The sequence below is a fragment of the Thamnophis sirtalis genome, unplaced genomic scaffold (assembly GCF_051295495.1).
Source record: "Thamnophis sirtalis isolate CommonGarterSnake01/CBP01778 unplaced genomic scaffold, rThaSir2_p1.2 scaffold_3, whole genome shotgun sequence".
NCBI classification, from domain to species: Eukaryota; Metazoa; Chordata; class Lepidosauria; order Squamata; family Natricidae; genus Thamnophis; species Thamnophis sirtalis.
The window spans coordinates 20041124-20111516 of NW_028261383.1; the positions used below are offsets into that span (position 1 = coordinate 20041124).

At 43.9% G+C, this 70393-nt stretch overlaps 5 protein-coding genes across 5 annotated transcripts in view; 3 read left to right on the forward strand and 2 right to left on the reverse strand.

Annotated features, from left to right (window-relative positions):
- Positions 1-7511: 7511 nt before the first annotated feature.
- LOC148047425 (uncharacterized) lies at positions 7512-14210 on the reverse strand. The gene is made up of 6 exons (XM_087711393.1): positions 14033-14210; positions 11600-12161; positions 11236-11353; positions 11037-11119; positions 10416-10542; positions 7512-9787 (listed from the first exon to the last, which is right to left on the reverse strand). The coding sequence occupies exons 2-6, from the start codon at positions 12011-12013 to the stop codon at positions 7848-7850; spliced, it is 2682 nt and encodes an 893-aa protein (XP_087567519.1). The 5' UTR covers positions 12014-12161; positions 14033-14210; the 3' UTR covers positions 7512-7847.
- An 11460-nt stretch (positions 14211-25670) lies between these two features.
- LOC148047426 (uncharacterized) lies at positions 25671-35140 on the reverse strand. The gene is made up of 6 exons (XM_087711437.1): positions 35078-35140; positions 30434-30995; positions 30064-30181; positions 29857-29939; positions 28230-28356; positions 25671-27478 (listed from the first exon to the last, which is right to left on the reverse strand). The coding sequence occupies exons 2-6, from the start codon at positions 30845-30847 to the stop codon at positions 25935-25937; spliced, it is 2286 nt and encodes a 761-aa protein (XP_087567563.1). The 5' UTR covers positions 30848-30995; positions 35078-35140; the 3' UTR covers positions 25671-25934.
- A 2968-nt stretch (positions 35141-38108) lies between these two features.
- On the forward strand, positions 38109-41632 carry LOC148047427 (uncharacterized). The gene is made up of 7 exons (XM_087708054.1): positions 38109-38658; positions 38931-39045; positions 39171-39253; positions 39485-39611; positions 40372-41020; positions 41111-41188; positions 41470-41632. Exons 1-7 carry the CDS (start codon positions 38149-38151, stop codon positions 41630-41632), a joined length of 1725 nt encoding a protein of 574 aa, XP_087564180.1. The 5' UTR covers positions 38109-38148.
- Positions 41633-43662: 2030 nt separating this feature from the next.
- LOC148047428 (uncharacterized) lies at positions 43663-49131 on the forward strand. The gene is given in 7 exon segments (XM_087711468.1): positions 43663-43799; positions 44758-45335; positions 45585-45699; positions 45851-45933; positions 46165-46291; positions 47020-48128; positions 48130-49131. Coding segments are annotated over 6 exon segments (2055 nt in total). The 5' UTR covers positions 43663-43799; positions 44758-44825; the 3' UTR covers positions 48241-49131.
- Positions 49132-58747: 9616 nt separating this feature from the next.
- LOC148047429 (uncharacterized) overlaps positions 58748-70393 on the forward strand; it is a 13220-nt gene continuing 1574 nt past the window's right edge. The window contains 6 exon segments of the mRNA XM_087711370.1: positions 58748-58870; positions 59839-60416; positions 60684-60798; positions 60910-60992; positions 61223-61349; positions 62098-63285. Coding sequence (XP_087567496.1) covers positions 59907-60416; positions 60684-60798; positions 60910-60992; positions 61223-61349; positions 62098-63285 — 2023 coding nt within the window. The 5' untranslated portion in view covers positions 58748-58870; positions 59839-59906.

A 70393-nucleotide genomic window follows, 5' to 3' on the forward strand; every position in this document is an offset into this window, starting at 1 on the left:
TCTCATGATCCCTCTCTTTCTACTCGGGTTCTTGCTGACCCCCTTGTACCAACCTTGGAACACTCCACTGCCTGGTGACCCGGCTTCCCACACCGGAAAAACGTGCCTCGGTGGCACAGTTGACACTGTCCCAGGTACCCCCACAGGTGTGGCTTTCACGGCTGTAGCCTGGGCTCCCCGGGTGGAACCTGTCACCTGGGAGAGAGGCTTTTGGCCCCGAACTCACCTCATCACCTCACTCTCTCCTCATCAATCCTCTCGAAACTCAACATCCAGTTCTGTGGCAGACTGGAAGCATGGCTGTTATCGGTAAGGTAATCCTTGGCACATACAGGCCTGCCATAGCGGCCGGTCAAGGCCTCCCTTAAAATAGTGCAGAACCCAATGTTCTTGCCAACCACACACTTTTCCCGCCAAGCGATGAAAGTCTTGGATATAGTCCTTCACAGGCCAGGCCCTTTGCCTTACTGGTTTGTTACTGCCTTAAGAAACTGTCAGGTTCCGCAAAGACTCTGAACAGTAATGCAGATCAGAACTCTGATTAATCCATGCCGGCACGAACTGATCACCAAGTTGCAAATGCAAACAAAGGAAAATTGTTAGCGCTACTGCTCTGTGCTCCCAACCACCTTTATAAAGCTTTATTCAAATTACACCCCATGACTCCAATAAGGATTTATTCAAATTACACTCCCGTGGCTCCAATTTCCCCAGCCATGTCACACCAAATCCAGAAGCTCATCCCCCTCAACCATCCGACGATGCAGCACCTACCCCGTGATTATGCCTTGAGTGGTAAGGAGTCAATCCTCCATAGTTCCTAGTGCTGCATTCGCTAACACCCACCGGAGCACCTCCCAGCTGTCCTCATTCCGTTTATAAAAGTGGTGGTTGGTGTCTGGGCCACCTCCCAGCTGTCTGGCGCCCGCCATGCCTTTCGCTTCACATCACCAGGGTTGAGGGCTATCCAGAATGGCTACCCACATCAGAGGAGATTCACAGGAAGTGCATAGCATTCCTGGTGCATTCTCCCTTGTGATGGCATCCCCGAGCCGCCGGAGCGTCATGGAACTGACAGTTTTAGCATTCCACAAGAGCCAAGGTGGCGCAGTGGTTAAATGCAGCACTGCAGGCTACTGCTAGATCAGCAGGTCAGCGGTTCAAATCTCACCGGCTCAGGGTTGACTCAGCCTTCCATCCTTCCGAGGTGGGTAAAATGAGGAGCCAGATTGTTGGGGGCAATATGCTGACTCTCTGTAAACCGCTTAGAGAGGCCTGAAAGGCCTATGAAGCGGTATATAAGTCTACTGCTATTGCTATTGCTAAACATTGTTAGCCGTGAAGGATATGTGTGGGTGCCCCTTCCTCAGATGACCAAATTATGAAGTTGATGACTACTAATTGATAGAGATCATAGGTCATAGAAAAAGACCTCATACATAGTTCACTTCTACCATAGGAATGATCGTCAAGAGGCCAATGGTCCTGGTTGGAAAGGAACATGTCTTTTTGCAGGTAGAGGGACAAGAATAAACCATGGCTGTCAGGATTGCATGGATGGCTATATTCCAGCATTTTCGTCTCTTCAAAAGATGGGTTGTGTTTCCAGTTCCTATAGGTTCAAATCAAAGCTCATAATAATAGCTATGTATCCTGAAGCTCCTGGTCACGGTAATGAAGGCAGATAGAGAAATTGGAATGTTTCTTAGCTTCTCTGCAAAGTTCAGCTGCTAGACAAGGTCCCAAGACAGCCTCGCATTCAGGCTTCCTACTAAGTCATCATGGAAGAGTCCCTATCTTGGCTCCTATGTCTGAGTCCTGGCTTTTATATATTTTCCTATCTGTTTTACAAAGTGAACATGGCCGAATCAAATGTTTTCCCACGTAAGCTGCCCCAGTGAGAAGAAGACGACTTGTAAGAATGAGGATGTAAGCATGAACACACCTACACAAGCATAAAATACTTGTGCCCATGATAAGTTTAAAAGAGGGCTCAAGACAGTGAGCTACACAGGTAGTCCTTGGTTAAGGAATGGAATTTGGATGAGAATTTCCATCACTAAGTGATGTGGTCATAAAGCGTGACATCGTATTAGCCAATCCCAGTGTTGGGAAGGTGCCAGGGATTGACCTTCTGTCCATTAATAAAGAAGAAAAACAACAGGGGAAATCCCACAGAGGATTTAAAGACAGACCAGAGTTTGTAAGAATAAAAAAAATATAATATAGCTGTTAGTTCTGATAAAGCATCACTTATTTATTTATATCCTGCCTTTATTTTTTGTAAATAATAAATACAGCAGAGAAACCCAATATTCCTTCCTCCTGCTCTTTTCCCTACAACAACAACCCTGTGACATGAGTTGAGCTGAGAGAGACTAGCCCAAAGTCACCCAGCCAGCCTTCAGGCCTAAGGCTGAACTAGTATTCACAGTCACCCAGTGTCGAGCCTGGTGCCTTAACTGTTTCACCAAACTGAATTTATAGAAGAAGGAAATTTATTGAAAAAAAATTGGAAAACTACATAGCATTCCTTTTTACATAAAGCAATTGGTTTCTATAATGCTTTCAATTGGTTTCTATAATGCATTCTTATGCAAGAGTTTTAGTAGTAAATATGCTCTGATTCAACATAAAAGCATCCATACAGAGGAGAAGGCATATCAATGCATGGAGTGCAGCAAAACCTTCTGTTATTATGCATCTCTTAGAGGACATCAAAGGAGTCATAAAGGAGAGAAGCCATATCAATGCATGGAGTGTGGAAAGACCTTTACTCGTAACACCTTAATACCCACAAGAGGATCCACACTGGAGAGAAACCTTATGAATGCATGGAGTGCAACAAAACCTTCTGTTTTTCCACACATGACATTGTTCTACATTCTGTCTTGATGAGATTGCCAAATCCTCACATCTTGTAAAGGGCTTCTGCGAGATCCTTGAGCTGTCTATATCCTCTGTAGAAATATTTTGCTCTAAAAAGAACAAGATTCCCACTGTTGCAGCATCATTCAGCTTACCTAAGTTGTAACTTGTATAAAAGCTGAGGGTGGCATTGACCTGACCTTGCATTGTCAACAGGAACTAAACTGAGAAGTAACTTTTGGATTTCCCCTCTTAGGCTTGGGGTCTTTTCCTGCTTTTTAGTTTTGGGAGTTAAAGCTAATGAAGCAGATGACTAAATATTTAACTCTGGCAGAAAAACATATTAGGAAAGTGTCAACTACAGTCCCAAGATGAAGAACCCAATGGATTAACATCCATCATCTTCATCTATTGTTACACTAATCAAGCGGGTATCCCTGAGTAGGCTTGAAACATCATCTTTCTGGTTAACAACCATACACGTTAATCCCTTGCGCCAGTCTCGACACGTTTGACATCAATTTTCCTTGGCTTGAGAATTCAAAGTACTTTAAGCCATAAAATATAGTTTGTTCTCCCCCCCCCCCATTATTAGATATACAAAATGAAACCTTGGGCTATAAAGGAGACTAGATTGGACTTGGCTCAGTTGACCTTTAGCTGGTAGCTGTGAACTGTCAACCTAATGGAGATCAGGTCACAAAAAGGGTTAACATTTAATATTGTTAGCCCTCGGGAATATCTGTGGATGCCCTTTCCTCAGTTAAGTGGCCAAATTATGAAGTTGATGGACTGCCAATTGATAGAGGTCATAAGTCATAGAAAAAGACCTCATACACAGTTCATTTCTACCGTAGGAGTGATGGTCAAGAGGCCAACTGTCCTGGCTGGAAAGGAGCATGCCATTTTGCAGGTAGGGGAACAAGAATAAACCATGGCTATCAGGATTGTATGGATGGCTATATTCCAGCCTTTCTACCCTTCAAAAGATGGGTTGTGTTTCCAGTTCCTATAGGTTCAAAATAAAAGCAAATAATAGCTATGTATCCTGAAGTTCCTAGTCATGGTAAAGAAGGCAGATAGAGAAATTGGAATGTTTCTCAGCTCCTAAAGTTCAGCTGCTAGTCAAGGTCCCAAGACAGCCTCAGATGCAGGCTGTCTTCTAAAGCTGTCTTCTCTGGCCCTCTGCCTATGGACAAAATACATCCTTCAGCCAGTTCTGCAAAGCCATTTCAGTGGTCTAGAGTCATCATGGAAGAGTCCCATCTTGGCTCCTGCGTCTGAGTCCTGGTTTTTATAGATTTTCCTATTTGTTTTACAAAGTGAACATGGCTGAACCAAATGTTTTCCATACAGGCAGCCCCAGTGAGAAAAAGACTTTACTGTACAAATAAGGATGAAAACATGTGCACACCATCACAAGCATAAAAATCCCCATTTGTTGTGTTTTCACTCAACTACCTCAGTGCCCATGATGGGTTTAAAAGAGGGATCAAATAGTGAGCTACACAGGTAGTCCTTGGTTAAGGAATGGAATTTGGATGAGAATTTCCATCACTCAGTGATACAGTTGTAAAGCGTAACATCATGTTAGCCAATCCCAGTGTTGGGGAGGTGCCAGCGCTTTACCTGCTGTCCATTAATAAAGAAGAAAAACAACAGAGGAAATCCCAGAGAGGATTTAAAGACAGATCAGGCTTTATAAGAGTAAAAATATTGTTGTATACTAGTAGAAACATAGTAGCAATAGTTAACAATATACTGTCCAAGATAGACAATGATATATCATATTATATAGTATACATCAGTGATGGCTAACCTTTTTGTCCTTGTGTGCTGAAGATTCGTGCGCAAACGCGCAACAGCAAGTGCACGCGTGCCCACACCCATAATACAATGCACATGCACACACCCCGTACCCCTCCTGCGAATGCACACATGACACCCCCGAGATCTCCCGGAACCAAAAATGGGGTGCGGGGTGGGCACATACACCGTGATCCCCCTGTGCATGCCTACACTGTTACAGGAGTTATGTTGGCCTTGTATGCAGCTTTATTCCTCTCTGAGTCTTCTCTGTGGGAGCGCCTTCCCTCTGGAATGAGCTGCCCCCGGAGCTTCGTATAATCCCCGACCTCTGGTCCTTCTGATACCCCTAAAAAGTTGGCTTTTCCAGCAAGCCATCCTGGCCTGAACAAAACAAAATAAATTATTGATCATTGTTAATTTTAATCAATTTTTTAAAAAAATGTTATTGTTAATCCGAATTGGGTTTGTTTGGGATATTCTATTTAATTCTTTTTAACTTTTGTAATATGTGTTTTTTTTAATGTTGTACGCCACCCTGAGTCCTTGGGAGAAGGGCGGCATATAAATCTAATAAACCAAACCAATCTGGCATTCATCTCCATTGTTCAGTGATGCATTTTCTACCTCTTTAGGATTTACCTTTATCTGCTCCTATGAGGCACTTCCTGTTCTTGTTGGATATATATCGATGGCTTGTATAGTGTTTTGCAGACCTGAAAATCAGCTGGCTATTGACACATGCTTAGTAGAGCTCAGCTGGGGCTCACATGCCGGCAGAGGCCTCCGTGTGCCACCTGTGGCATGCAGCCAAGGTGGCGCAGTGGTTAAATGCAGCACTTAAATGCTGCAGTGGTTAAATGCAGCACTGCAGGCTACTGCTAGATCAGCAGTTCAGCGGTTCAAATCTCACCGGCTCAGGGTTGACTCAGCCTTCCATCCTTCCGAGGTGGGTAAAATGAGGACTCAGATTGTTGGGGGCAATATGCTGACTCTCTGTAAACCGCTTAGAGAGGCCTGAAAGGCCTATGAAGCGGTATATAAGTCTACTGCTATGCCATAAGTTCGCCATCACGGGTATATATTATATGGACAATAATATATAGTATAATAGAGAGAACATTGTATGGTACAAATATACTAAAATCTATTATAAGAAAACAAATACAAGAACTTAAACATTGCTTGTTTATTTACTACACTATAGATGTGCAAGACAAAAAATAAAGAAAAAAATTGCACATTATGTTTCACTTTTGTATCTTGGATATTTTTTCAAAATAAAACAACTCCACAATCCTTGTTGGGCAATTCAGAATTTAAATTGTCTAGAATCCACTACTTTTGATAAATGTTTTCAATTCAAGTCAATCAAAGTGGGTATGGTTTAAAAAGAACCTTTGACAAAATGAGTCATTAAGCACTGTGTATGAAAACAAATCTTAGCTGCTAAAGGAAGGCAATTTGGCCCTCACAGATTGCAAGACTTTGCAAGCAACAGCCAACATTCTGGGTGCAGCAATCAGACTTCTCACTGAAGCCTTCCTCAGACAAGCAGGGATGAAAAAATAGAACAGTCAGAAAAAGGACTCAGTCAAGACACTTGGCCCAATATCAGAACAGAAATATTGAGGCAAGAGATATCAGATAACTTCTAATAATCTTGTGGGATTTTTTTAACCCAAAAGATAGTTGAAAAATAATGTGATACTTGTGTTTGATATTTTGGAATATTTGAAACAATATAATGAAAAACAAAAAGAAATATTTCTACATGCAAAGGCAGCCTTTGAACTATTTGAATTTGGAAAAACAACAAGCAGGATTAGGGATCCACATTGTTCTGGTTTGCACCAGAAAGGCAATTTATAGATGCAAATCTAAGGAGGACTCCAATTTGGAATAGAATAGAATTCTTTATTTGCCAAGTGTGATTGGACACACAAGAAATTTGTCTTGGTGTATATGCTCTCAGTGTTCATAAATAGAATAAAATACTTTCATCAAGAATAAAAAGATATATTGGTTGCAGAGCCAAACCAGACAGTTATGGAGGTGCAGATGACAGACTCAATAATTCCTCTGTAGAACTGAATCAGTAGCTCTTTGGGCTGTTTGAGCTTTCTGAGTTGGCGCAGAAAGAACATTCTTTGTTGATGACATTTTTGACATTAGGTGTCCATTTTAAATCTTGGGATATGATAGAATCTAGAAACTTGAAGTTCTCTACTGTTGATACCGTGTTCTCTAGTATTGTTAAGAGGTGGTGGTGATTGTTCAAAGTTACACACCACTGAAAAAAAGTGACTTATCATCATTTTTTAAACTTATCGCTGTTGCAGAATCCCCATGGTCACTTGATGGTTGACAACTGACCATATTTATGACAGTTGCAGTGTCCCAGGGTTGTGTGATCACTTTCTATGACCTTCTGACCAGCAAACCAATGGGGAAACCAGAATCACTTAACAGTTTCCCTAAGTTACCTACAGGGTTCACTTAACAAATTTGTCAAGAAAAGTAGTAAAATGGGGTACAATTCACTAAACAACTATCTTGCCTAGAAACAGAAATTTTGGGATCAATTACAGTTATAAACTGAGGCCTACCTGTATTTCTATTGAAGCTCTTCTCACACTTCCTTTATTGATATGGTTTCTCTCGTGTTGATCCTTCTATGGCAAGTAACAGCATTACTCCTTGCAAAGCTCTCCCCACACTCTATTCATTCATTCATATGGTTCCCGCTTTCCCCTCCATATGGATCCTCTTATGGGAAGTGAGATCACAACTCCTTCTAAAGCCCTCTCCACAGTGCATACATATAATTGGCCTCTTATCTGTGTGGATCCTTTTGTGGGAATTAAGACTACTGCTTCTAGTAAGGGTCTTTCCACACTCTATACATTGATATGGTCTTTCTCCTGTGTGGATCCTTTTGTGGGAAGTAAGATTACTGCTGCAAGTAAAAGTCTTTCACACTCCATGCATTCATACGATCTTTCGCCTGTGTGGATCCTTTTCTGGGAGGTAAGATTAATACTACAAGTAAAGGTCTTTCCACACTCCATGCATTGATATGGCTTCTCCTCTGTATGGATGCTTTTATGGTAAATCAGAGCATATTTACTACTCAAGCTATTTCCACATTCCATGCATTGAAATGGCTTCACTCATGTGTGGATCCTCTTGTGAGAATTAAGACTATTGCTACAAGTAAAGGTCTTTCCACACTCCATGCATTTATATGGCTTCTCTCCTGTATGGATCCTCTTGTGGGAATTAAGATTATTGCTACGAGTAAAGGTCTTTCCACACTCCATGCATTTATATGGCTTCTCTCCTGTGTGGATCCCCTTGTGGGAATTAAGACTACTGCTAAAAGTAAAGGTCTTTCCACACTCCATGCATTTATATGGCTTCTCTCCTGTGTGGATCCTCTTGTGGCAATTAAGACGACTGATACGAGTAAAAGTCTTTCCACACTCCATGCATTTATATGGCTTCTCTCCTGTGTGGATCCCCTTGTGGGAATTAAGACTACTGATAAAAGTAAAGGTCTCTCCACATTCCATGCATTTATATGGCTTCTCTCCTGTATGGATCCTCTTGTGGGAATTAAGATTACTGCTACGAGTAAAGGTCTTTCCACACTCCAAGCATTTATATGGCTTCTCTCCTGTGTGGATCCCCTTATGGGAATTAAGACTACTGCTAAAAGTAAAGGTCTTTCCACACTCCATGCATTTATATGGCTTCTCTCCTGTGTGGATCCTCTTGTGGCAATTAAGACGACTGATACGAGTAAAAGTCTTTCCACACTCCATGCATTTATATGGCTTCTCTCCTGTGTGGATCCTCTTGTGGAAATTAAGAAGACTGCTACGAGTAAAGGTCTTTCCACATTCCATGCATTTATATGGCTTCTCTCCTGTGTGGATCCTCTTGTGGGAATTAAGACTACTGCTACAAATAAAGGTCTTTCCACATTCGATGCATTTATATGGCTTCTCTCCTGTGTGGATCCTCTTGTGGCAATTAAGACGACTGATACGAGTAAAAGTCTTTCCACACTCAATGCATTTATATGGCTTCTCTCCTGTGTGGACCCTCTTGTGGGAATTAAGATGACTGCTAAAAGTAAAGGTCTTTCCACACTCCATGCATTTATATGGCTTCTCTCCTGTATGGATCCTCTTGTGGGAATTAAGATTACTGCTACGAGTAAAGGTCTTTCCACACTCCAAGCATTTATATGGCTTCTCTCCTGTGTGGATCCCCTTGTGGTAATTAAGACTACTGCTAAAAGTAAAGGTCTTTCCACACTCCATGCATTTATATGGCTTCTCTCCTGTGTGGATCCTCTTGTGGGAATTAAGAAGACTGCTACGAGTAAAGGTCTTTCCACATTCCATACATTGATATGGCTTCTCTCCTGTGTGGATCATTTTGTGGGAGGTAAGAGCAGAATTCCACTTAAAGCCCTTTCCACATTCCACCCATTGAAATGGCTTCTCTTCCATGTGATTCCTCTTATGGGAATTTAGATCACTGGTACAAAAAAAGGTCTTTCCACAGTCCATGCATTGATATGGTTTCTCTCCTGTGTGGATCCTCTTGTGAGAATTAAGATTAATGCTACAAGTAAAGGTCTCTCCACAATCCATGCATTTATAAGGTCTTTCTCCTTTGTGATTTCTTTGATGTCTTATATTAATAAAGTTCTTCCCACAGTCCATGCATTTGTAAAGTTGTTCTCCTTTGTGATTCCTTTCGTGAGTTCTAAGAGAGTCATTATTACAGAAGGTCTTTCCACACACCCTGCAGGTATATGATTTCCTGTCTGAATGTGTCTTTTCTTGAGAAATAAGATGATCGGATTTATTAAAGCTCTTTCCAGACTCCATGCATTGATATGGTCTTTCTCCCATATCGATGTTTCTACGGTTAGGAAGCCAACTGACCCGAGGAAAGCCTTTTTTAATTCCACTTTGTGATTGCTTTGTTTCATCACGCTTTGAATGCATCTGATCTGCAAATTTCCTCTTTTCCTTTTTCAGATAGAAGGCTTGGCATTCCTCATTGCAATTCTTCTTCTCTTGCCCATTAAAGCCTTCAAAAAGAAAATTGAAAATGAAATGTAGCTAGAAAAGAGAACAATCAAACCTCTTCTTCTGAAATTCAGCCACAGAATCATTAATATATTTTGGTTGCTTCGTTGTCAAACATGAACTAAGGTTTTAGGAAGAATCCATTTCCAAGTATATCCCTATTGATCCTTATATAACAGGATTGAGTGACATCACAATGAATCTAAGACACAATCCTGATGTAATCTGTGACATGGAACTATTCCATGGTGCCACAAACTCGTGAGGACAACTGGACACAGTATGCAGTTTTCCAATTTTTGTTTCAATAAATTTCCTCCCTCTATAAATTCAGTTTGGTGAAACAGTTAACGCACCAAGCTAGTTACTGGGTGACTGTGAGTACTCATGTAGCATTAGGCTGGCTGGGTGATTTTGGGCCAGTCTCTCTCAGCTCATCCATTTCATAAGGTGGTGGTTGTAGGGAAAAAACAGCTGGAGGAAGGACTATTGGGTTTCTCTGCTATATTTATTATTTACAAAAAATAAAGGCAGGATATAAATAAATAAGTGATGTTTTTATCAGAACTAACATCCAAGCCCCCCACCCCATAATTTCTCGACGTTGCTCAGCACAGACAGGGCTCTTACCCAAAGAAGACAGATTCCTGGAATTCTCCAGCATGACTTCCCCATGGAGAGCTTTTTGGGAAGGATCCAACTGAGACCACTCCTCCTTGGAGAAATACACAGCCACGTCCTCAAAAGACACAACACCCTGAACAAGGAAACAATTTTCCCTATTATTAACAGATAATTCCAAGCATAATTTGAGAGTTTTCTTCCACTAATTCAAGGAGAGATTCGGGAACAAAATGGGCATCTTGTACAAAATTCAGAATGAGATCACTTATAATAGTATATGTCTACAGAGATTCTCAGTCATCAGGTCACGGTTGTCCCAAAGATTATTTTGAAAAGGCAGAAAAGAGTAATATTTTTTTTTGGGGGGGGGGGAGAGACAGAAGAAAGAGCCCCGATGCTGACAACAATCCGGCCAATGAAATCTGAAGGTGAAGCAGGAGAGATGGAGAAAGCATCTCACAAAGGATCCCCTCAGAAGGGAGAGATAGGTCAGGTGCATCTCAGTTTAGAATGACCCGATGTCAGATTCGTATTGTTTAGAAGCAACAATTTATTACAATAAACTCTAGAACAAAAATGAAATCCAACCAAGATTCATGGACCTTTTCTGATCTTCTTCCTCCTTACCTGAAGTAGTGGTTGAGCCAATCCTTCAGCCCCACCACAAAGAGGAGGAGATTCTAAAATTATCAAGGACAGCTTTCTACTCTCTGTAAGGGAAAAATGGACGAAGCAGATTTGTTATAACGAGACAGGTTCCAATCAAGAGGAGCAAAAGAATCAGCTAAATGTTGGAGTCACATCACACAGAAAAAGATTTTCTTACCTGGCTTGGTATTGTGGCTTTGATCTTCGTGTAAGGTCTCTCTGAAGAGCAGCTCTTGAGAAGACCTGAATGAATCTTTCCTCCCCTTGGGACACTCAGTCATAGCGTCCAAGGATTTCTGGAGATGATGTGATACGAGAAACAAAGAAAGAGTATTACTGAATTATCATACTGCACCTTTAAACCAGCAGACCCCACTGTCCATTGCTGAAACTCGAAACAGAATGGAAAAATTGTCCCAAAAACATTTTCTGGAAGAAAAATGGAGCAACAGGCCTTAGGCGTTAACAATCCCAGAAAACTCTGCAAAAAGGGATTCACAAATTCAGAGAGCTGCTCTTTAGAACTGTTAATATTCTCGCACCTGCAATTCTTCTTGCATCTTTTCCTCCTCCTGGGTCAACAAGAAGCCTTCAGCCAGGGCCACGGCCTGGGAACTGGTCTCCGCTCCACACTCCCGCACCCATTTCTCCATCTCTGGGGGAAGGACAGCCAGGAATTGCTCCAGGAGCACCAGGTCCAGTATCTGATCCTTGGTGTGTCTTTCCGGCTGCAGCCATTGACAACAAAGGCGGTGAAGCTGGCTGCAAACATCTCGGGGACTCTTCCCCTCCTGAAAGTGCACTTTTCTGAAGTCACAGGATTGGATCTCTGAATTGTTGACTTCCCCTTCTTGGCTCTTCTGCCCAGAACCTGCCCCGTTCTTCCTATAGCTCCATGGCTGAGTAGCTGGACGGCCTTCTCCAACTCCTGCATCTGCTGGGCTTTGCCCCTCCATCTTCTCTTTGGTCTCTAATTCAGATGGATCTCCCCAAGTATTCTAATCAGAAGAGGTCTGGCCAAATCACCTAAAGGCCATTCAGCTCTCTTTCCCCACAAAATACTCTGGACTCAGGGGAACCAGGAAAGATTTCCCACTTATATATCTGAAATGCAAAACATACCATGTTCAATATGATGAGGTGACAAATCTGAATACTGAGCAACCTCTTCCTCCTCCTGCTCCCCCCAAAAGAAAAATAAAGAAATCCAGCAATATCTGTAAGGAGGGGGGCATCTTATTGGGAAGACTGACTACAGGGGATTGGGGGCTTAGCCACACTGGTATTTGCCCGGCCAGGGACACACCCTGCTTCTTGTTTGAGACATGCACCAGAAACAGGGTGGTACAGAGAAACAAGCAGAAGTGGTGCTTAATTTTATTAGTGGCAGAAGCAAATCAATTCTTGTATAAGCGAAAGAGAAGTTAAATTAATTCTCATTCTATTATTATGTCCCATTAATTATACACTATATTGCCAAAAGAATTCACTTATCTGCCTTTACTCGCATAGGAACCTACAGTATTTAACCTGTGATTATGTCTTCCCGACTGAATTGCTGTTAGTATTTTTTTCCCCTTTGGATTCATTGTTGAGTCACTGACACTGCATTAGTGCCCATAATGTGGCTATTTATTTCCTTAGTCCAATCCATGCTTCATTCATTTTTATTATCCTACAGATGCATATCAGTTATAACGTGACTTGTCCAAATTAATGACTTTTTTCATTATTCTTTGTGCTAATTATAGTTAGTCTGGATTTTATCAGACTGATTGTCATTTATCTGTTCTGTATTAATATGAGTTATTGGGTAGAGAACTGGTAACAACATCCATTAGACTTCAGTCAGCAGAGATCTGGAGCATGGGGCATGTCCATATGGGAATGGGTGGGGCAGGCAGAGGTTGAGGGGAGCAGGTAGCCCTGCAAGTAGCTTGTTTCTATAGTATCTAAAGCTTTCAAGGCAATAACCAGGAAACTTGAATTGCACCTGAACATCTATTGGGAGCCAATATAAGTTCATATGCGAGTAAAGGCAGGTGAGCGAATACTTTCGGCAAGGTAGTGTACTTATTCTATTATTATTATGTCCCTTCTATAGAATCGGAATCATAAATCTCTTTCTTCATGTCAGAATAACCCCTAGGGATTAACCCCATTGGTATAGAATTACCAAGAGGCAGCTGAACAATAACATAGAGCCATTTATTATCTTTCTTTTGCAAAAGGGACCTCCATGCTCATATGGCGGAGCCAAGGAGGACATCTTCCATTGAAATACATGATAGTTATACGCATTTTCAGAAGCTCGGCCTTGTTATTACCATCCTATTGGCTAAATTCTGGTTGTGTAAGGGTCCTCTTCCTGTAACTTCCATCCTATCTGTTTTACTCATTTCAAGTAATCTCCATCCCTTTTGACGTATTCTCCATCCTGTTGGGCAGCTGCCCCTATAGTCAGCATTGTTACTTAAAGGAAGACTACAGGAAGCCTAACCTGCCAGCTATTGTTAACCAGTTGTGCGAGATAAACTTGTTATTGTAAGTACTGAGAACATTCTTACATAATGTCTTACTTTATATTCCAATAAAGCGTCTGGAGGCTAAACATGGCATTACCACTGCTCTATCTTTTATAGGGATAATTCTTACTTCGCACATCAATCTCCTGGCGCAAAGTCTTCCTGGAAACCAGGAAACCGAGTCCCAGTCCTTGCACAACTTATATGCAATTCCTTGCACACGGAGTTGCAGCCTTGCATGGAAAGGCGGCAGGAGCGACTTCGGCAGGTCGCTTCTCTCAGCCAAAGAAAGAGGAGAGGGAACCCCTTTCGGAAAACGGGGCCACCAAATATGCAGGAAATTGTCCAGGAGTCAAGACTGATCTGAAAGTAGAAATTAGTTTTGCAAAGCCGACCTCCATCCGTGTAAGATTTCCCCGCAAACTGTTGGACTTCTGAGAAAAAACTCACCTTAAGGCTCAGAGGGAAGAGGAACCGGATCGGACACGATAGAAAACTCAGATGCGCTCCCAGCCCTTTTCGGGGGCGGGGAATGGCCCGGAGAACCCTTGTGACGGGAAAGAAAGAGGCGCATGCTCAGTTTTCTTCGGAAGCGGGAGGGGGAGGGATCTTTGCCAGGCTCTTCCAACGGCTACCGATGACGCCCACTGGAGGATCCTCCGAGCGGTGCCAGAGGAGACGGAGGGCATCATGTTCCATGTGTGACTCGGATGATGGGCGTTGGACTAGAAGAAAAATGCCCCTCTAACATTGCCTGCCTAGAAAGGCCGTGTCGTCTCTAGCAGGCGACAGTTTTTAGATTTTCCTCTTTTTAATGTCTAAGAACCATCTCTGGTCTTTCCAACATTGAGGGAATCTTTGTGGAGAATCAAAATTCTGGTTTATTTTGTGAGAGAGGAATTCTTCATCCTGAAGCTTTTTCCACACAGGATACATTGATATACATATATACATATATACATATATACATATCACTCACACACACACACACACACACACACACACAGTTTCCCATATAATACATTTCCTTGATTTGTTAATATGATGATCTCAACATCCAAGGCACACACGCACACACACACATACACACACACACACACAGTTTCCCATATAATACATTTCCTTGATTTGTTAATATGATGATCTCAACATCCAAGAGCCGCTTCTCCTGACTTCTGTCTGTCAGAAACTGAAGTTATTTTCTGAAGTAGTTTTTCTTAATTTCATATTATTTTATTAGGTTTTTTTTGTAAATCAATTAACCAAAAGTCTCCCTTCTTGCTTGATGTTTGCAATGTCAGCACACGGAAGTCACTTTCATTCTCATGAATCTAACTTGGCAGAAAGAGAAAGAGACAGACTAAACTCTATGTAGTTTTATGGAACTTCAATGCTCTTCGGACTTATAAGCTAATGTGTATTCCTCATTATGGAAATTTCAGTCCTCTAAAACTTTGCAACAATCTGGAGAAGTTGGCAAAACTGAACGTGCCCGATGTCATCAGAAGTGCTCACATTCACTTTGTGGAGTGAGATGGGCAGCGTATAAATTTTGTTGAACTGCAAATGACCCAACTCCATTGTAGCCACATACGTCACACTGTCAGATCATCCAACCCACCGCACGGTGGCATTTGTATAGTTCCCCGTAATGTCTCTGACGGAGACTTCATGGTTTTTCTTATGGTCCCTTGCTTTGTACTCTGGTTCTGGCTGACACCCTTGTACCAACCTCGGAACACTCCACTGCCTGGTGACCCGGCTTCCCACACCGGAAAAACGTTCCTCGATGGTACTGTTGACACCGTCCCAGGTACCGCCACAGGTGTAGCTTTCATGGCTGTAGCCTGGGCTTCCAGGGTGGAACCTGTCACCTGGGAGGGAGGTTTTTGGCCCCGAGCTCACCTCATCACCTCACTCTCTCCTCATCAATCCTCCCAAAACTCAACATCCAATTCTGTGGCAGTCTGGAAGCATGGCTGTAACCGGTAAGGCAATCCTTGACACATACAGGCCTGCCATAGTGGCCGGTCAAGGCCTCCCTTAAAATCGTGCAGAGCCCAATGTTCTTGCCAACCACACACTTTTTCCGCCAAGCGATGAAAGTCCTGGATATAGTTCTTCACAGGTCGGGCCCTTTGCCTTACTGGTTTGTTACTGCCTTAAGAAACTGTCAGGTTCCGGACAGACAGCAAAGACTCTGAACAGTAATGCAGATCAGAACTCTGTTTAATCCATGCCGGCACGAACTGATCACCAAGTTGCAAATGCAAACAAAGGAAAATTGTTAGAGCTACTGCTCTGTGCTCCTGACCACCTTTATAAAGCTTTATTCAAATTACACCCTTGACTCCAATAAGGATTTATTCAAATTACACTCCCGTGGCTCCAATTTCCCCAGCCATGTCACACCAAATCCGGAAGCTCATCCCCCTCAACCATCCGACGCATGTAGCACCTCCCCCGTGATGATGCCTTGAGTGGTAAGGAGTCAGTCCTATAGAGTTCCTAGCGCTGCATGCGCTACCACCCACCGGAGCACCTCCCAGCTGTCCTCATTCCATTTATAAAAGTGGTGGTTGGCGTCTGGGCCACCTCCCAGCTATCTGGCACCCACCATGCCTTCCGCCTCACATCACCGGTGTTGAGGGCTATCCAGAATGGCTACCTACATCAGAGGAGATTCCCAGGAAGTGCATAGCATTCCTGCTGCGTTCTCCTCATGATGGCATCCCTGAGCCGCCGGAGCATCATGGAACTGACAGTTTTAGCATTCCACATTGTTAGCCCTGAAGGATATGTGTGGGTGCCCCTTCCTCAAATGACCAAATTATGAAGTTGATGACTACTAATTGATAGAGATCATAGGTAACAGAAAAAGACCTCATACATAGTTCACTTCTACCATAGGAATGATGGTCAAGAGGCCAATGGTCCTGGTTGGAAAAGAACATGTCTTTTTGCAGGTAGAGGGACAAGAATAAACCATGGCTGTCAGGATTGCATGGATGGCTCTATTCCAGCATTTTCGTCTCTTCAAAAGATGGGTTGTGTTTCCAGTTCCTATAGGTTCAAATCAAAGCTCATAATAATAGCTATGTATCCTGAAGCTCCTGGTCATTGTAATGAAGGCAGATAGAGAAATTGGAATGTTTCTTAGCTTCTCTGCAAAGTTCAGCTGCTAGACAAGGTCCCAAGACAGCCTCACATTCAGGCTGCCTACTAAGTCATCATGGAAGAGTCCCAATCTTGGCTCCTTTGTCTGAGTCCTGGCTTTTATAGATTTTCCTATCTGTTTTACAAAGTGAACTTACCTGTCTGGGAATTTAACCAAAAGCAATAGAACAAGATCACATATATATCAACATATCGTGTGAAAAGAATTTCAGAAAGATGAATTCCTATCACAAAAGAAATCAAATCCCTGTTCTAATACATTTTTAAACGCATTAGTCAAGGTGGTGCAGTGGTTAAAATGCAGTATATATTGCAAGCTATTTCTGCTGACTGCCAGGAGTTCGATTCATACCGGCTCAAGGTTGATTGAACCTTCCAATCTTCCGAGATCGGTAAAATGAGAACTTAGATTGTTGGAGGCAATATGCCGATTCTGTAAAACATTTATGGAGTGTTGTAAAGCACTATGAAGAGGTATACAAGTTTAAGGGCTATAGCTATTGCTATGTTGTCTTTCTATGAGATAATAAGGAAATCTCTAAATTCAATTTAAATAAATTGGGTTTAATTGAAATTAATTGGATTTTAATTAGAATGGAATAAAATTAATTTTGGATATAAATAAAATTAAATATCCTTTGTATGGTTGTCCATGAGACAGTTTAAAATTCTTTTTCATGAATTAAAAATTAAACCCACAGGAAAACCTTTGGAAGAATTTGGAGAGGGGGAGGAGACAAAGGCTACTTTGAAGCTATTTATTCAAATATTGCTCAATTATGGTTCTGGATCAAACTGGTGAAAGGGCACCAATTTTCATTTTGTAGCCATGATGTCACGTTATTTTTTAATATAGAAGACTGTGAAAAATGGGCTGAAAAGAACCAGGCTTTGGGAAAGAGGGAGGTGTTAATTCTATTCTTTATAAATCACTTCTTGGTTCTATTTCCCTGTTTTTTTCTTTCATTAATACAGATAAATAGCAATAGCAATAGCAATAGCAGTAGACTTATATACCGCTTCATAGGCCTTTCAGGCCTCTCTAAGCGGTTTACAGAGAGTCAGCATATTGCCCCCAACAATCTGGGTCCTCATTTTACCCACCTCGGAAGGATGGAAGGCTGAGTCAACCCTGAGCCGGTGAGATTTGAACCGCTGACCTGCTGATCTAGCAGTAGCCTGCAGTGCTGCATTTTAACCACTGCGCCACCTTGGCTCTCCAAATCTCTGTTGTTCTTGCAGTGTCACCTTCAAATCCATACTAATCTCTTCAAAACTTGGGAGTCTTCAGCTCTTTTGGCTGGAAGAAGATTGACACTTTGTTCACTCCGGATGACTGACATTGTCTTTCAACTTCCTATTGATATTTCCTGATCTTTCTTCCCTATTGAAAAAATGAAATGAAGCCATTTTTTTTCTTTTTTGCCTCATGGAATTTGAACCTTATGTGTATTTCTCAAGTTTTGCCTTCCTGCATTTTGTAATTCCACCTTTCCTCCAGTCACCTATCAGTCTCCATTCTCCCATTCATCTCTCCATCGTGATGCCTTGTTTTGAGGTAAAACTTCTAAAACTTCCATGAGTTTGAGCTTTCTCTCCATTTTGGAACTTGTTTCCTTTTGATTCCCCTTTTCCAAGCACGATCATGTCTTCTGGATTCTTCCCATTTTTGCTGCCACCACTTGCTATTTTGAAGTGCTGTTAGCTGTCCAGAGACATGAATTTGAAAAGGCAGCTGAAATAATGGAAATAAAAATCAATACAAAACTTGATTGTCCTAAGGCAGGGGTGTCAAATTTGATTTCATTAAGGGCTAGATCACCATTGTGGTTGTTTAAGAGGGGGGTGCTGATGTTCAGGGCCAACTGGGCATGACTAAAGCCAGGGTCAGCATGACATTACTCTTGTGAGTGGCGCCTATGGGGGCCGGAAAGGTTTGGAGACATAATCCACGGGCCTCCGGTGTCTGGGTCGGGGAGCTGGGACGAGGAGCAGGAGGCTCGTCCTGTGGGTTGAGGTGAGGTGGGGAAGCTACAGCTGTTGTGCCTTCAGCTGCTTTTGGTGCCACTCAGTTTCCCACCCCACCCCCACCAGGTTGGTCTGGTCTGGTGCTGGAGATAGCCACATGCTTTCTCTGTCATGCTACGAATGGGGATTAATAGCAATAGCAATAGCAATAGCAGTAGACTTATATACTGCTTCATAGGCCTTTCAGGCCTCTCTAAGCGGTTTACAGAGAGTCAGCATATTGCCCCCAACAATCTGGGTCCTCATTTTACCCACCTCGGAAGGATGGAAGGCTGAGTCAACCCTGAGCCGGTGAGATTTGAACCGCTGACCTGCTGATCTAGCAGTAGCCTGCAGTGCTGCATTTAACCACTGCGCCACCTTGGCTCTTACCTCAGGCCCCACCGCTAGCCCTGAAGCACCCAGCCCTGGTATAAGTGAGGTTGGATCAGATCATTCTCTCTCTCTCTCTCACTCCCTCTCTCTCTCTCTCCCTCCCTCCCTCTCTTTCTCACACACACCTAAATAGAGGTTCAACTGGATCACTCTCTTGCTCTCTGTCTCACTGCGGTGGTAATGGTGACACTTCATTTCCTGACTGGCAGGGCTCTTCTCTTTAGAAGACAAAATTAGACAATGGGGGAGTGGGAGACAAAGCAAGGCAGAGAGTGCGGAGCTGTCCCATGTACCGGCTTACCTGAGGAATCCGCAGCCAACTCATCAATCTCCTGACAATTGCCTTGCCTCAAAGCAGTGACTCCAAAAACCCGGCCCAAGACTCTGTCTCAGCCAGCTCATTTCTCCTTGTTGCTGAGTGATGTACATGGAGTCCTGGACCGAGCTGGAGATGCCGCAAGACGAGGCAGTTTTCAGAATGTTGATGGCCTGTTTGCGGGGAGCTCAGGTAAGCTGGTGCAGGGAGTGGGGGGAGGCTCTGCACCACCTGCCTTTCTTTATCCTCCGCCTCACTTTGTGGCTGCAGCACCAGTGTGTTGCTCAGCCTCCTGTTCGGTTATGGTGGCGAGCAAGAAGTGGCGAAGAACTAAGATGAAGCAAGGAGGTGGGGGAGTGGAAGATGAAGCAAGGCAGGGGGTGCTCCCCACAGGCTTACCTGAAGGCCCTTCAGCCAGGACATCCATGCCCAACCTGTGTGGCCTGCCAGCTGCCAGCAGAGCTGGTGGTAGACTCGGACAGTGAGGAGATTGGGGAGGAACTTGGGCCAGTCTGCAGTCTGGGGAAGGCTCTGATGGGTGCTGTGCATCGGAGGCAGAGATGGGGCCAGGGCCGTCTGACATTTCTCAGATGCCTTCATAGTTGAAGATAAGTAGGGAAGAAGAACAGCTGGAGCCTGTTCCAGATGCATGTATGCGCACAGCTGTCAGGAGAAGGGAACAACTAAGGAACGGGGGTCGACTGAAGAAAAGGCATGTATAGTCCCGAGCCACTGAGATGCTGAAGTGAGTGTGAGTGAAACTTGAGGCTTGCAAAAAAGAAGCAGATTTTATTTTTGGCCAAAACAAAATACTGGGTGAAACTATATCCAGAACAAACAGAGACAATGCATGTAATGAAAAGTCACACCTTGAGGAACGTATGGAGTCCTTTTATACTTTCAGAGACATCAGTTTAGTACTCAATTCTGGCCCCCTGACCCATGCCTTCCTTGTAGCCCTGCATTGGCTGTGCAGCAAGGAACCCGGGGGGGGGGGGGAAGGCTGAGTGCTTAGCAACAGAGGTATTTGCCATACCATATTCCATTCCAGGCACTGAGTTATACAAAAAAACAACAACAACCAAGATAACAGGAATTCTTACAGGAGCAAAGCAATTCTTACCGAAGCAAAATACATAACAGGTTATTATTATGTCTCTGCATTCCTCCCTTTTCTTTCAGGACAGGATGCCTCCTGTCAATGGTTGACTAGAGGTGTATGTTTAATGGGGACGGTCTGGAGGACCATGATACTTGCCGGTGTATTGGGTAGCAGAAACTGGATTAAAGGGTTGAAATGGGAGAAGGAGACCTCCAAAGGCTAACAACAGTAGAAATCCAACCCAGCTGTTTAGCTATTAAGGTTGAAGCAATATTTATTGGTGATGATGGGTCACTTGACTGGATGGGTTCAGGCTTATCCAGCCATGAGAGCCGCTGCAGCAATAGTCATCAAAATTAGATTGTACCTAGATATGGAATAGTAGACGCTCTAGCCAACAACCAAGGGACTCATTTTATTGCAAAAGTGCTTCAATCGATCATAGAGGCAGTAGGAATGTCATGTTACCATGGAGTGCAAATTCGTCTATGCCGTGAACCAAACCTTTATCCTTGGCCTTACCTTCTGAAATGTTTGGATTACCACACTTGGGCAGAATGGGGGAAATTCCACAATATGAAACTAAAGATATGTCTTCTTTATTTTACAAAGGACTACTAGCTCAAACCCTACCTCTTGATTCTGCTGTTCATAGGTTCAGCCTGGTGATTGAGTCCTGATAAAAGCTGACATGAGGAAAAACCTAACCCAGCTTGTGACAGGTCCTACCAACTCCTGATAGTTCTATGATTGTAACTCTATCACTGAATGTTGTTGTTATTATTGTAATTGCGAACTGCTACACGCCTGTGGGGAACAGTGGAACCCCTCTGATTGTGGAAATGTGCAAAGGATTGCTCCCCATATAAACTATATTTTGGGGCATTGCATGTGATCAACCTGGCTTGAACACAGTAAGTAGTCCTAGGACAGGGCTTTGCAACCTTAAACATTCAAGGAGACATTTGGACCCGTTTCTCACAGAAAAAACAACACTGAGAGCCACAAAACCTGAGTGGGTGTGGCCAATTTGATGTTACTCACACCCACTGAGTCACATGATCATCTCAGCCATGCCTATATTTTGTGGCGGTTTTCTATGGGAAGCAAGTATCTCTCTCACTCTCCCATCTCTCTTTCTCCCTCTCTTCCTTCCCATCTTTCTCCCATTCTAGCTATCTTCCTCTCCCTCCCTCCCACCTCTCATCTTTCTCTCTCCCATCTCTCTCTCTCCCCCATCTTTCTTTCTCCCTCTCCCTATGTCTTTCTCTATCCCTTCCTCCCCCTCATCTCTTTCTCCCACTCTCCCCCCTTTCTGTACCTCTCCTTCTGTGTGTCTCTCTCTGTCCCTCTCCCTATCTTCCCATCTCTCCCCTCTCCCCCCTCTTTGTGTCTCTCTCCTCCTATCTCTCTCTCTCTCCCCCTATCTTCCTCTCTCTCTGGGTATCACTCTGTATGTGTGTCTCTCTATGTCTCCCCCCTCCTCTCGCGACCCCCTAGCTGGCTGTGTCGGGGCAGGGAGTGATATGGAAAGGACAGAAGGAGAGGCGGAAATGGACAATGAATCAAAACATTCTAAAAGATAAAGAATGCGTACAAATGGTGGAAAAAGAAAGGAAAATAGGAAAGAAGAAACATTGCAAAATGTGTGGGATACGGCAAAAGCATATATTTGAGCATTAACAATAACATACATGGCAAGGAGAAATAAGAAGAAGAAACAACAGCAAAATATACTACAGGATGAACACAAAAAACTGGAGTTAGACTTACAGAAAGAGCCTTGGAAAAAAGAAAAGAAAAGAAAAAAGGGACTTAATAAAACACAGATTGAGTTTAATGGTACAAGAGGAAATGGCACAAAAAGTTAAAACGGTGAAACAAAATTTCTTTGAATGTGCAAATAAGCCAGGGAGAATGTGCAAATAAGCCAGGGTTAGCATATAAGCATATGAGTCTGATTATGTGGATGGGTGAGCGAATACATTTGGCAATATAGTGTATATTAAATGAACAAGAGAAGTTAAAAACGAAACAGGAATGAAAAAATCAGGGAATTGATTTGGACTGGTAACCTTATATTCAAATTTAGACGAGGTATAAGAAAGACACAGAAAACTATGGGTTTTATTGTGAGCCACAAGACTTGGACAGGGAACAGGTGAAAAAATGATAATTTTTTACAACTACAGGTACTTATTGATGTTTAAAATGGAAGAAGAAACAGTAAAGGAAACTATGATAAACTGGGCAAATTTTTTTGGCTATACGATAGAATTAGACAATTGGGAAAAACTGTGGGAAAGAAATTATAAATTGACAATGTCAGCAGCATATAGAGAAAACCTATAAAATGTTCTATAGATGGCACCTACTGCCAGCAAGACTAGCAAAAATATTCCCCAACAGGTCACCAGAATATTGGAAATGCAAACAGAAACAGGGAACATACTACCATATGTGGTGGACCTGTCCTTTGGTAAAAAAAAGTACTGGATAAGGATAAAAAAGTGGCTAGAGGAAATGGTAAAACAGCAAACAGATTTAAAACCAGAGCTATTTCTACTAGGCATCTTGACAGGGAAATATAATAAAAGAATCCAATACTTAATGCTACATGTAATAACTCGCTAGAATTGCATATGCTCAAAATTGGAAAAATGGAAATATACCCTCCGAGGAAATGGTAATAAAGAAAATATTACACTGCGCTGAGATGGACAGGTGGACAATGGGAATTAAAGACAAAGGAGAGACAGAATACTATTTAATTTGGGATATATGGTACAACTGGTTAGAGAGTAGATGCAAAGCAAAGATTAGAAAATTAACAATGAAAAACGATTAACGAACTAGAAATTAGAAATAAATATAAGTATAATAATGGATAAAATATTTGTTATAGGATGTTATAAAATGTAAAAAAATACTTAGAATGATAATTATATAGAGATTTGTGTTAGAAATATTAAAACAATAGCTACGAACATGATACTGTATATTAGGAGACATAATAGTATATATAATGTAAAAAAGGTTGATATATACCGCTGGTGTATCACTGTTGCAAAGTTGAAACAAAGAAAATTGTATAATAAAAATACTTAAAAAAATATTAATGACTCTGGGCAGCTAACAGCAGTTCAAAATAGCAAGTGGCGGCAGCAAAAATGTGAAGAATCCCAAAGAAACAATCTTCCTTGAAAAATAGGCATCAAAAGGAAACAAGTTTCAAAATGGAGAGAAAACTCAAACTCATGGAAGTTTTAGAAGTTTTCCTTCAAAACAAGGTGCCATGATGGAGAGATGAATGGGAGAATAGTGTCTCATTGGTGACTGGAGGAAAAGTGGAATTACAAAATGCAGGAAGGCAAATCTTGAGAAGTACACATAAAAGTTCAAATTCCATGAGGCAAAAAAAAAAGATTTCATTTCAGTTTTTCAGTAAGGAAGACAGCTCAGGAAATATCAATAGGAACTTGAAAGACAATGTCAGTCATCTGGACTAAACAAAGTACCAATCTTCTTCTAGCCAAAACAGTTGAAGACTCCAATGGTTTGAAGAGATTAACGTGGATTTGAAAGTGACACTGCAAGAACAACAAGGAGATTTATCTGTATTAATGAAAGAAAAAAACAACAACAGAGAAGAATAGAATTAACTCCTCTCTCTAGCCCAAAGCCTGGTTCTTTTGAGCCCACTCCATAAACGGTTTACAGAATTGGCATATTTCCTCCAACAATCTAAGTCCTCATTTTACTGGTCTCAGAGGAATGGAAGTTTCAATCAACCTTGAGCTGGTTAGAATTGAATGCCTGGCAGTCAGCAGAAATAGCTTGCAATACTGCATTCTAACCACTGCACCACCTTGGCTCTAATGCTTCAAAAAGTGTCTTTGAACACGGATTTCACTTCTCATTCTTGTTTCTTTTGTGAGAAAAATTCATCATTCTGAAATTCTTTAGACATGATAGGTTGATATATATGTAAGAACATTCTCTTGCTTTGGTTGAATTATGTTGAATTCCCAGACAGATAGTCCACAACTTAGAACAGTTTGTCTACTAATGTTCGAAGTTAGAATGGTATTGAAAAAAGGGTCTTTTTTCACACTTATGACTGTTCAAACATGGTCACATAAACCAGAAGACCAGACTCAGAAGCGAAATAAATGGAAAAGCCAGATTCACTTAACAATAGGGTTACTAATTTAAAAACTGCAATGATTAACTTAACAAATGTAGCCAAAAGAGTTGTAAAATGGAGCACAACTCACTCAACAAGTGTTTTGCTTAGCAATTGGAATTTTGGGCTCAACTGCAGTCATGAACCTGTATTTCTATTGAACCTTTTTCTACACTCCCTTTATTAATATGGTTTCTCCTGGGTGTGGATCCTACTATGTCAAATAAAGAGTGTTACTCCTAGCACAGCTCTTGCCAGACTACAAGCATTCATATGGTTTCCCTCTCCCCGCCCCATGGATTCTGTGAGAATAGGGATAAAACCCCTAGTTATTTGGGTAAAGAAGGACCTGATAGATTCCATTTTGAATAAACTACATATCTATCTTGCTTGCTAGCTTGGAAAATCACTACTTGGAACAAGGTATAGGTCATAATGACCCAGCTAGAAATAGTTTAATGGCACTTGGAAGTTCCCTCTGTAACGGAGATATTTTTTCAGGAAGCCGGTAATTATCTCGCTATTGTTTTAACTCTGGGAAAGCAGGAAATAAAGGCTTTTTGGAGACTGAAATGACATTCAGTCATTTGACATTCTGAAATGTCAAATAACCTGACACACATGTAGCAGGAATTCTCCTGAAGTTCCCAGAAATATTTTGGGGAACTTTATTTCTGTGTGCTTGCTTAATTAGTGCCAATGGGAGTCAATTGTTGAAAAGTATTGTTATCGACCATACAAATGTATTTTTGTAATTGTATTATGACGCACTTTGATAATACCCATGAGATTTCAATTTGTGTATGTAAGTCGTACCTGTGTACCTTGTAGTTATTCTCTCCTTTTGAGAATCCTATCATGCACATGGTAGTTATCGATAAGACTTATTGATAACTTATTATTTATTAATGTTATTCATTGATAATTATTTATCAATGAATAAAGCTTTTTGTTGCCTATAATCTCCTTGTTTAGTTTTTCTTAAGTTTATAGAAAATATATCTGGGATATTTTTCTCACAGATTCTTTCATGGGAAGTGAGATCACAACTCTTTTTAAAGCTCTCTCCACATTGCACACATATATATGGCTTTTCTCCTGCATGGATCCTTTAATGGTAATTCAGATTACTGCTACAATGAAAGGTCTTTTCACATTCCATGCATTTCTATGGCTTCTCAACTGTGTGGATCCTCTTGTGCGAATTAAGATGACTGCTATGTTTAAAGGTCTTTCCACACTCCTTACATTGATATAGTTCCTCTCCTTTGTGGATCTTTTCGTGGTAGGTAAGACCAGCCTTCCACTTAAAGGCCTTTCCACATTCCACACATTTATAGGGCTTCTCTCCTGTGTGGATCCTTTGGTGGGTATTAAGATTACCCTTACAACTGAAGCTATTTCCACACTCCATGCATATATATGGTCTTTTTCCTTTGTGATTCCTTTGATGTTTTAGAAAAGATTCAAAAGAAGAGAAGCTCTTTGCACACTCCTTACATTGATATGGTTTCTCTCCTGTGTGGGTCCTCCTGTGCTTATTAAGACTACTGCTATGATAATAGCTCTTTCCACACTCTATGCACTTATAAGGTCTTTCTCCTGTGTGGATCCTTTTGTGGGAAGTAAGACTATTGTTACGAGTAAAGGTCTTTCCACATTCCATGCATTGATATGGATTTTCTCCTGTGTGGATTCTCTTGTGGTAATCAAGATGGCTGCTATAAGCAAAGGTCTTTCCACACTCCATGCATTGATATGGCTTTTCTCCTGTGTGGATCCTCTTGTGGTAATTAAGATTACTGTTATAAGGAAAGGTCTTTCCACACTCGGTGCATTCATAGGTCTTTTCTCCTGTGTGGATCCTCTTGTGGGAATTAAGAGTATTGCTACTAGTAAAGGTTTTTCCACACTCCATGCATTGATATGGCCTCTCTCCTGTGTGGATCCTCTTGTGCGAATTAAAGCGACTGATACGAGGAAAAGTCTTTCCACAGTCCATGCATTTAAAAGGCCTGTCTCCTGTGTGGATCAAGTTGTGGGAATTAAGACTACTGCTAAAAATAAAGGTCTTTCCACACTCCATGCATTTAAAAGGCTTCTCTCCAGTGTGGATCCTCTTGTGGGAATAAAGACTACTGCTACAAGTAAAGGTCTTTCCACACTCCATGCATTTATATGGCTTCTCTCCTGTGTGGATCCTCTTATGGGAATTAAGACGACTAGTACAAGTAAATGTCTTTCCACACTCCATGCATTTATATGGCTTCTCTCCTGTGGCGATCCTGTTGTGGGCATTAAGATTACTCTTATGAACAAAGTTCTTTCCACACTCCATTAATTTGTAAAGTTGTTCTCCTTTGTGATTCCTTTTGTGAGTTTTTAGAGAGTCATTATTACAGAAGGTCTTTCCACACACCCTGCAGGTATATGATTTCCTTTCTGAATGTGTCTTTTCTTGAGAAATAAGATGATTGGATTTATTAAAGCTCTTTCCAGATTCCATACATTGATACGGTCTTTCTCCCATATCGATGTTTCCACAGTTAGGAATACAATTGACCCAAGAAAAGCCTTTTTTAATTCGACTTTGTGATTGCTTTGTTTCATCACTGTTTGATTGCATCTGATTTGCAAATTTCCCCTTTTCCTTTTTCAGATGGATAGCTTGGCATTCCTTGTTGCAATTCTTATTCTCTTGCTCATTAAAGCCTTGAAAAAGAAAAAAGAAAATGAAATGTAGCAAAAAAAGGAAACAAACAAAACTTTTCTTCTGAAATTCAGACAAAGAATCATTAATATATTTTGGCTGCTTCGTTGTCAAACATGAACTAAGGTTTTAGGAAGAATCCATTTCCAAGTGTATCCCTACTGATCCTTATATAACAGGATTGAGTCATATCACAATGAATCTAAGACACAATCCTGATCTAATCTGTGACCTGGGACTAGTTCTTGGTGCCACAAACTCGTGAGGACAAGTGGACACGGTAAAATCATCTCTATGTTTAGTCTGTCCCTCAGATTCTCACTATGGGATGATATGTTGTATTTTATTAGCAGAAAGTATTAAAAAAAAACAATTCCTTTATGTAAAAAGGAATGCTATGCAGTTTTCCAATTTTTCCTTCAATAAATTTCTTCCTTCTATAAATTTAGTTTGGTGAAACGGTTAACGCACCAGGCTAGACACTGGGTGACTGTGAATACTAGTTCAGCCTTAAGCCTGAAGGCTGGCTGGGTGACCTTGGGCCAGCCTCTCTCAGCTCAACCCATTTCAAAGGGTTATTGTTATAGGGAAAAGAGTAGGAAGAAGGAATATTGGGTTTCTCTGCTGTATTTATTATTTACAAAAAATAGAGACAGGATATAAATAAATAAGTGATGTTTTATCAGAACTATCATCTAAGCCTCCCCACCCCATAATTTTTTCTATATTGCTCAGCACAGACAGGGTTCTTACCCAGAGAAGAGAGATTCCTGGAATTCTCCAGCATGACTTCCCCATGGAGAGCTTTTTGGTCAGCATCCAACTGAGACCACTCCTCCTCGGAGAAATACACAGCCACTTCCTCAAAAGACACAACATCCTGAACAAGGAAACAAGTTTCCCTATTAACAGATAATCCCAAGCATAATTTGACAGTTTTCTTCCTCCAATGCAAGGAGAAATTGAGTGAGCAAAATGGGCATCTTGTGCAAAATTGAGAATGAGATCGCTTGTAATAGTAAATGTCTATGGAAATTCTCAGTCACCAGGTCAGAGTCATCCCAAAGATTCTTTTGAAAAGGCAGAAAAGAGTATTTTTTCGTAATGGTATGTGAGAATAACCCTAGGAGACAGAAGGAAGAGTCTTGATCAGTGGTGGGTTTCAAAAAAATTTGGAACCTATTCTGTAGGTGTGGCCTGTTTTGTGAGAGTGGCTTGGTGGTCATGTGACCGGGTGGGAGTGGCTTGGTGATCATGTGACCGGGTGGGAGTGGCGCGGCAGTCATGTGACTGGGTGGGCGTGGCTTGGCAGCTATGTGATGGGGTGGGAGTGGCCAAGTCGATGTCACTGAATTCTTTCCCCCAAAGATTGACCTACAAAAATAAGATATAAAAAAAGGAAATTTAATATTTTGTGCACTTAACTACTTAAATAAGAATTATATAAGTACACAAAACATTAAACAATGTCTAATTCAATGAGCCATTTGTCTGAAATGGTATAGGGTTTCCTGTCTAGGCAGGGGGTTGGACTAGAAGACCTCCAAGATCCCTTCCAACTCTGCTATTGTATTGTAATAAAACAGCTACTTACAGGGGAAATATGGATGTCCTTGCCGGTCTTCAACATTACTGACCATCTTACACACACACTTTCAGCCCCTCTGCCTCTTCCTGGATTCACTCAGATGTTTTTAAAAGAGTGGAAGTGTGTGTGCGTGTGCACAAGCTGTGAGTTTTAAAAACTTCTGAGTGAATCCAGGAAGTGGGAAGAGACAGAGGGGTTGGAAGTGTGTGTTCCTGTATCTTCCAGCCCCTCTGCCTCTTCCCTCTTCCTGGATTCATTCAGACGTTTTAAAAACCCACAGCCTGTGCACACGGACACACTCTTCTAGCAGGTCTTCTGCCTCTTCTCTCTCTTCCCCAACATCCTCCCCTCTCCCCCACAGCCACTCACCAGTTCTTTCTTCTTCTGGTTCTTCTTCTGAGAACTTTTCGGCAGTGTGGTGCGGATGGGCGGGGCGAGTGAAAGAGCGAATGAGGGGAGGGAGCGTTCTGGTACCGGGCCTCCTGATCAACGGGTACAGGAAGGCACTCTGAATTTCACCATCTGGTACCGTCATACCGGTCCGTACTGGTTGAAACCCACCCCTGGTCCCAATGCTGACAACAATCTGGTCAATGAAGTCTGATGGCGAAGCAGGACGGGTGGAGAAAACATCTCACAAAGGATCCACTCCGAAGGGAGAGATAGGCCAGGCTGCATATCAGTTCTGAATGACCGGATTGCTTAGAAACGGCAATTTATTACAATAAACTCTAGAACAAAATAAAATACATCTAAGCTTCATGGACATTTTCTGATCCTTTTCCTCCATACCTGAAGTAGTGGTTCAGCCAATCCTTCAGCGCCACCACAAAGAGGAGGAGATTCTAAAATTTCCAAGGAAGGCTTTCTACACTCTATAAGACAGGGGAAAATGATGGAAGCAGATTTGTTATAAAGAGAGATATTCCAATCAAGAGGAGCAAAAGAATCAGCTAACTGTTGAAGTCACGTCATACAGAAAGATGTGACCTTTCTTACCTGGACTGGTGTCCTGGCTTTGATCTTTGTGTAATGTCTCCCTGAAGAGCAGCTCATGAGAAGACCTGAATGAATCTTTCCTCCCCTTGGGACACTCAGTCATAGCGTCCAAGGATTTCTGGAGATGATGTGATACGAGAAACAAAGGAAGAGTATCAGTGAATTATCATACTGCACCTTTAAACCAGCAGACCCTAATGTCCATTGCTGAAACTCGAAACAGAATAGAAAAATTGCCCCAAAAACATCTTCTGGAAGAAAAATGGAACAACAGGCCACAGGAGTTAATAATCCCAGAAAACTCTATCAAAAAGGAATTCACAAATTCAGAGAGCTCCCTTTTAGAGCTGCTAAGACTACATTCTCAGACCTGCAATTCTTCTTGCCTCTTTTCCTCCTCCTGGGTCAGCAAGAAGCCTTCGGCCAGGGCCACGGCCTGGGAACTGGTCTCCGCTCCACACTCCCGCACCCATTTCTCCATCTCTGGGGGAAGGACAGCCAGGAACTGCTCCAGGAGGACCAGGTCCAGCATCTGAGCCTTGGTGTTTCTTTCCGGCTGCAGCCATTCACAACAAAGGCGGTGAAGCTGACTGCAAACATCTCGGGGACTCTTCCCCTCCTGGAACTGCACTTTTCTGAAGTCACAGGATTGGACCTCTGAAGTGTTGGCTTCCTCTTCTTGGCTCGTCTGCCCAGAACTTGGCCCGTTCTTCCTATAGCTCCATGGCTGAGTAGCTGGACGGCCTTCTCCAACTCCTGCATCTGCTGGGCTTTGTCCCTCCATCTTCTCTTTGGTCTCTAATCCAGATGGATCTCCCCAAGTATTCTAATCAGAAGAGGCCTGGCCAAATCACCTCAAGGCCATTCAGTTCTCTTTCCCCACAAAATACTCTGGACTCAGGGGAACCAGGAAAGATTTCCCACTTATATATCTGAAATGCAAAACATACCATGTTCAATATGGTGAGGTGACAAATCTGAATACTGAGCAACCTCTTCCTCCTCCTGCCCCCCCCAAAAGAAAAATAAAGAAATCCAGCAATATCTGTAAGGAGGGGGCATCTTATTGGGAAGACTGACTACAGGGGGTTGGGGGCTTAGCCACACAGATATTTGCCCGGCCAGGGACACACCCTGCTTCTTGTTTGCCTCCTGCAAGGCGAAAACCACTATCTCTATTAACTTCATATTTCTCATGGACTTGGTCCCCTCCCCTCCCACCTTATATGTGTAGTTTAAACTGCAAAACGTACAACTGGTTGTTGGTGATTTACATCCACTCCGTCTTCTACCTTCTGATACCACAGACATTATCTACACATCGTCTCTTTTTGCAATATAATGAACAACACAATATATAAGTTTATTACCCCCCCACCCCCCGCCAATCAAAGGAGCAACTCAACCTCCCAAGGCTCCCTATAGGGTTTGTTGCATTCTGGTGGAAGGGGTCTTGTGTCAGAGCATTCGATGCTGGCTTTTGCTGTTGTTTTAAAAACATCTTTGGAATCAGAGGTTGCCATCTTCAAGTGACTGCTGAAATTAAGGCAAACTAACCAGCTCTTGTAATGACAAGGGCGCCTTGTGCATGCTCAGAATCACAGGGGAAGGGTGGGGCGGGTATGGCATGTCTGGATATGGCCCACACATGTCTATTGCGCATGCCCAGAATCACAGAGGAGTGGGGTGGGCGGGCGAGTAAGGCATGTCAGGGCATATCCCAGGCATGAATGAACAGGCTTATCCACTGCATGCAACCTGGCGGGGTTGCCTATTGTGAACATTTTAATTCCTATTAATATTCCTTGTCTTTTCCTGTTGGTGGGCTTCAATCTACCTAGAAATAAATACCTTTTAGAGAAAAAATGGTTCAATGCAGACCCCATGTCTCAACAAAAATTAAAACCAACATTGCCTAGAAATAAATACCTGGGGAAAAAGTGGGTTTAAATGCAGCCCTTAGGAGATTGATTACAAATAAAAAACATTTTTATTTCACAACCCCCCCTCCCACCACCCTTGAATGTCCATAGAATTAATCTAGGGTTAAACTAATCATGTACACAGAGTCTTGGCATCTTTCTTGATGGGGTAAGTTTCAACACGTCTTATCTGAAAAATAGGGCTAGGATATTGCACAACACCTTATCTGTTAGGGCTACTCATCATCATCATGATGGGCTTAGGCCATTACACATATCCGGCTAGGGTTATGATCTTGTGAAACTTGCACCACGTGGGGTCAATTATGCACACCCCAGCCAGGGAGGAGGGCTATGCACGTCACATCCGGAGGGTGGGGGCTGTGCATGTCACTTCCGCTTAGGGGGCATGATCTGGTGATGTAATCAGCACGTGGGTTTGTTTACTTTGATGACGTCACTGATCAAAAGTACTGATAATTTTCATTAAAAAAAGGTATGAACTATATCTACTCTCAGCGGTTGCCACAAACAAGAGGGAGTCAAATCCTTTCCTTAAGGGAACATTAGGGCAGGTTTTAGCATTTAAGAGAAATATGCCTGCCAGCTACCCTTTTCCTTCCCACCTCTGGGTTAAATTCCTCAAAAGCCCCTAATCCACTAGGCTAAATAGCATAATTATCTATTCACAGCCAGGTTATTCAATATCCAGGCTATCCTAGAAATCTCCTTCAGGTGTTTTATTTCTACTTCTTCCATTAGTCATATGTCATAAATATTTTATCTCTCTTTTTACTGAAGGAGTATATGAATCAATATGAACCAATATTGGCTGTTTGCTTTCATTATGAATTGCTTATGTTGCTATATAATTATTACTGATTAAACCAATATTTGCTGTTTGATTCCGACATGATATACTGCTAGAAATCATTCATTAAGAATGAAGCTTTGTTATTGGCTTCTGCTTATACTATTGTATACTATCAGAAATTAGTTGTTTTATAGCCTAGCAACTTGTAACCTTAATACCGGATAGAATTACTGCAAATGTTATCGCACTGCTGCATCTCGCTTCTATTCTTGGCTTCAAAGCTAGGCACATTCTTGAAAACGTAGAAGAAATTGTTACACGGGAATATCAGGGCCCCATAGATAATGGAACCGAACTAGGAAGTTTTCCTGGCTAATAAATCCTTAAAGAATTCTGCCGAAAAACAACTTGGCAAAGGGGGGCTACTACCCCCTACACAAGACTATAGGAATACTCCTTAGACAAGATAGATAGGAGAGAGGAGTTTGAACAAAAGAACGGTTTAAAAATCAGGTAACAAATCTTTGTCTCTGATTGGATAAACTCTGTTTCTATCTGCCTAAAATGAATATAATACTCTAAGCCACTCTTGCAAGGGAAGGCTATTCCTTACATGCATTTGTTTGTATGTTTTGGATATAGTTTTGTCACCCAGCTTTTGTTATGGCCGTAAATAAAAGCTGATATTTTTTGCAAGCTTCGTCTCGAGTCTCACTCTCTTTGGCATTTCAGTGACTCAGGGAAACTGCTGGAACTATACAATACATATTGTAATTCCCAATTCATCTCTGCTCGTTAACAAAGAATACCATAAGACGGATAACTCCTAAGCGTTCAAAATGCACAGACATAAAGACATAAAAGAGAGTGGTTAAAAAAAGAGAACGCTCAGAAATAACAAGAAAACCATCTAAACGAGGTATTTCGGGTCTCTGCTCTGAAATATATTTGGCTCAAACTTGAATGTCAATTCTCTGTTATATAGGTTTGTGTAAGCAATGTACACCTCAAAAAATGTCCAGAAAACAATAAAATCAAAATCGCAATTCAGAGCAGGACAGAAAGTACATCTGCATAGATGCCATATGCTCTGGCAATTCTGCAGGAGCAAGTTGTCCATTTTCCCCGCCTCTCTCTCATAGACAGACGCGGCAAAGGAAAAAAAATGTGTAAAAGGGAAAACAAACTGTACTATACCCCAAGCCCCCCTCTCGCTTCTCAAGGCAAAAGAAGAAGAAAATAAAGGGAGGAAAAATACTAAATCCTGTCAAAAAAGGAACTCACAAATAACTCTTTCCAACTCATGGACATCTCCCACTTCATTCTCTCCCACATCTTCCAGGGGATCTCTCTCATCTCCCTTTTTTCTTTCAAACACTTTCTATTGCCCTCACAACAACCACAACAACAAACTCTTGCAACTTACTGTCTCTATACAAAAGGAGAACTCCCTGCACACAGGCATTCACAGGTCTCAGGATCACTTCACTGTATAGCAATAGCAGTAGACTTATATACCGCTTCATAGGGCTTTCAGCCCTCTCTAAGCGGTTTACAGAGAGTCAGCATATTGCCCCCAACAATCTGGGTCCTCATTTTACCCACCTCGGAAGGATGGAAGGCTGAGTCAACCCTGAGCCGGTGAGATTTGAACCGCTGAACTGCTGATCTAGCAGTAGCCTGCAGTGCTGCATTTAACCACTGCGCCACCTTGGCTCTTGTATCACTCCTGTGTACTGTAATCAGAACCTTTATGTAAACTAACATACAAAAATGCTTTATCTCTGCCAACTGACCAGTATAATTATTTCAGGGAGCTTTTCCCCCCCCCTCTCACAAGCCAAGAAGAGACGCTAGTCCTTGGCATCCTGCAGTTCATTCTTCAAGCAGTGAGAAACTTATAGGATACTGTTTTAAATCAAAAATATGATTTGGGGCCCTAACTATCACCTGTTTTCTCACAGCTCAAGCCAAGAAGTATACTTAATTTGCCGGCAGACCACAAATATCACTATCACTTCAAATGTAAGAACGGTTAATACACATTACTCAAAGACAAATTATTCCCATTTAGACAGGTTTAACCCTTTTTGTTTTGCCTGCAAAACATCTCTGGTGGTAAGAAAAAGAAACCGTATCCCTCAATTCATACTGAGTTTTTCTGTCCCTTTTGAGAATGCTAACATCTCAAAACCTATATACCACTGTAGTACTTCTTTTCTTCTACTCCTTCCCAACCTCTAATTATTTTTCCTAATTGTTTTAGTGAACTTCTTACCTTTACGCGAAGTTACCCCTGTTGTTCTATCCCCTTAAGCACTGGACTACCCACCTCTGCCCCCTCCCGAGGATGTTCTATCTCTTCAAACAACTGAATCCTTTTCTTTTTCTATGTAAGTTCCATCCTATCTGTTTTACTCATTTCCAGTAATCTCCATCCCTTTTGACGTATTCTCCTTCCTGTTTGGCAGCTGCTCCTATGGTCAGCATTGTTACTTAAAGGAAGTCTACGGATAGCCTAACCTGCCAGCTATTATCAACCAGTTGAGTGAAACTAACTTGTTATTGTAACTGCCGGCAAATTAAGTATACTATCGCTCCCATGGCCTTAATTCTTTGTTCTTGGCCTTTTGACCAGGAACCCTTTTCCTTGGAGTACTCCAATAAAAAGCAATCAGAAAACCTGCACCTCGTGTCTGGCGTCCATCATTGGCTTCAGCACCAGGCTCAGACCCGGATTGGGGACAACATAACTACAGAGAACATTCTTACATAATATTAATATTTAATAATATAATATATCATGATAATTATTATTATATATTGATATAATAATTAATATGCCAGTAAAGTGTCTTGGGTCACCTGGAGGTTAAACGTGGTGTTACCACTCCTCTTATCTTTTACAGGGATAATTCTTCTCACAGTTGGCAAACACCAATTGAGACGAGAATCCCATCAACCTCCTGGCCCAAACTCTTCCTGGAAACCAGGAAACCGAGTTCCAGTCCTTGCACAACTTATATGCAATTCCTTGCCCACGGAGTTGCAGCCTTGCATGCAAAGCCAGCAGGAGCGACTTCGGCAGGTCGCTTCTCTCAAGGAGAGGGAAGCCCCTTCTGAAAACGGGGCCACGAAATATGCGGGAAATTGTCAAGGAGTCAAGACGGATCTGAAAGTGGAAATTTGTTTTGCAAAGCCGACCTCTCTCTCCCCCCGCCACCCCCCTTGCAGGGTGAATGGAGGGTAAATGGAGGGTAAATGCATCCCTCGTTTCAGCGATCCTGATCCCCCCCCCCCGGAGCAGCACGATGGTCCGGAGCTTTGTTTCCCCCCCGCCTGGCATGCACAGGGGCGGCAAGGGAACATGGGACCACGGGGTCTCCCTTTCCCATAACTCCGAACCTGATGAACTTTTGCAGGTCACCAAGCGCCTCCAATAACAGCGTCTGGATCTCCATCCGCGTAAGATTTCCCTGCAAACTCTTGGACTTCTGAGAAAAAACTCACCTTAAGGCTCAGAGCGAAGGAGAACGGTAGAAAAACGGCAGATGCGTTCCCAGCCTTTTCGGGGGAGATGGGGAGGAAATGGCCCGGAGAACGCTTGTGACGGGGAAAGAAAAAGGCGCATGCTCAGTTTTCTTCGGGAGGAAATATAAGCAGGAACCTTAACAACTTTGGAGTAAAAGTAAGGTGACCAGATTTTCAGATTGGTAAAGAGGGACACCTTTGACCCGGGGGGGGGGGTAGGTTGATTAAAAATTTTATACGGAGCAACAAAAATGTTCGTACAACGCAAAAATAGTATTGTAATATATTTTTTTATTTCAACATAACTACAATTTACAAATATAAATTGTAACTGTTGCCAAGCATCAAAACTTTGATCACGTGACCATGAGGATGGTGCAACGGTCGCTAAGTGTGAAAATGGTCGCTAAGTGTGAAAAATGGTCATCAGTCACTTTTTTCAATGCCATTGTAACTTTGGTCACTAAGCCCATTATCTGAAAATCTGGTCACCTTAGTCATGAATCATTTTTTTCATTGTGATTTTGAGTGGTAATTGAATTATTGCCAATCGAGGTCTATCTCTGCATGGCTGGCTTGATATTTGCTTTGTCAGGCAACCCTTTCCGATGACTGCTGACCTTGTTGTACCCTAGGAGTATTCTGAGTTTCAACTCCCAGAATTGTGAGCCTGAGGGAAGAGGGAGGGTTTCCCACGCATAGCCTGCCTGAATCACCTTCAGCACAGGAGGAGGAGGAGGTGGGAGGAGGGGATCCCCTGAGGTGCATCAACTAAGGATTTTGCCAATTTCTCAGACTGATCTTCAAGAAAACGAGCTTCAAAAAGATTTCCTTTATGTTTAGTTCCCAGATATTAAGAAGAGGAAGTTGTAAAACTGTATAGAATCAGCCACTTATTTGGAAAGACAAGACTTCTGGGGAGACGCTTTCCTTCCACTCCCATGCCCATCATCCTTAGCCCCCGTGGAACCTGCTGTGGTCTTCTGCGCCTTTGCAGGATTCCCTGACGTAGCGCACAGAGTCCACCAGGGGTCTCCCTCGTCAGCGCTTGGAAGGGATGGGCGGTCCCCTTCCAGAGGGAACTGAGCATGCGCCTGGCTTTTTCCCGAACTCAAAGCTTCCCGGGAAAGCCTGGGAACGTGTCCCCTTTCCCGCGCCTAAAGAAGCCACGGACCAAAGTCCCTCCGGTTGCCTTTGTATGCAGGGCTTCAGTTCCGTGTGTAAAGAGTTGAGTGCAAAGCGTGTAAGGACTGGAACTCGATTTCCTCCGTTCCCCACCATCTCTTTGGTGTCTCTGCCGGCAGCCAAATAAAGAACCTGTTACAAGAAGGGCCATGCATTGGATGGTGGCTTCTTAATTCTGGCTTCTGGCATGTTTTTTTTTGTGTGAGACTGGAGTCATAATTTGGATTGTGCAAAGGATTGTAGGCAGCAACAGAAATGATTTGATATAAGTAATTAGGGAATAGAACGCAAAACATAATTTAAATGTGTTTATCCAATATTTTGATTCCTTGATAGAAATTGAGGCAGAAGAGTCCTAGCAAACTTTCCACAAACATAAATAAGTATATCTATTAAGACGTGCCCGCCCTCCAACCCCATTCCAGAACTTGGTGGGTTCATAAGAATTTCTTTCTTTGTTTTCTTTCTTTGTTTTATTTATTTATTTATTTATTTATTTGTGGAGGAGGATGCTCAGTATTCAGATTTGCCTCCCTGTTGAACATCCTTGTGTTTTCCATTTGAGTTCTGTAGGCTGGAGATCTTTCCTGTTTTCGCTGGAGACCAAAGTATCTTGTGAAGGAATTGGGCTGAATGGCGTTGGGAGCTTTGGCCAGACCTCTCGTGATTAGGAAGACTTGGGGAGATGCATGGGTCCATTTAAGTTTTGGATTAGAGAGCAGAGAGAAGATGGAGGGTCAACGCCAAGAGGATGCAGGAACTGGAAATGGCCGTCCCGCTGCTCAGTCTTGGAGCTGTGGGAAGAATGGGGGAAGTCCTGGGCAGAAGAGCCAAGAAGAGGAAGCCAACAATTCAGAGGTTAAATTCTGTGACTTCAGGAAAGTGCAGTTCCAGGAGGGGAAGAGTCCACGAGATGTTTGCAGTCAGCTTCACCTCCTTTGTCGTCAGTGGCTGCAGCCAGAAAGACACACCAAGGCTCAGATGCTGGACCTGGTACTCCTGGAGCAGTTCCTGGCCGTCCTTCCCCCAGAGATGGAGCAATGGGTGCGGGAGTGTGGAGCGGAGACCAGTTCCCAGGCGGTGGCCCTGGCTGAAGGCTTCTTGCTGACCCAGGAGTCTGAGAAGATGCAAGAAGAGTTGGAGGTATGAGAATGTAATCTTGGCAGTTCTAAAGAGAACCTTTCTGAATCTGTCAATGTTTCTCTGGCAGAATTTTCTGGGATTTTGAGCTGCTAAGATCTCTTGTTCTATTTTTCTTCTGGATGATGAATTTGGGTCAATTTTTCTATTCTGGCTTTAAGCTCAAAGCTTAACCGATGCACATTGGTGTCTGCTGGGTTGAATGTTCAATATTGATAATTCATTTCTATCTCTCTACTCTTCCTTTCTTTCTCATGCCACATCTTCTCCACAAGTCCTTGCAAGCTATCACCGAGTTTCCCCAGAGGTGCAAAGATTCATCACAATCCTCTCAGGAGCTGCTATTCAGGGAGAGCTTCCAGGAAGGTCAAAGTCAGGACACCTCTCCAGGTAACAGAAGATCTTTCCATGGGATATGAAGTGTGGACATCCATCCATATAATTGTTTTGTTCGTCTTGAGTAGAATCTCTCACTCTCTTTTAACAGTCTGCTTCTACCATTTTCTGCCTCACAGGTAATAGAAAGCTGTCCATGTTATTTTTAGAACCGCCTTCTCCTTGTGATGGAGCTGAAAGAGTGGCTGAACTTCTGCCTCAGGTAAGATTCATTTTATTCTGTATAATATTCCATTTATAATATTGCTGTTTTGAGAGCAAGACAAATTTTAGACCAGATCGTTGAAAATTCACACCTGGCTTAACCTACCTGTCCATTCTGTTCAAACAAAACCCATTTTGTTCTCTGAATCTCTCCTTGAATTGGTGGAAGAAAACTGTCAAATTATGCTTGGGATTATCTGTTAATAGGGAAACTTGTTTCCTATTTCAGGATTTTGTTTCTTTTGATGATGTGGCCGTGTATTTCTCCGAGGAGGAGTGGTCTCAGCTGGATCCTGCCCAAAAAGCTCTCCATGGGGAAGTCATGCTGGAGAATTCAAGGAATCTGGCTTACCTGGGTAAGATCCCATCGATCCCCAGTAATGTAGAGAAGGGATGGGTGGGTGGGTGGAAGGCTTAGAAATTTCTGATAAAAAGATCACTTTTTAATTATATCCTGCCTTTATTGCAAGTAAGTTAAGGCAGTGGACACATCCAGTACTCCTTCCTCTTCCTATTGTCCCCCAACCACAACAACCCTCTTATATGGGTTGAGAGACTGGTCCAAAGTCACACCGCCAGCATTCACGATTAAGGCAGAACTAATGCAGGCAGTCCTCGGGTTATGACCACAATTAAGCCCAAAATTAATGTTGCTAAGTGAGAAATTTGTTAAGCGAGTTTTGCCCCTTTTTACGACCTTCCTTTCCATGGTTTTTGAGTGAATCACTGCAGTTTAAGTTACTAACATGGTTGTTAAGTGAATCTGGCTTCTCCATTGACTTTCCTTGTCAGAAGGTCGCAAAAGGGGATCATACAACTCTGGGATACTGCAGCTGTCACAAATATGAACCAATTGTCAAGCATCTGACAACTGAATGTAAACCACATGTCCATGGGGGATGCTTCAATGGTCATAAGTGTGGAAAATGGTCTTACGTCGCTTTTTTCAGTCCCATCGTAACTTTGTATGGTCACCAATAGAACTGCTATAAATTTAAGACTACCTGTACCCACAGTCTCCCAGTTTCTAGCCAAATTATATTGATGATTTTTTTACTAAATTTCAGATTTGTTCACTCTCCTAGTTTGCTACATCTTACATTTTTCCCTTTCAAGGCTATAATAAGCAAGTGAATAAGAATCGTAAGGAACAATGTCAACCAGTTCATACAACAGAGAAAAACAGGAATTTTGCAGATCAGATGCAAACAAAGATTGATGAAACAAACGGATCACAATGTGAAATTAAAAAAAGTTTTTCCTTGACGAATTGTCTCCTTAGCCATACAATCGTCAATATGGGAGAAATACCACATAAATGTATGGATTGTGAAAAGAGCTTTAAAAAATCAGAGAATCTCATTTCCCATAAAAAAACACGTTCAGAAGACAAACAATATACTTGCATGGAATGCAGAAAGACCTTCTGTTGTTATGACTCTCTTAAAACCCATCAAAGGAATCACACAGGAGAACGACCTTATAAATGCATGGATTGTGGAAAGGCCTTTAATTGTAGAAGTCATCTTAATTCCCACAAGAGGATCCACACAGGAGAGAAACCATATCAATGTCTTGAATGTGGAAAGAGTTTTAGGCGGAATTCTTCTCTCACCACCCATAAAAGGATCCATACAGGAGAGAAGCCATATCAATGTATGGAGTGTAGAAGGACTTTTACTCGTAGCAGTCATCTTAATTACCATAAGAGGATCCACACAGGGGAGAAACCATATCAATGTCTACAATGTGGAATGAGTTTTAGGTGGAATTGTGCTCTCACCTCCCATAAAAGGATCCACACAGGAGAGAAGCCATATAAATGTATGGAATGTGGAAGGACTTTTACTCGTAGCAGTAATCTTAATTCCCATAAGAGGATCCACACAGGAGATAAACCATATCAATGTCTAGAATGTGAAAAGAGTTTTAGGTGGAATTGTGCTCTCACCTCCCATAAAAGGATCCACACTGGAGAGAAGCCATATAAATGTATGGAATGTGGGAAAAGCTTTAGGAAGAATTGTCATCTGTCTTGTCATAAAAGGAGCCATACAGGGGAAAACCATATGGATGCTTGGAGTGTGGAGAGACTTTTACTTTGAACAGTAGTCTTAAAAACCACAAGATGATCCACACAGGAGAAAGCCATATAAATGTATGGAATGTGGAAAAAGCTTTAGGAAGAGTGATACTATGTCTTTACCATATAAGGAGCCACACAGGGGATAAACCATATGAATGCTTGGGGTGTGGAAAGACTTTTACTTGTAACAGCAGTCTTAATTTCCACAAGATGATCCACACAGGAGAGAATCCCTATCAATGTGTCGAAAGGGCTTTAAGAAGAAATGTCGTCTTACGTCCCATCAAATGATCCATGCAAGGGGAAAAAACATATGAATGCACAGTGGAAAAAGCTTTCCAAGGAGGTACACCCTTACTTGCCATAGAAAGATCCACAATTTGGAGGAGCCATATCAATACATCTGATGTAAATAACTGAATTCAGGTACACTGTGTGAGACGGTGACTAGAGATAACCAAAGGGACTAAGGAAGTATTTTTCTGCCTAAAATAAGATTTGTGACACTAGTTCCTCCCCATAAACCTCCCCATATAGAAACATATACATATTCTATGAAAGAACGTTCAGATGAAGATCCCTGAAAAGGAATCACAACTGTGGGAAGTCCTATAAATATACACGCAAAAGTTTTTTGTCCTGGGAAGGTGCCAAATTCTGTTTTCCTGTGGCATGACAAGGTTTCAGACAAAAGCTAAAATTGATTTTTTTGTTGGTAGATGTACGTTTGCCTTTGATTAAATGAAAGAAGTACAGTTGGTTTGATTATTTAACAGGTTGTTAATATATCCCAAGGGAAAAGGGAAGTTGAAAATATTCTGGTATCACTGCCGAGCATCAACTGAGGAAAGGGACTTTTGCAAACTGCAGAGCATGAAGTTAGGACAATCATTGCAAGAATTGGCGGTAGAGATCTGCTACATTGGGATGTGCTCCAAATTCACTAAGGGATTACTACTACTTTGGGTTTGGGGATCTTGTCTGGGAATCTCACTCCATCTTGAAATCATTTACTGAAAAAAGGGATTAGCAATATGATTTCAGATCTCAGAGGTAGCCAGACAGGAATCATGGCCAGATAGGCCAACTCTCTTGAAAGGCTATTGTAGTACTCCTATTCATACTCTGTTGTAAGGCTGAATTAATAAATTTGTGCATATAATAAATATTTTATAATAAAAGTCTGAAAGTAGAAATCTGCCGTTCCTTAAAGTTGCTTCTAACTGAGATGGAGGGCGTATGCATTGACTAAATCAATAAATAACTGTCGGATACCTCAATGCACATTGTTGTTAAGATTCCTGTGAAGTAACCATCCTCTGCTACCAAATGTGATATTCCCGTGGGTCATCCATGAGGCCAATGTTGAGAAAAGACAGGACACGAACTTTCTCGAGATGGAGCGACCCAGATGAGAGTCTGAGAGCCCCTTTTATTGGGATAGAACAAAGGCAGGAGGAGCAATAGCATGTGATTAAAAACAGCCTGTAAAAGTACAATTTCTAATCTACTGCTCAGGGAAGTTCTGTCTATATATGGTCATATCCTGGTCAGGATCCTGGTCAGGATGTTTTGTTATGGACTATCAGGATGTTATGTTCTGCACTATCAGGATATCAGGATGTTATGGAGTTCTAGGAGTTTGTTTTCTCCTGTGTGATTCAGCGTGGCTCTGCAGGCCCTAGTATGAACTAGGCCATGGAGGACACACACCTACACAAGGAACTATATTACAACAGATTCCTTCCTTGCCAGTTCTGTGCATGGCTGGCTTGATATTTGCTTTGTCAGGCAACCCTTTCCGATGACAGCTGACCTTGTTGGACCCTAGGAGTATTCTGAGTTTCAACTCCCAGAATTGTGAGCCTGAGGGAAGAGGGAGGGTTTCCCATGCATAGCCTGCCTGAATCACCTTCAGCACAGGAGGAGGAGGTGGGAGGAGGGGATCTCCTGAGGTGCATCAACTAAGGATTTTGCCAATTTCTCAGACTGAACTTCGAGAAAACGAACTTCAACAAAAGATTTCCTCAATGTCCACAAATCACACATAGTTCCCAGACATTAAAAAGAAGAAGTTGTAAAACTGTATGGAATCGGCCAGCTATTTGGAAAGGCAAGACTTGTGGAGAGACGCTTTCCATCCACTCCCATGCCCATCATCCTTGACTTCCGTGGAACCTGCTCTTGTCTTCTGCCCCTTTGCAGGATTCCCTGGCGTAGCGCACAGAGTCCACCAGGGGTCTCCCTCGTCAGCGCTTAGAAGGGCTGGGCAGCCTCCTTCCAGAGGGAACTGAGCATGCGCCTGGCTCTCAAAAGTTTCCGGGAAAGGCTGGGATCGCGTCTGCTTTTTGTGCGGCGTCCGATTCTTCTTCCCTCCGCTGTCAACCTTCGGCTGAGCCCGGAGGCCGAGAGGCAGGAAGGAATTCTCTCACGGGTGGAGATGCAGGCGTGACTCGGAGTGAGTGGGGCTCTTTCCTCTGACGCTGGAAGGGAGCCTGGAGCATGCAAAGCTTCGTCAAGTTCCAAGTGGCGGAAAGGGGGTGGTGGAGAGTTCGAGGTCCCATGTTCCCCTGCCACCCCGAGGAAGAAAGGGACCCGAAGGGCAGCTCCGCACCTGCCGGGTTTTCTCCAGGAAGAAAATCAGGGTCGCCATAAAGAGGGGACCCATCGACCCTCCGTTTCCTCCGGCAACCCTCTGCATGCGGGGAGAGGGAGAGGTTGCCTTTCCAAACGGCGCAGAATGTCTTGATTCCTGGAGAATTTCCTGCGCGTTTCTCGGCCCTTTTCAAGAAGGGTTTTTCCCCCGTCTCCCTTTTCCTTGGCCCAGAGAAGCCACCGGCCAAAGTCCCTCCGGTTGCCTTTGTATGCAAGGCTGCAGTTCCGTGTGAAGAGTTGAGTGTAAGGCGTGTAAGGACTGGAACTCGGTTTCCTCCTTTTCCATCTTTCCCCACCTTCTCTTTGATGTCTCTGCCGGCAGGCAAATGAACCTGTGAGAAGAACGGCCATGCATTGGATGGTGGCTTCTTAATTCTGGCTTCTGGCATGCTTTTTTCTTTTCTTTTACTAGAGACATACTTTGGATTGTGCAAAAGGTTGTAGACAGCAACACAAATGATTTGATATAAATAATTAGGAAACAGAAAAGCCAAACATATTTTAAATGTATTTATCCAAATTTTGGGTTCCTTGATAGAAGTTGAGGCAGAAAACTGTTGGCAGACTTTCCCCAAAGATAAACAAGTATATCAATTAAGACCCCCCCCCCAAATCCCATTCCAGAACTTGGTGGGTTCATAAGAATTTCTTTTGTTTTGTTTTGTTTGTTTGTTTGTTGATTTATTTATTTATTTGTGGAGGAGGATGCTCAGTATTCAGATTTGCCTCCCTGTTGAACATCCTTGTGTTTTCCATTTGAGTTCTGTAGGCTGGAGATCTTTCCTGATTCCTCTGGAGACCAAAGTATCTTGTGAAGGAATTGGGCTGAATGGCGTTGGGAGCTTTGGCCAGACCTCTCGTGATGAGGAAGACCTGGGGAGATGCATGGGTCCATTTTAGTTTTGGATTAGAGAGCAGAGAGAAGATGGAGGGACAAAGCCCAACAGATGGAGGAGTTGGAAAAGAACGTCCAGCTGCTCAGCCTTGGAGCTGTGGGAAGAATGCGGAAACTCCTGGGCAGAAGAGCCAAGAGGAGGAAGCCAGCAGTTCAGAGGTCCAATTCTGTGACTTCAATGAAGTGCATTTCCAGGAGGGGAAGAGTCCCCGAGATGTTTGCAGTCAGCTTCACCGCCTTTGCCGTCAGTGGCTGCAGCCAGAAAAACACACCAAGGCTCAGATGCTGGACCTGGTACTCCTGGATCAGTTCCTGGCTGTCCTTCCCCCAGAGATGGAGCAATGGGTGCGGGAGTGTGGAGTGGAGACCAGTTCCCAGGCGGTGTCCCTGGCCGAAGGCTTCTTGCTGACCCAGGAGTCTGAGAAGATGCAAGAAGAGTTGGAGGTATGAGAATGAAATCTTGGCAGTTCTAAAGAGAATCTTTCTGAATTTGTCAATGTTTTTCTGACAGACTTTTCTGGGATTTTGAGCTGCTAAGATCTCTTGTTCTGAATTTGGACCAATTTTTCTATTCTTGCTTTTCCAGCTTAATCAATAAACTTTGGTATCTGCTAGGCTGAGTGTTCAATATTGATAATTTATTTCTATCTCTCTACTCTTCCTTTCTTTCTCATGCCACATCTTCTCCATAAGTCCTTGCAAGCTATCAGCGAGTATCCCCAGGGGTGCAAAGATTCATCGAAATCCTCTCAGGAGCTGCTATTCAGGGAGAGCTTCCAGGAAGGTCAAAGTCAGGACACCTCTCCAGGTAACAGAAGATCTTTCCATGGGATATGAAGTTTGGACATCCAGTCATATAATTGTTTTGTTCGTCTTGAGTAGAATCTCTCTCTCTCTCTCTCTCTCTCTCTCTCTCTCTCTCTTTTAACAGTTTGCTTCTATCATTTTCTGCCTCACAGGTAATAGAAAGCTGCCCATGTTATTTTTAGAACCACCTTCTCCTTGTGATGGAGCTGGAAGAGTGGCTGAACTTCTGCCTCAGGTAAGATTCATTTTATTCTGTATAATATTCCATTTACAATATTGCTGTTTTGAGAGCAAGACAAATTGTAGACTAGATCGTTGAAAATTCACACCTGGCTTAACCTACCTGTCCATTCTGTTCAAACAAAACCCATTTTATTCTCTGAATCTCTCCTTGAATTGGTGGAAGAAAACTGTCAAATTATGCTTGGGATTATCTGTTAATAGGGAAATTTCTTTCCTGTTTCAGGATTTTGTGTCTTTTGAGGATGTGGCTGTGTATTTCTCCGAGGAGGAGTGGTCTCAGCTGGATCCTGCCCAAAAAGCTCTCCATGGGGAAGTCATGCTGGAGAATTCAAGGAATCTGGCTTACCTGGGTAAGATCCCATCTGTCCTCAGTAACGTAGAGAAGGGATGGGTGGGTGGGTGGAGGGCTTAGAAATTTCTGATAAAAAGATCACTTTTTAATTATATCCTGCCTTTATTGCAAGTAAGTTAAGGCAGTGGACACATCCAGTACTCCTTCCTCTTCCTATTGTCCCCCAACCACAACAACCCTCTGATATGGGTTGAGAGGCATGTCCAAAGTCACCCAGACAGCATTCACGATTAAGGCTGAACTAATGCCGGCAGTCCTCGAGTTATGACCACAATTAAGCCCAAAATTAATGTTGCTAACTGAGAAATTTGTTAAGCGAGTTTTGCCCCTTTTTACAACCTTTCTTTCCACGGTTTTTAAGTGAATCACTGCAGTTTAAGTTACTAACATGGTTGTGAAGTGGATCTGGCTTCTCCATTGACTTTCCTTGTCAAAGGGGATCACACAACCCTGGGATACTGCAACTGTCACAAATATGAACCAGTTGTCAAGCATCTGAATGTAAACCACATGTTCAATGGTCATAAGTGTGGAAAATGGTCTTACGTCGCTTTTTTCAGTCCCATTGTAACTTTGTATGGTCACCAATTGAACTGCTAAAAATTTAAGACTACCTGTACCCACAGTCTCCCAGTTTCTAGCCAAATTATATTGATGATTCTTTTACTAAATTTCAGATTTGTTCATTCTCCTAGTTTGCTACATCTTACATTTTTCCCTTTCAAGGCTATAATGAGCAAGTGAATAAGAATCGTAAGGAACAATGTCAACCGGTTCAACTGACAGAGAAAAACAGAAATTTTCCAGATCAGATGCAAACAAAGATTGATGAAACAAACCGATCACAAAGTGAAGTTAAAAAAAGTATTTCTTTGACAAATCGTCTCCTTAGCCATACAATCATCAGTACGGGAGAAATACCACATAAATGTATGGATTGTGAAAAGAGCTTTAAAAAATCAGAGGATCTCATTTCCCATAAAAAAACATGTTCAGAAGACAAACAACATACTTCCGTGGAATGCAGAAAGACCTTTTGTTGTTATGACTCTCTTAGAACCCATCAAAGGAATCACACAGGAGAACGACCTTATAAATGCATAGTGTGTGGAAAGAACCTTAGTTGTAGCAGTAGTCTTAATTCCCACAAGAGGATCCACACAGGAGAGAAACAATATCAATGTCTTGAATGTGGAAAGAGTTTTAGGTGGAAGTGTGCTCTCACCACCCATAAAAAGATCCACACAGGAGAGAAGCCATATCAATGTATGGAATGTGGAAAGGGCTTTAGTTGTAGCAGTAATCTTACTTCCCATCAAAGGATCCACACAGGAGAGAAGCCATATAAATGTATGGAATGTGGAAAAAGCTTTAGGAAAAATGTTAATCTGTCTTGCCATAAAAGGATCCACACAGGAGAGAAGCCATTTGAATGTATTGAATGTGGAAAGGGCTTTACTTGTAGCAGTAACCTTACTTCCCATAAAAGGATCCATACAGGAGAGAAGCCATATCAATGTATTGAATGTGGAAAGGGCTTTACTTGTAGCAGTAATCTTACTTCCCATCTTATGATTCACACAGGAGAGAAGCCATATAAATGTATGGTATGTGGAAAAAGCTTTAGGAATAGTAATAATCTGTCTTACCATAAAAGGATGCACACAGGAGAGAAGCCATATGAATGCTTGGAGTGTGGAAAGACTTTTACTTGTAAGAGCAGTCTTAATTTCCACAAGATGATCCACACAGGAGAGAAGCCCTATCAATGTATGGAGTGTGGAAAGAGCTTTAGGAATATATGTCATCTTACGTCCCATCAAATGATCCATGTACGGGGAAAAAACATATGAATGCACAGAGTGTGGAAAAAGCTTTCCAAGGAGGTACACCCTTACTTGCCATAGAAAGATCCACAATTTGGAGGAGCCATATCAATACATCTGATGTAAATAACTGTATTCAGGTACACTGTGTGAGACGGTGACTAGAGATAAGCAATGGGACTAAGAAAGTATTTTTCACTCTAAAATAACATTCGTGTCATTGGTTCCTCCCCATAAATCTCCCCATATAGGAACATGTACATATTCTATGGAAGAATGTTCAGATGAAGATTCCTGAAAAGGAATCACAACTGTGGGAAGTCAAACAAACACACATGCAAAAGTTTTTTTCTCCTGGGAAGGTGCCAAATTCTGTTTTCCTGTGGCATGACATTGTTTCAGACAAAAGCTAAAATTGATTTTTTTTTTGTTGGTAGATGTACTTGTAGCCTTTGATTAAATGAAAGAAGTACAGTTGGTTTGATTATTTAACAGGTTGTCAATATAGCCCAAGGGAAAAGGGAAGTTGAAAGTATTCTGGCATCAGAAACTGTTGAGCATCAACTGAGGAAAGGGACTTTTGCAAACTGCAGAGCATGAAGTAAAGTTAGGACAATCATTGCTAGAATTGGCGGTAGAGATCTGCTACATTGGGATGTGCTTCAAGTTCACTAAGGGATTACTACTACTTTGGGTTTGGGGATCTTGTCTGGGAATCTCACTCCAGCTTGAAATCATTTACTGGAAAGAGGGCTTAGCAATATGCTTTCAGATCTCAGAGGTAGCCAGACAGGAATCATGGCCAGATAGGCTAACTCTTTTGAAAGGCTATTGTAGTACTCCTATTCATACTCTGTTGTAAGGCTGAATTAATAAATTTGTGCATATAATAAATATTTTATAATAAAAATCTGAAAGTAGAAATCTGCCGTTCCTTAAAGTTGCTTCTAACTGAGATGGAGGGTGTATGCATTGACTAAATCAATAAACAACTGTCTGATACCTCAATGCACATTGTTGTTAAGATTCCTTCGTTGCTAGTTATGCAGCTGCATACTTCTCCATCTTTTATTTGATATTTCCCTGAGTAGCATCTATTTTCCTTGTCTCTCAAGCTGATTCCCACAAACCTTTACAAACTCCTAGTGCTGTGGAAAAAAAGGACTAGGGGAGACATGATAGCAGTTTTCCAATACCTCAGGGGTTGCCACAAAGAAGAATTGGAAATTGGAATTGGAAAAGTTTATTTATAGGTCGCCCTTTTCCCTGGGGGGACTCAGGGCGGCTTACAACTCATAGGGAAAGGGGATACAAACAATGACACATAAGCACAATACATAATTAAAAAGAACACAACATTCATACCATTCGGGTGGGGATGGATTACAATCTTTAGCCCCAGGCCTGACGGGATAGCCAGATTTTAAGGGCTGCGCAGAAGGTCTGGAGGGTGGTGAGGGTACGAATCTCCACGGGGAGATCGTTCGAAAGGGTCGGAGCTACTACCGAGAAGGCTCTCCTCCGCGTGGTTGCCAGTCGACACTGACTGGCAGATGGGATCCAGAGGAGGCCTAATCTATGTGATCTAATTGGTCGCGAGGAGGTAATTGGCAGGAGGCAGTCTCTCAAGTATCCAGATCCACTACCATGAAGGGCTTTATGGGTGGCAAGTAGCACCTTGAAGCGCACCCGGAGATCGACAGGTAGCCAGCACAGCTCGCGGAGGATAGGTGTTATGTGGGTGAACCGAGGTGCACCCACAATCACTCGCGCGGCCGCATTCTGGACTAGCTGAAGTCGCCGGATGCTCTTCAAGGGCAGCCCCATGTAGAGCACGTTGCAGTATTCCAGCCTAGAGGTCACAAGGGCACGAGTGACTGTTGTGAGGGCCTCCCGGTTCAGGTAGGGTCGCAACTGGCGCACCAGGCGAACCTGGGCAAATGCCCCCCTGGTCACAGCTGACAGATGGTGGTCAAAGGTCAGCTGTGGGTCCAGGAGGACTCCCAAGTTGCGAACCCTGTCTGAGGGGTTTAATGTTTGACCCCCCCCAGCCTGAGAGATGGAACACTTGCCAAATTGGTGGGAGGGAAACACAACAGCCACTCGGTCTTATCCGGGTTGAGCACAAGCTTGTTAGCCCTCATCCAGTCCCTAACAGCTTCAAGGCCCCGGTTCATCACGTCCACCGCTTCATTGAGTTGGCACGGGGTGGACAGATACAACTGGGTATCGTCCGCATATTGATGGTATCTTATCCTGTGCCGCCGAATGATCTCGCCCAGTGGTTTCATGTAGATGTTAAATAGTAGGGGGGATAAGACCGAACCCTGCGGCACCCCAGGGTATGTTAGGGGCCTAGGGGTCGATCTCTGCCCTCCAACTAACACCGACTGCAACCTGTCCGAGAGGTAAGAGGAGAACCACTGCAAAACAGTGCCTCCCACCCCCACCTCCCGCAGTCGTCGCAGAAGGATACCATGGTCGATGGTATTGAAAGCCGCTGAGAGGTCAAGGAGAACCAGGATGGAGGCGTGGCCTCCATCCCTGGCTCTCCAGAGGTCATCGGTCAATGCGACCAAAGCGGTTTCAGTGCTGTAACCAGGCCTGAAGCCGGACTGGAATGGGTCGAGATAACTAGCTTCCTCCAAGGACCGCTGGAGCTGGAAGGCCACCACCTTCTCAACAACCTTCCCCACAAAGGGGAGGTTGGAGACTGGACGATAATTATTAAGAACGGCTGGATCCAAGGATGGTTTCTTCAGGAGGGGTCTCACCACCGCCGCTTTAAGTGCGGAGGGAAAGACCCCCTCCCGAAGGGAGGCGGTAACAACTGCCTGGATCCAGTCCCGTGTCACCTCACTGCTGTTAGCAACCAGCCAGGAGGGACACGGGTCCAGTACGCAAGTGGAGGCACTCACAGCTCTCATGGCCTTGTCCACATCGCCCGGGGCAACATTCTGAAACTCAACCCAACGATGGTCTATCAGATTATTCTAAGAAGAGGGAGTCAAACTATTCTCCAAGGCACCTGAGGGTAGAACAAGAAGCAATGGGTGGAAACTAATCAAGGAGAGAAGCAACTTAGAACTGAGGAGAAATTTCCTGACAGTTAGAATGATTGATCAGTGGAATAGCTTGCCTGCAGAAGTTGTGAATGCCCCAACACTGGAAGTCTTTAAGAGTTTGTTGGATAGCCATTTGTCTGAAACGGTATAGGGTTTCCTGCCTAGGCAGGGGGTTGGACTAGAAGACTAGGTGAAGCGGGCGGCTGACTGTGTGTGCCGTGGCTGGAGCCTTTTCCGGATGCCTCCCCCCCCTCCATATTTAGCTCAGCTTTTACAGCGACGCTACTGCCTTCAACAGCGCTGCTCCTCTCACCAATGCTGTCCCCTTTACCAACGCTGTTACTGGTATTATTACTGCTCTTTTCAGCAACATAGCCCCCTGCTCCAGCATTGTTTCCTTTACCAACGCTGCCTTATTCTTCAACGCTGCCTTTTCTACCAACGCTGCCTTTTTCACCAACATTGGTTTCCTGCCACTCTGGACTTTGACTGTCTGATTTCCCTCACCCATATATTTAGGGCCTGTGATCCTGTTTGTCTTAGCCCTGACTGTTACCATCATTATTATACTGGTTTTACCCCCAGAAGGAAACTTTGGACTGGGCTGAGGGTGGACAGCCGATGGCAACAATCTGAACTCGCACTTTAAATTTTTAATCAACTGCGCAACTATTTTAGTTTCTTTCTTTTCTTTCATCTTTCTCTTCTCTCTTTGTATGGGATATGTATGAGATACGTATGAGATGAATGAATGTCCCACTTTTTATTATTATATTGTTGTAAATTTTTGTGTTTTTAACTCTTACGTGGGGACTGTCTGGGGGAGTGCATGGGTATGTATGATTCGGAGGACCTGCCGGGAGATGCGGGGGCCATGGGGGTGGTTGAGGGGACCAGAGACACGGGAGAGGGTCGGGGTATTACGGTCGTAACAGGGAGGGGCAGATACGGCGGGGACTTTAGGGCAGGCCATTACCGGGGAAGGAGGGTTCGCTACATTACAGAGATCCCTCCTTCCGGCCCTATGAGTCCCACTCCGAGACCAGATGGCGCAAGTGATCAGGACCCTGGGCTCAGGCTGTTGTCGCTAAATGCCAGGTCTGTGGTACATAAAGCTCCTCTCGTCCGGGACTTAATTTTAGACGAGAGGGAAGACCTGGCATGTATTACTGAAACCTGGCTGGGCCCAGAGGGAGGAGTCCCCCTGGTAGAACTGTGCCCAGAAGGATTTCAGGTGCTGCACCAGCCGAGAGCCCAGGGAAGGGGTGGGGGTGTGGCCGTCGTTATCCGGGAGTCGTTAGTTCCTCGTAGGGTCCCTGCTCCGGAGCTTGTCGGGTGTGAGTCTCTGCTGATAAAGTTGGACCTCAAGGGTCAAGTGGGTTTGCTGTTAACGTACCTGCCTCCCAACAGCGTTGCAGCAGCCCTCCCCTCGCTCCTCGAGTCGGTAGCCGAGCTGGCAATTGAGTTCCCTAGGTTGATGGTCCTGGGGGACTTTAATTTGCCGTCGCTCGGTGAAAACTCTGATGGGGCGCAGGAGTTCATGGCTTCCATGACAGCCATGGGCTTGACCCAAGTAATTCGGGGCCCAACCCATTCGGCGGGTCACATGCTCGACCTCGTATTCCTCTCGGAGCAGTGGATTTGTGATCTTGGTCTGAGGGGTAACGACATCATACCCCTGTCGTGGTCAGACCACTGCCTACTGAGGCTCGACTTCCGGAGACCAAACCCCCACTGTGTAGGGAGGAGGAACCGACCAGGTGGTTCCGCCCCAGGCGACTTATGGAACCGTTAAGGTTCCAGACGGAGCTTGGGGTTATTCCTGATACTTTCGCCCACAGTCCGGTAGAGACTCTGGTTGCTGCTTGGCACTCGGCAGCATCGGAGGCCCTCGACCGGATTGCGCCACTACGGCCCCTCCGAGGCGGCGGATCCCGGAGACCTCCTTGGTTCACCGAGGAACTCCGGGAGATGAAGCGCCGGAGGAGATGCCTAGAGCACCGATGGAGGTCCGATAAGTCCGAATCGAACCGAGCAATGGTAACCACCTGCACCAAGGAATACACCAGGGCACTTAGGGCAGCGAAAAGATCTCACATAGCCACCTTGGTTGCGTCCGCTGAGTCCCGCCCAGCCGCCCTGTTTAGGATAACCCGCTCCCTATTAAATAAAAGGGAAGCGGGGGAACCCTTGCAGGGCAGAGCTGAGGATTATGCCCAATTCTTAGCGGACAAAATTGCTCGGTTTCGGTCGGACTTCGACTCCATCCCCGCAGTTCCAGCCAAGGCACAAGAGGATCAAGTAGAACATCTCTGGGTTGAGTTTCAGGATGTTACCCCCGGGGATGTGGACAAGGCCATGAGGGCTGTAAGTGCCTCCACCTGTGTACTGGACCCGTGTCCCTCATGGCTGGTTACTAACAGCAGTGAGGTGACACGAGGCTGGATCCAGGCGGTTGTGACCGCCTCTCTTCGGGAGGGGAACTTCCCCGCCGCACTGAAAGCGGCGGTGGTGAGACCCCTCCTAAAGAAGCCATCTCTGGATCCAGCTGTTCTTAATAACTATCGCCCAGTCTCCAACCTTCCCTTCCTTGGGAAGGTTGTTGAGAAGGTGGTGGCCTTCCAGCTCCAACGGTCCTTGGAGGAAGCAAACTATCTCGACCCCTTCCAGTCAGGCTTCAGACCCGGTTACAGCACAGAAACCGCTTTGGTCGCATTGACCGATGATCTCTGGAGGGCCAGAGATGGAGGACATTCCTCCATCCTGGTCCTCCTTGACCTCTCAGCGGCTTTCGATACCATCGACCATGGTATCCTTCTGCGACGACTGCGGGAGGTGGGAGTGGGAGGCACCGTGTTGCGGTGGTTCTCCTCCTACCTCTCGGACAGGTCGCAGTCGGTGTTAGTGGGGGGGCAGAGATCGTCCCCTAGGCCCCTAACTTATGGGGTGCCTCAGGGCTCGGTCTTATCCCCCCTACTATTCAACATCTACATGAAACCGCTGGGAGAGATCATCCGCAGGCACGGGATCAGATACCATCAATATGCGGACGATACTCAACTGTATCTGTCCGCCCCGTGCCAACTCAATGAAGCGGCAGACGTGATGAACCGAGGCCTTGAAGCCGTTATGGACTGGATGAGGGTTAACAAGCTTGTGCTCAACCCAGAAAAGACCGAGTGGCTGTTGTGTTTCCCTCCCAAAGATTCCACCAATATTCCATCTCTCAGGCTGGGGGGTCAAATTCTATACCCCTCAGAGAGGGTTCGCAACTTGGGAGTCCTCCTGGATCCACAGCTATCGTTTGACCACCACTTGACGGCTGTGACCAGGGGGGCATTCGCCCAGGTTTGCCTGGTGTGCCAGTTGCGACCCTACCTGAATCGGGAGGCTCTCACAACAGTCACTCGGGCCCTTGTGACCTCTAGGCTGGAATACTGCAATGTGCTCTACATGGGGCTGCCCTTGAAGAGCATCCGGCGACTTCAGCTAGTACAGAACGCGGCCGCGCGAGTGATTGTGGGTGCACCTCGGTTCACCCACATAACACCTATCCTCCGCGAGCTGCGCTGGCTACCTGTCGATCTCCGGATGCGTTTCAAGGTGTTACTAGTCACCCATAAAGCCCTACATGGTAGTGGATCTGGATACTTGAGAGACCGCCTTCTGCCAATTACCTCCCTGCGACCAATAAGATCACATAGATTAGGCCTCCTCCGTATTCCATCGGCCAGCCAATGCCGGCTGGCAACTACAAGGAGGAGGGCCTTCTCAGTAGTAGCCCCGACCCTTTGGAACGAGCTCCCCGTGGAGATTCGTACCCTCTCCACCGTCCAGGCCTTCCACACAGCCCTTAAGAACTGGCTAGCCCGTCAGGCCTGGGGATAAGGATAGCCGCCCCTCCCGAATGATGAATGTATGTTGCTTACTATTTTATTATATGTCTCTATGTCAATGTCTGTATTCCCCCTCCCTGATTTTATGTGAGCCGCCCTGAGTCCCCTCAGGGAAAAGGGCGGCCTACAAATATTAATAAAATCTCTAAAAAAAAAAAAAAAAATCTCACCTCCAAGGTCCCTTCCAACTCTGCTACTGTATCCATCCCTTTCAATCTACTAGCTTTGTCCAAAGGCAGTAGATATCAAGGAAGGTTCCTTTAGAGGAAGATGACTGACTGGCCAAGCATTCAAGAAGAACCTAGATCAGGGTAGTGAACCTTTTTATACCTACCTCCCACTTTTGTATCTCTGTTAGTAGTAAAATTTTCTAACCGCCCACCGGTTCCACAGTAATGGTGATTTATAAAGTAGGGAAGTAACTTTAGTTTATAAAATTTATAAAGCAGAGTTACAGCAAACCCCTGGCGCCCACCATGGAAGCTGGAACGCCCTCTAGTGGGCGGTAGGGACCAGGTTGAGTACCACTGAGCTACATGGACTACATGACATACAGAATATACATGGGAGAATATTTGTAGCTCAGGGTTGAGATGACGGGCCTTTTGTGGACTCTGAGGTGGTTTCCCAGTTTTTCAGCCGTTATTGGCCCAATTTTTGGCCCATTTGTTGACCCATTCTTTAGCCATCTTGGCCTGTTGTTGGACCAGTTTTCGACCTGTATTACAGCATGTTTTGAACCCATTTTTGGCCGATTTTTCAGAGCACTTTTGCCCTGTTTTGGGATCAAAACAGCTCATTTTCTATGTTTTGGCCCATTTTGGGCTCATTTTTGGGCTGTTTTTGGCCAGTGGAGTGCTGCAGAAGGCCATGGAAAGTGAAAATGAGATGTGGGTGGTGGATGCAGCCTGTTTTAGCCGCCAGAGCCACCGTGGGCCAGTCCTTTCATATTTCCAGGTCGGCACACAAGGTTGGATTCAAGCACCCTGGTGGCTGGATGTGGCCTGTGGGTGCTGAGTTTGACACCCCTGTGGTAGATGTTTCTTGTTTTTGGGTGGCATCTCAGAAAGCACAAAAGACAGCAATGTTACCTTAATTGGTTCCAGTAGATCCCATGAATACTTAAAAGGATGATTCCCAAAAAACCCCACCTGACTTAACCATGAGACCCTTTGATTCAGCCAGAACAACTTTTTATCTCCCTTTTCCTGTCAGTGACCTTCCCAGCAGGGCCCACTTTCTGTCCGTCTTCTGTGGCCATTCCCTTCTTTTGCAGGCTCCAGAGAAAAGGAAAAGGATAGACGCAATCCTCTACTTACGACCAGAACTGAGCACAAAATTTCTATTTCTAGACGAGAAAGTTTGTAAGTGAATTTCCCCCCATTTCACGATTTTTATTGGCCCAGTTGTTAAGTGAATCACTATAGTTGTTAAATTAGTAAGATGGTTTTTCAGAGAATCTGGCTTCTCCATTGATTTTATTTATTAGAAGATCGCAAAAGGTTATGACACGACCCTGGGACACTGTAACTGTCATAAACATGACTGAGTTGCCAAGTGTCTGAATTTTGATCACAGGACCATGGAGATGGTGCAATGTTCATAAGTGTGAAAAATGGTCATAAATCCTTTTTTTTTCATTGTGATTTTGAATGGTCACTGAATTATTGCCAGTCAAGGACCGGCTTCAGACCCGGTTACAGCACTGAAACCGCCTTGGTCGCATTGATGGATGATCTCTGGAGAGCCAGAGATGAAGGACATCCCTCCATCCTGGTCCTCCTTGACCTCTCAGCGGCTTTCGATACCATCGACCATGGTATCCTTCTGCGAAGACTGCGGGAGGTGGGAGTGGGAGGCACCGTGTTACGGTGGTTCTCCTCCTACCTCTCGGACAGGTCGCAGTCGGTGTTAGTAGGAGGGCAGAGATCGTCCCCAAGGCCCCTAAAATATGGGGTGCCGCAGGGTTCGGTCTTATCCCCCCTACTATTTAACATTTACATGAAACCGCTGGGAGAGATCATCCGTAGGCACGGGATTAGATACCATCAATATGCGGACGATACTCAATTGTATCTGTCCGCCCCGTGCCAAATCAATGAAGCGGTTGACGTAATGGACCGGGGACTCGAAGCCGTCATGGACTGGATGAGGATTAACAAGCTTGTGCTCAACCCAGAAAAGACCGAGTGGCTGTTGTGTTTTCCTCCCAAAAATTCGGCCATTAATCCAACACTCAGGCTGGGGGGTCAAATTCTACACCCCTCAGAGAGGGTTCGCAACTTGGGAGTCCTCCTGGATCCACAGCTGTCATTCGACCATCATATAGCAGCTGTGACCAGGGGGGCATTCGCCCAGGTACGCCTGGTGCGCCAGTTGCGACCCTACCTGAACCGGGAGGCTCTCACAACAGTCACTCGGGCCCTCGTGATCTCTAGGCTGGAATACTGCAATGTGCTCTACATGGGGCTGCCCTTGAGGAACATCCGGCGACTTCAGCTAGTACAGAACGCAGCCGCGCGAGTGATCGCGGGTGCACCCCGATTCACCCGCATTACACCTATCCTCCGCGAGCTGCGCTGGCTACCTGTCGATCTCCGGATGCGCTTCAAGGTGCTATTGACCACCCATAAAGCCCTACATGGCAGTGGATCTGGATACTTGAGAGACCGCCTTCTGCCAATTACCTCCCTACGGCCTATAAGATCTCATAGGTTGGGCCTCCTCCGCATCCCATCGGCCAGCCAATGTCGGCTGGCAACCACAAGGAGGAGGGCCTTCTCAGTAGCGGCCCCGACCCTTTGGAACGAACTCCCCGTAGAGATCCGTACCCTCACCACCGTCCAGGCCTTCCGCACAGCCTTGAAGAACTGGCTCGCCCGTCAGGCCTGGGGATAAGGACCATTACCCCGCCCGAATGTTGTATGCATGTTGCGTATTATTTTATTATGTGTTGTCGTCTTAGTACTGTATTGTATTGTATTCCCCTCTCCCTGGTTTCTGTGAGCCGCCCTGAGTCCCCTCAGGGAAAAGGGCGGCCTACAAATAAAATCAATTCCAATTCCAATTCCAATTCCAAGGACTATCTCTGCATGGCTGGCTTGATATTTGCTTTGTCAGGCAACCCTTTCCGATGACTTTTGACCTTGTTGGACCTTAGGAGTATTCTGAGTTTCAACTCCCAGAATTGTGAGCCTGAGGGAAGAGGGAGGGTTTCCCACGCATAGCCTCCCTGAATCACCTTCAGCACAGGAGGAGGAGGTGGGAGGAGGGGATCTCCTGAGGTGCATCAACTAAGGATTTTGCCAATTTCTCAGACTGAACTTCGAGAAAATGAGCTTCAAAAAGATTTCCTCAATGTCCACAAATCACACATAGTTCCCAGACATTAAAAAGAAGTTGTAAAACTGTATAGAATCGGCCACCTATTTGGAAAGGCAAGACTTGTGCAGAAACGCTTTCCTTCCACTCCCAGGCCCATCATCCTTGGCCCCCGTGGAACCTGCTCTTGTCTTCTGCTCCATTGCAGGATCCCCTGACGTAGCGCACAGCGTCCACCAGGGGTCTCCCTCGTCAGCGCTTGGGAGGGATGGGCAGTCTCCTTCCAGAGGGAACTGAGCATGCGCTCTGTTTTAGCGAACTCAAAACTTCCCGGGAAAGGCTGGGATCGTGTCTGTTTTTCCTGCGGAGTCCGGTTCTTCTTCCCTCCGCTTTGAACTTTCGGCTGAGCCCGGAGGCCGAGAGGCTGGAAGGAATTCTCTCACGGGTGGAGATCCAGGCGTGACTCGGAGTGAGTGGGGCTCTTTCCTCTGACTCTGGAGGGGAGCCTGGAGCATGCAAAGCTTCGTCAAGTTCCAAGTGGCGGAAAGGGGGGGGGGAGAGTTCGAGGTCCCATGTTCCCCTGCCACCTCGTGGAAGAAAGGGACACGCAGGGCAGCTCCTCAGCTGCCGGGTTTTCTCCAGGAAGAAAATCAGGGTCGCCATAAAGAGGGGAACCAACGAGCCTCCGTTTCCTCCTGCAACCCTCTGCATGCGGGGAGAGGGAGAGGTTGCCTTCCCAAACGGCGCAGAATGTCTTGATTCCTGGAGAATTTCCTGCAGATTTCTCGGCCCTTTTCCAGAAGGGTTTTTCCCTCGCCTCCCCTTTCCTGGGCTCAGAGAAGTTACCCGCGAAAGTCCCTCCGGTTGCCTTTCTATGCAAGGCTGCAGTTCCGTGTGTGAAGAGTTGAGTGTAAGGCGTGTAAGGACTGGAACTCGGTTTCCTCCTTTTCCTGCCTTTCCCCACCTTTTTTTTAATGTGTCTGTCGGCAGGCAAACAAAGAACCTGTTACAAGAAGGGCCATGCATTGGATGGTGGCTTCTAAGTTCTGGCTTCTGGCATGATTTTTTGTGTGTGTGTGTCACTGGAGTCATAATTTGGATTGTGCAAAGGGTTGTAGGCAGCAACACAAATGATTTGATATAAATTATTAGGAAATAGAAAAGCAAAACATATTTTAAATGCGTTTATCCAATATTTTGGGTTCCTTGATAGAAGTTGAAGCAGAAGACTGTTGGCAGACTTTCCCCAAAGATAAACAAGTATATCAATTTAGACACCCCCCCCCCCCCCAAATCCCATTCCAGAACTTGGTGGGTTCATAAGAATTTGTTTTGTTTTGTTTGTTTGTTTGTTGATTTATTTATTTATTTGTGGAGGAGGATGCTCAGTATTCAGATTTGCCTCCCTGTTGAACATCCTTGTGTTTTCCATTTGAGTCCTGTAGGCAGGAGATCTTTCCTGATTCCTCTGGAGACCAAAGTATCTTGTGAAGGAATTGGGCTGAATGGCGTTGGGAGCTTTGGCCAGACCTCTCGTGATGAGGAAGACCTGGGGAGATGCATGGGTCCATTTTGGTGCTGGATTAGAGAGCAGAGAGAAGATGGAGGGACAAAGCCCAACAGATGAAGGAGTTGGAGAAGGACGTCCAGCTGCTCAGCCTTGGAGCTGTAGGAAGAATGGGGGAAGTCCTGGGCAGAAGAGCCAAGAGGAGGAAGCCAGCAGTTCAGAGGTCCAATTCTGTGACTTCAATGAAGTGCAGTTCCAGGAGGGGAAGAGTCCCCGAGATGTTTGCAGTCAGCTTCACCGCCTTTGCCTTCAGTGGCTGCAGCCAGAAAGACACACCAAGGCTCAGATGCTGGACCTGGTGCTCCTGGATCAGTTCCTGGCTGTCCTTCCCCCAGAGATGGAGCAATGGGTGCGGGAGTGTGGAGCGGAAACCAGTTCCCAGGCGGTGGCCCTGGCCGAAGGCTTCCTCCTGGCCCAGACGTCTGAGGGGATGCAAGAAGAGTTGGAGGTATGAGAATGAAATCTTGGCAGTTCTAAAGAGAATCTTTCTGAATTTGTCAATGTTTCTCTGGCAAAAAATTTTGGGATTATGAGCTGCTAAAATCTCTTGTTCTATTTTTCTTCTGGATGATGAATTTGGATCAATTTTTCTATTCTGGCTTTTCCAGTTTAACCAATAGACTTTGGTGTCTGCTAGGCTGAGTGTTCAATATTGATAACTCATTTCTATCTCTCTACTCTTCCTTTCTTTCTCATGCCACATCTTCTCCACAAGTCCTTGCAAGCTATCACCGAGTTTCCCCAGGGGTGCAAAGATTCATCGCAATCCTGTCAGAAGCTGCTATTTAGGGAGAGCTTCCAGGAAGGTCAAAATCAGGACACCTCTCCAGGTAACAGAAGGTCTGTCCATGGGATATGAAGTGTGGACATCCATCCATCCGATTGTTTTGTTCACCTTGAGTAGAATCTCTCTCTCTTTCAACAGTCTGCTTCTATCACAGGTAATAGAAAGCTGTCCATGTTATTTTTAGAACCGCCTTCTCCTTGTGATGGAGCTGAAAGAGTGGCTGAACTTCTGCCTCAGGTAAGATTCATTTTATTCTGTATAATATTCCATTTATAATATTGCTGTTTTGAGAGCAAGACAAATTTTAGACAGATTGTTGAAAAGTCACACCTGGCTTAACCTACCTGTCCATTCTATTCAAACAAAACCCATTTTGTTCTCTGAATCTCTCCTTGAATTGGTGGAAGAAAACTGGCAAATTATGCTTGGGATTATCTGTTAATAGGGAAACTTCTTTCCTATTTCAGGATTTTGTTTCTTTTGAGGATGTGGCCGTGTATTTCTCCAAGGAGGAGTGGTCTCAGCTGGATCCTGCCCAAAAAGCTCTCCATGGGGAAGTCATGCTGGAGAATTCAAGGAATCTGGCTTACCTGGGTAAGATCCCATCTGTCCTCAGTAACGTAGAGAAGGGATGGGTGGAGGTCTTAGAAATTTCTGATAAAAAGATGACTTTTTAAATTATATCCTGCCTTTATTACAAGTAAGTTAAGGCAGTGGACACATCCAGTACTCCTTCCTCTTCCTATTCCCCCCCCCCCCAGCAACAATGCTCTGATATGGGTTGAGAGACTGGTCCAAAGTCACCCAGCCAGCATTTATGATTAAGGCAGAACTAATGCAGGCAGTCCTCAAGTTATGATGACAATTGAGCCCAAAATTAATGTTGCTAAGTGAGAAATTGTTAAGCGAGTTTTGCCCCTTTTTACGACCTTTTTTACGACCTTTCTTTCCACGGTTTTTAAGGGAATCACTGCAGTTTAAGTTACTAACATGGTTGTTAAGTGAATCTGGCTTCTCCATTGACTTTCCTTGTCAAAGGGGATCACACAACCCTGGGATACTGCAACTGTCACAAATATGAACCAGTTGTCAAGTATCTGAATGTAAACCACATGTCCATGGGGGATGCTTCAATGGTCATAAGTGTGGAAAATGGTCTTACGTCGCTTTTTTCAGTCCCATTGTAACTTTGTATGGTCACCAATAGAACTGCTATAAATTTAAGACTACCTGTACCCACAGTCTCCCAGTTTCTAGCCAAATTATATTGATGATTCTTTTACTAAATTTCAGATTTGTTCACTCTCCTAGTTTGCTACATCTTACATTTTTCCCTTTCAAGGCTATAATGAGCAAGTGAATAAGAATCGTAAGGAACAATGTCAACCGGTTCAACTGACAGAGAAAAACAGAAATTTTCCAAATCAGATGCAAACAAAGATTGATGAAACAAACCGATCACAAAGTGAAGTTAAAAAAAGTATTTCTTTGACAAATCGTCTCCTTAGCCATACAATCATCAATACGGGAGAAATACCACATAAATGTATGGATTGTGAAAAGAGCTTTAAAAAATCAGAGGATCTCATTTCCCATAAAAAAGCACGTTCAGAAGACAAACAACATACTTGCGTGGAATGCAGAAAGACCTTTTGTTGTTATGACTCTCTTAAAACCCATCAAAGGAATCACACAGGAGAACGACCTTATAAATGCATGGATTGTGGAAAGGCCTTTAATTGTAGAAGTCATCTTAATTCCCACAAGAGGATCCACACAGGAGAGAAACCATATCAATGTCTTGAATGTGGAAAGAGTTTTAGGCGGAATTATTCTCTCACCACCCATAAAAGGATCCATACAGGAGAGAAGCCATATCAATGTATGGAGTGTAGAAGGACTTTTACTCGTAGCAATCATCTTAATTACCATAAGAGGATCCACACAGGAGAGAAACCATATCAATGTCTAGAATGTGGAACGAGTTTTAGGTGGAATTGTGCTCTCACCTCCCATAAAAGGATCCACACAGGAGAGAAGCCATATAAATGTATGGTATGTGGGAAAAGCTTTAGGAATAATGGTCATCTGTCTTGTCATAAAAAGAGCCATACAGGGGATAAACCATATGGATGCTTGGAGTGTGGAGAGACTTTTACTTTGAACAGTAGTCTTAAAAACCACAAGATGATCCACACAGGAGAGAAGCCATATAAATGTATGGTATGTGGAAAAAGCTTTAGGAGGAATGATCATCTGTCTTACCATATAAGGAGCCACACAGGGGATAAACCATATGAATGCTTGGGGTGTGGAAAGACTTTTACTTGTAACAGCAGTCTTAATTTCCACAAGATGATCCACACAGGAGAGAAGCCCTATCAATGTATGGAGTGTGGAAAGAGCTTTAGGAAGAAAAGTAGTCTTACGTACCATCAAATGATCCACACAGGAGAGAAGCCATTTCAATGTATGGAGTGTGGAAAGGGCTTTAGGAAGAAATATCGTCTTATGTCCCATCAAATGATCCATGCAAGAGGAAAAAAACATATGAATCCATAGAGTGTGGAAAAAGCTTTCCAAGGAGGTACACCCTTACTTGCCATAGAAAGATCCACAAATTGGAGGAGCCATATCAATACATCTGATGTAAATACCTGAATTCAGGTACACTGTGTGAGACGGTGACTAGAGATAACCAAAGGGACTAAGGAAGTATTTTTCAGCCTAAAATAACATTTGTGATACTAGTTCCTCCCCATAAACCTCCCCGTATAGTAACATATACATATTCTATGGAAGAACGTTCAGATGAAGATCCCTGAAAAGGAATTACAACTGTGGGAAGTCCTATAAATATCCACGCAAAAGTTTTTCCTCCTGGGAAGGTGCCAAATTCTGTTTTCCTGTGGAATGACATTTTTTCAGACAAAAGCTAAAATTGATTTTTTTGTTGGTAGATGTACTTGTAGCCTTTGATTAAATGAAAGAAGTACAGTTGGTTTGATTATTTAACAGGTTGTTAATATATCCCAAGGGAAAAGGGAAGTTGAAAATATTCTGGTATCACTGCCGAGCATCAACTGAGGAAAGGGACTTTTGCAAACTGCAGAGCATGAAGTAAAGTTAGGACAATCATTGCGAGAATTGGTGGTAGAGATCTGCTACATTGGGATGTGCTTCAAATTCACTAAGGGATTACTACTAATTTGGGTTTGGGGATCTTGTCTGGGAATCTCACTCAAGCTTGAAATCATTTACTGAAAAGAGGGATTAGCAATATGATTTCAGATCTCAGAGGTGGCCAGACAGGAATCATGGCCAGATAGGCTAACTCTTTTGAAAGGCTATTGTAGTACTCCTATTCATACTCTTTTGTAAGGCTGAATTAATAAATTTGTGCATATAATAAATATTTTATAATGAAGGTCTGAAATTAGAAATCTGCCGTTCCTTAAAGTTACTTCTAACTGAGATGGAGGGCGTATGCATTGACTAAATCAATAAACTGTCTGATACCTCAATGCACATTGTTGTTAAGATTCCTTCCTTGCTAGTTATGCAGCTGCATACTTCTCCATCTTTTATTTGATATTTCCCCGAGTAGCATCTATTTTCCTTGTCTCTCAAGCTGATTCCCACAAACCTTTACAAACGCCTGGTGCTGTGGAAAAAAAGGACTAGGGGAGACATGATAGCAGTGTTCCAATACCTCAGGGGTTGCCACAAAGAAGAGGGAGTCAAACTATTCTCCAAGGCACCTGAGGGTAGAACAAGAAGCAATGGGTGGAAACTAATCAAGGGGAGAAGCAACTTAGAACTGAGGAGAAATTTCTGACAGTTAGAACAATTGTTCAGTGGAATAGCTTGCCTGCAGAAGTTGTGAATGCCCCAACACTGGAAGTCTTTAAGAGTATGTTGGATAGCCATTTGTCTGAAACGGTATAGGGTTTCCTGCCTAGGCAGGGGGTTGGACTAGAAGACCTCCAAGGTCCCTTCCAACTCTGCTATTGTATCCATCCCTTTCAATCTACTAGCTTTGTCCAAAGGGAATAGCTATCAAGGAAGGTTCCTTTAGAGGAAGATGACTGACTGGCCAAGCATTGAAGAAGAACCTAGATCAGGGGTAGTGAACCTTTTTATACCTACCTCCCACTTTTGTATCTCTGTTAATAGTAAAATTTTCTAACCGCCCACCGGTTCCACAGTAATGGTGATTTATAAAGTAGGGAAGTAACTTTAGTTTATACAATTTATAAAGCAGAGTTATAGCAAACCCCTGCCGCCCACCATGGAAGCTGGAACGCCCTCTAGTGGGCAGTAGGGACCAGGTTGACTACCACTGAGCTACATGGACTACATGACATACAGAATACATATGGGAGAATATTTGTAGCTCAGGATTGAGATGAAGGGCCCTTTGTGGACTCTGAGCTTGGTGGTTTCGCCGTTTTTCAGACGTTATTGGCCCAATTTTTGGCCCGTTTGTTGGCCTCTTTTTCCGCCATTTTGGGCCCATTTTTCAGCTTTTTTGAAGCTTGTTTGGGGCCTTTTTCATCCTGTTTTGGGCCTGTTTTTTGACAGGTTTGGGCCATTTTTCGGGCCCTTTTTGACCAGTTTTAGACTCGCTTTTGGCCATTTTGACCCATTCTTTAGCCATCTTGGCCTGTTTTTGGACCAGTTTTCGACCTGTATTTCAGCATGTTTTGGGCCCATTTTTTGGCTGATTTTTCAGAGCATTTTTGGCCGGTTTTGGGATCAAAACAGCCCATTTTTTCTGTTTTGGTGCATTTTGGGCTCATTTTTGGGCTGTTTTTGGCCAGTAGAGTGCTGCAGGAGGCCATGGAAGCTGAAAATGAGGTGTGGGTGGTGGACGCAGCCTGTTTTAGCCGCCAGAGGCACCGTGGGCCAGTCCTTTCATATTTCCAGGTCGGCACACAAGTCTGGATTCAAGCACCCTGGTGGCTGGATGTGGCCTGTGGGTGTTGAGTTTGACACCCCTGTGGTAGATGTTTCTTGTTTTTTGGAGGCATCTCAGAAAGCACAAAAGACAGCAATGTTACCTTAATTGGTTCCAGTAGATGCCATGAATACTTAAAAGGATGATTCCCAAAAACCCCACATGACTTAACCATGAGACACTTTGATTCAGCCAGAACAACTTTTTATCTCCCTTTTCCTATGTCAGCGACCTCCCCAGCAGGGGCCACTTTCTGCCCGTCTTCTGTGGCCATTCCCTTCTTTTGCAGGTTCCAGAGAAAAGGAAAAGAATAGACGCAGTCCTCTACTTACGACCAGAATTGAGCACAAAATTTCGATTTCTAGACAAGAAAGTTTGTAAGTGAATTTCCCCCCATTTCACGATTTTTATTGGCCCAGTTGTTAAGTGAATCACTATAGTTGTTAAATTAGTAAGATGGTTTTTCAGAGAATCTGGCTTCTCCATTGATTCTATTTATTAGAAGATCGCAAAAGGTTATGACACGACCCTGGGACACTGTAACTGTCATAAACATGACTGAGTTGCCAAGCGTCTGAATTTTGATCACAGGACCATGGAGATGGTGCAATGTTCATAAGTGTGAAAAATGGTCATAAATCCTTTTTTTTCATTGTGATTTTGAATGGTCACTGAATTATTGCCAATCGAGGTCTATCTGTGCATGGCTGGCTTGATATTTGCTTTGTCAGGCAACCCTTTCCGATGACTGCTGACCTTGTTGGACCCTAGACGTATTCTGAGTTTCAACTCCCAGAATTGTGAGCATGGGGGAAGAGGGAGGGTTTCCCACGCATAGCCTGCCTGAATCACCTTCAGCACAGGAAGAGGAGGTGGGAGGAGGGGAATCCCCTGAGGTGCATCAACTAAGGATTTTGCCAATTTCTCAGACTGACCTTCAAGAAAATGAGCTTCAAAAAGATTTCCTCAATGTCCACAAATCACGCATAGTTCCCAGACATTAAAAAGAAGTTGTAAAACTGTATAGAATCGGCCACCTATTTGGAAAGGCACGACTTGTGGAGAAACGCTTTCCTTCCACTCCCAAGCCCATCATCCTTGGCCCCCGTGGAACCTGCTCTTGTCTTCTGCTCCATTGCAGGATCCCCTGACGTAGCGCACAGCGTCCACCAGGGGTCTCCCTCGTCAGCGCTTGGGAGGGATGGGCAGCCTCCTTCCAGAGGGAACTGAGCATGCGCTCAGTTTTAGCGAACTCAAAACTTCCCGGGAAAGGCTGGGATCGTGTCTGCTTTTCCTGCGGAGTCCGGTTCTTCTTCCCTCCGCTGTGAACCTTTGGCTGAGTCCGGAGGCTGGAAGGAATTCTCTCACGGGTGGAGATCCAGGCGTGACTCGGAGTGAGTGGGGCTCTTTCCTCTGGCGCTGGAGGGGAGCCTGGAGCATGCAAAGCTTCATCAAGTTCCACGTGGCGGAAAGGGGGGGGGGGAGAGTTCGAGGTCCCATGTTCCCCTGCCACCCCGTGGAAGAAAGGGACACGCAGGGCAGCTCCTCACCTGCCGGGTTTTCTCCAGGAAGAAAATCACGGTCGCCAGAAAGAGGGGACACATCGACCCTCCGTTTCCTCCGGCAACCCTCTGCATGCGGGGAGAGGGAGAGGTTGCCTTCCCAAAAGGCGCAGAATGTCTGGATTCCTGGAGAATTTCCTGCGCGTTTCTCGTCCCTTTTCAATAAGGTTTTTCCCTCGCCTCCCCTTTCCTGGGCTCAGAGAAGCTACCTGCGAAAGTCCCTCCGGTTGCCTTTGTATGCAAGGCTGCAGTTCCGTGTGTAAAGAGTTGAGTGCAAGGCGTGTAAGGACTGGAACTCGGTTTCCTCCTTTTCCTGCCTTTCCCCACCTTTTATTGATGTCTCTGCCGGCAGGCAAACAAAGAATCTGTTACAAGAAGGGCCATGCATTGGATGGTGGCTTCTTAGTTCTGGCTTCTGGCATGATTTTTTTTTGTGTGTCACTGGAGTCATAATTTGGATTGTGCAAAGGGTTGTAGACAACAACAGAAATGATTTGATATAAATTATTAGGAAATAGAAAAGCAAAACATATTTTAAATGTATTTATCCAAATTTTGGGTTCCTTGATAGAAGTTGAGGCAGAAGACTGTTGGCAGACTTTCCCCAAAGATAAACAAGTATATCAATTAAGCCCCCCCCCCCCTTAAAAAAAATCCCATTCCAGAACTTGGTGGGTTCATAAGAATTTCTTTTGTTTTGTTTTGTTTGTTGATTTATTTATTTATTTGTGGAGGAGGATGCTCAGTATTCAGATTTGCCTCCCTGTTGAACATCCTTGTGTTTTCCATTTCAGTTCTGTAGGCAGGAGATCTTTCCTGTTTCCTCTGGAGACCAAAGTATCTTGTGAAGGAATTGGGCTGAATGGCGTTGGGAGCTTTGGCCAGACCTCTCGTGATTAGGAAGACCTGGGGAGATGCATGGGTCCATTTTGGTGCTGGATTAGAGAGCAGAGAGAAGATGAAGGGACAAAGCCCAACAGATGGAGGAGTTGGAGAAGGACGTCCAGCTGCTCAGCCATGGAGCTGTAGGAAGAATGGGGGAAGTCCTGGGCAGAAGAGCCAAGAGGAGGAAGCCAGCAGTTCAGAGGTCCAATTCTGTGACTTCAATGAAGTGCATTTCCAGGAGGGGAAGAGTCCCCGAGATGTTTGCAGTCAGCTTCACCGCCTTTGCCTTCAGTAGCTGCAGCCAGAAAGACACACCAAGGCTCAGATGCTGGACCTGGTGCTCCTGGATCAGTTCCTGGCTGTCCTTCCCCCAGAGATGGAGCAATGGGTGCGGGAGTGTGGAGCGGAAACCAGTTCCCAGGCGGTGGCCCTGGCCGAAGGCTTCCTCCTGGCCCAGAAGTCTGAGGGGATGCAAGAAGAGTTGGAGGTATGAGAATGAAGTCTTGGCAGTTCTAAAGAGAATCTTTCTGAATTTGTCAATGTTTCTCTGGCAATTTTTTTTGGGATTATGAGCTGCTAAAATCTCTTATTCTATTTTTCTTCTGGATGATGAATTTGGATCAATTTTTCTATTCTGGCTTTTCCAGTTTAACCAATAGACTTTGGTGTCTGCTAGGCTGAGTGTTCAATATTGATAACTCATTTCTATCTCTCTACTCTTCCTTTCTTTCTCATGCCACATCTGGTCCGCAAGTCCTTGCAAGCTATCACCGAGTATCCCCAGAGGTGCAAAGATTCATCGCAATCCTGTCAGAAGCTGCTATTTAGGGAGAGCTTCCAAGAAGGTCAAAATCAGGACACCTCTCCAGGTAACAGAAGATCTGTCCATGGGATATGAAGTGTGGACATCCATCCATCCGATTGTTTTGTTCACCTTGAGTAGAATCTCTCTCTCTTTCAACAGTCTGCTTCTATCACAGGTAATAGAAAGCTGTCCATGTTATTTTTAGAACCGCCTTCTCCTTGTGATGGAGCTGAACGAGTGGCTGAACTTCTGCCTCAGGTAAGATTCATTTTATTCTGTATAATATTCCATTTATAATATTGCTGTTTTGAGAGCAAGACAAATTTTAGACAGATTGTTGAAAATTCACACCTGGCTTAACCTACCTGTCCATTCTATTCAAACAAAACCCATTTTGTTCTCTGAATCTCTCCTTGAATTGGTGGAAGAAAACTGTCAAATTATGCTTGGGATTATCTGTTAATAGGGAAACTTTTTTCCTGTTTCAGGATTTTGTTTCTTTTGAGGATGTGGCCGTGTATTTCTCCGAGGAAGAGTGGTCTCAGTTGGATCCTGCCCAAAAAGCTCTCCATGGGGAAGTCATGCTGGAGAATTCAAGGAATCTGGCTTACCTGGGTAAGATCCCATCTGTCCTCAGTAACGTAGAGAAGGGATGGGTGGGTGGAGGGCTTAGAAATTTCTGATAAAAAGATCACTTTTTAATTATATCCTGCCTTTATTGCAAGTAAGTTAAGGCAGTGGACACATCCAGTACTCCTTCCTCTTCCTATTGTCCCCCCAAAACAACAACACTCTTATATGGGTTGAGAGACTGGTCCAAAGTCACCCAGCCAGCATTCATGATTAAGGCAGAACTAATGCAGGCAGTCCCCAAGTTATGATGACAATTGAGCCCAAAATTAATGTTGCTAAGTGAGAAATTGTTAAGCGAGTTTTGCCCCTTTTTACGACCTTTCCATGGTTTTTAAGTGAATCACTGCAGTTTAAGTTACTAACATGGTTGTTAAGTGGATCTGGCTTCTCCATTGACTTTCCTTGTCAAAGGGGATCACACAACCCTGGGATACTGCAACTGTCACAAATATGAACCAGTTGTCAAGCATCTGAATGTAAACCACATCTCCATGGGGGATGCTTCAATGGTCATAAGTGTGGAAAATGGTCTTACGTCGCTTTTTTCAGTCCCATTGTAACTTTGTATGGTCACCAATTGAACTGCTATAAATTTAAGACTACCTGTACCCACAGTCTCCCAGTTTCTAGCCAAATTATATTGATGATTCTTTTACTAAATTTCAGATTTGATCATTCTCCTAGTTTGCTACATCTTACATTTTTCCCTTTCAAGGCTATAATGAGCAAGTGAATAAGAATCGTAAGGAACAATGTCAACCGGTTCAACTAACAGAGAAAAACAGAAATTTTC

Bases quoted from the DNA above. Each gene is read 5' to 3' on its own strand.
- LOC148047425 (XM_087711393.1), bottom strand. From the start codon at position 12,013: ATGGAGGGGCAAAGCCCAGCAGATGCAGGAGTTGGAGAAGGCCGTCCA. The intron at 11,354-11,599 runs GTGCGAGAATAT...CATCATCTCCAG, and splicing joins AGATGCAAGAAGAATTGCAG to AAATCCTTGGACGCTATGAC. The intron at 9,788-10,415 runs GTAAGAGCCCTG...TTCTTTTTGAAG, and splicing joins CAGGAATCTGTCTTCTTTGG to GCTTTAATGGGCAAGAGAAG.
- LOC148047426 (XM_087711437.1), bottom strand. From the start codon at position 30,847: ATGGAGGGACAAAGCCCAGCAGATGCAGGAGTTGGAGAAGGCCGTCCA. The intron at 30,182-30,433 runs GTCTGAGAATGT...CATCATCTCCAG, and splicing joins AGAGGCAAGAAGAATTGCAG to AAATCCTTGGACGCTATGAC. The intron at 29,940-30,063 runs GTAAGAAAGGTC...CCTGTCTTATAG, and splicing joins AAGCCAGGACACCAGTCCAG to AGTGTAGAAAGCCTTCCTTG.
- LOC148047427 (XM_087708054.1), top strand. From the start codon at position 38,149: ATGGCGTTGGGAGCTTTGGCCAGACCTCTCGTGATTAGGAAGACTTGG. The intron at 38,659-38,930 runs GTATGAGAATGT...CTTCTCCACAAG, and splicing joins AGATGCAAGAAGAGTTGGAG to TCCTTGCAAGCTATCACCGA. The intron at 39,254-39,484 runs GTAAGATTCATT...TTCCTATTTCAG, and splicing joins TGGCTGAACTTCTGCCTCAG to GATTTTGTTTCTTTTGATGA.